Source organism: Nuphar pumila, chromosome 7 (assembly GCF_984573655.1).
Source record: "Nuphar pumila chromosome 7, dmNupPumi1.hap1.1, whole genome shotgun sequence".
NCBI classification, from domain to species: Eukaryota; Viridiplantae; Streptophyta; class Magnoliopsida; order Nymphaeales; family Nymphaeaceae; genus Nuphar; species Nuphar pumila.
In genome coordinates, this window is record NC_143255.1 from 9,954,523 (window position 1) to 10,026,611 (window position 72,089).

Sequence of the window (72,089 nt, forward strand, 5' to 3'; positions counted from 1 at the left end):
TTTCAAAATTCACCGTGGATGAACACGAATGGCACGTGCACCAACTCTTAGAGAGTTGATGAACTCGGTGGAGTCCATATTTACGGCCCTAGTCGGAATATGGACGAGACCCAGATCCGTCATCTCTCTACCAGTCACACTGAGCCTACACTCTTAGGCTATCTTAAAATGCACCTCATATTTCCAATGTTTTTCAAAATATTGTGAATTAACTCAAATAAACCCTGAATATATTCATGGCCACAGTCAGAATATATGAAGGATTTACTTTGGCTTAATCCACATTTTTCCAATAAAATTTTCAAAAATCTTTTCAAAAGTGCATTCATTCATTCACATCATCTGCATCATTTGTTTTTCTCATGATTTTCTCAAAAGATTTTCACTTCATGGAATCGATTTTCTCAAGAAACTATGATGATATTCGGAGTTGGATTTCCCAAATCAAATGTTTTCCTATGATTTTCCTTAGAATGTTATTTCCTTAAGATTCTTTTCAAAAGGAATTTCTCATCTTTCTCAAAAATCAAAGTTGATTTTCAGACATTTCAAAGACAAGATTCTCAGGATTTCAATTTCCTAAGTTCTAAATTTCCTTCTCCAATGAATCTTTCCTATAAATTTCCTATCATTTTCTTAAGAAAATTCTCAAAGTCTGCATTTTCTCAACAAGTGTTTTCCTTTTCAAAAGTTCATATTTTCTCAAGAATTATTAAAATTTTCCTGAGATTCTCATTTTTCCAAGTTTTTATAACTTTCTCAAAATTTTCCTGAGATTCTCATTTTTCCAAGTCTTTCTAAACTTTCTCAAAATTTTCTTGAGATTCTCATTTCTTCATGGTTTTCCAAAGACTTTATAAACTTTCTCAAGATTTTCTCGAGATTCTCCCTTCTTCAAGATTTTCCAAATCTTTATAAATTTTCTCGAGATTTCAAACCTTCTTCGTCTGAGTTTTCCGGAGAAATTGATTTTCCATATTTTCCTGAGAAATGCTTTTCAAACTCCAAATGTTTTCTGAGCATACATCATAGTTTTCCAACTTATATTTTACCAAATCTCATAGCACATGCCTGAATTCTCTGTGCATTTAGGATAGAACATAATTTCAATGATTTTACTAAGTCAAGCATAATTTTGGTCCTTGGTTCGATTACCCCTGTTAAAGGCGGCAGGAACGGTCGAACCTCGTACCGACAGGTCGAGCCCCATCCCATGGATTTTCCCGCAATTTTTAAAACGGAGGCGAGTATTTCAAAACAATTTCCAAAATCCGGTCAAGTTTGACTCGCGAAAGCATTTCCCTCTCTCTTCCGCAAGGAAGGGAAGACGGGAGAAATTTTGCGACGATAACAGATCCTAGATTGGGTTTGAATCTCAGATTATGATTGGACCTAGACAAAAACATCCGATAAAATTCAAGAATTGAATTTTTTTTGAACAATAAGAGATCCGGGGCCAGAATTGGATCCGGATATCCGATTTGGATCAGAATTTGGGTCAGAAAGAAAATTGAGCCTGGATTCCAGTGAATCCGAGAAATGAATGGAATTTTTGTTTAAAAATTGACCCAATTATTCAGATGACGGAGGTCAGGGGCAAAGAAGGATTTTTTGAATTTTTTGGAAAATTTGGGGTGTTCACAATAAGGCAAGGTCATCATGGCCCCCACTCATCTTGCTTTAGTGATGTTTTCTGTCATAAAACCAAAAAAAAAAAACATGCATCAACTTTGTCTATCAAACTTTCTCCTTTTCCCGTACATTAACCTTGGGTCGCATCTCTTTTAAAATAGGAATGGCACCGATTTGGTGTCTTTTTACCTCTCATCTTTGGAATGGCACCGATTTGGTGTCTTTTTACCTCTCATCTTTGGATACTCTCTATCTCTATCTCTATCTCCAGTAACGTTTGCAAAATTACCAATGCATTGCCTAGTATTTTACATAATTACACCATTTATACTATTTTAGATTTTACCAAGGCTCTTTAGATAACTACTTAACCTATTTTACTTTATTAGTTTACCATATAATCGGCCTGACCATATGGTCGGGCCTTATAAGATAACTCAAATGGTAGAAAAAGGATTAAATCATATACATTTATCAAGATTGAAAGCAAGAATAATGAAAATAATAAACATAATGTAAATTGTGGTCAGACCTAAATAAAATGAGGTTTTAATAACATTTTTATGTCGAATAAGATGAATAAAAAATAAAAATATATGTGTTTGCAACATATTGTATTATATTGTAATTTAAAGCATACAATACAAAGGAATTAAAGCAATTACATAGTTTTTTTTATAATCTTACTATATGTTTAATTTAAAATGTGCAAGAAAAAACTAAAGCAAATAAATACCATTATAAAATATTGTCATATTGTTTATCCAACATTCCAACAAATAAAAGAAAGGTTAAGAAAAATAAATAAATTTTAGTTACCACATTAAAAATAGGAAAAAAGAGTTATATATATTATAGTAATAAAACTTAAGAGTTAAAAAAGAAAAATCAACATACCATTCATAAAGAGAGGCAAGATTTTGAGGCAAGCAATTGTCTCAAATTAAGATGAATCTCAGCATTGTCTCAAATGCCTTTTATAGACCAGCCTTAATATATCATATAACGTGAACAACCATTATAACTAACAGCTGGCCTTAAAGGAAGAAAACTAAAAAATTCATGGGTTTCCAAAACCACAATATATCATAATTGTAGGCTATAGTTCTTAAATGGATAACTTTATTAAAAATGATAGGTTTCAAAATTGTACATATTTTTACAATTGATGAATGTATTGTATGTGTAATTGGAACGTAGGCCTCCTCTTGGACAGAGAGAAAGAGAGAGAGATGACCACTTTTTACATTAAATGGAAACTCTTCAATTTTTTAAAATTTACAAAATGTCATGTAACACATTGTTTATTAGAAGAATCATACACAAATGCTCAAAAATTCAAAATGACACCCTTCGTTGTTGTACTATAGTTCTTATTCTGCACATGATGCCTTATAAAGTTTTTCTTGTATTTCTTGAAGAATGGGCCCTTAGCCTTAGCCTTGAAACCTTGAGAAGGTGACTTGTGTGTTCATAACTTCTCCTCTCTTCTCTTTATTTATATGCTCTTGCTCAAGAGCTAATTGTAAGAGGATCTTGGTTTGGGTGATGTTCTTCTAGTTTAGCCTTATAAATACAATAATCATTTTATATGACGGAGGGAGGCTACTTAGGATAGTAAAAATTTGCATCTTTTCTGGGATATCATTCCCAGCTATAGCCAGATTCTTGGCCATTACTAGCATGTGATTAACATGGTCGACTATGTTATCTGACTTCTTAATCATGCATGAGTTGTACTGCTCGAGAAGAAGTTGGATATGAGTTTCAGAGGTCATATCGTACTTCTTCTTTACTACCTCCATCATCTTCTTGAATTATGTATTAGATCCAATATCCAGATTTTATTAGATTAGGATAAGTTCTATCTTTTAGAGGATTATTAAATTACAAAATTTATTTAGATTAGAATTAGAGAATATCTCATCTATTTATAGATGAAGGAACATCTATAGATGGATGGCCAAAAAGTGAAGTTGAAATGAAATTTAGTTATTTTCCTGTATTTTCTTAGTTATTCATTTATTTTCATAGTTGGTTAGCATAGTTCAGTATTGAATCATGCGGGGCTCAAGAGAGACCCTCCGGTTTATTGCATCAGTTATGGACAGTCCTCAGTTTCTCATGTTTCATCCTAATGAAAAATAACAAAGCAAAGCATATCGAAGCAAAAATTCATACATGGTAACAGAGAAAAGGATTAAAATTATGTTCGGTGCTTCAAGCATCAACCAAAAATACATGTACAAGTTTCTCTGGATTCTCCATCAAGGTTTTCTCCTCTAATTCAACATATACAGTCAAGTGAGATTCAAAACAAGATGATATGATTCCATGAAAATTGAACTGCACAGTTTACCATTTGTCAGTGACGTTTACCTGTTGGCATGCCCTGTAAATTGAAAATGCAAGTTTTTAGAAAAATGACTCCTTAAGAATAAGGACCAAAAAAGAAAACATAAAAAGTTGCAACTCTGGCCCCTTAAGTACCAGAATCTCACCAGCAACTCCTTCCCTCCGCCTGAAAAGAAGAAACAATGAAAAGGATAATGTGTTGCTTAATAAGAAAATGAATGAACAACTGCATACCCCTGCTAGCTCTATGGCATTCTCATTTTCCTATTATTTGCAATATAACAAGCTAATTAGGGATATTTAACTCATATTAGAAAGAAAAAAATTCAAGATTTTAGAGCATACAGGATCAGTTCCACTTCCATGTTATTGAAAAGGAAAGAACAAAAACTATTCTGAAAGCATCCACGTTATACAACTCAAACCACTGTATTTTAGCATCAAATAACATATTTCAAAAAAAATCCTGATGAGAGAGAGAGGGAGTTGTCTAATACAAGAAGATCAAGTAAATCTCATGATAACAATATTTAATAATATGGTTTTCACTATTTATAAAGAAAAAGTCTACTGAATTTTCCATAGCTAACAATGGTTTCAGAAATTTGGTGGAAATTTACTTAATTGTGCACACTGAAAAATTGGCTGAACTAAGTGGTTGGCACTAAGTGTTTTATTCTGTACCATATTGTGTTTATTAGACATACCCAAGCAATTAAGTGCATGACTTTGCACAAATATCACATGCTTACTGCATTTCACATGGAATTGCGGAACTTACTTTTGTTTACAAGCTTTACACATGCTAGCAGTGCAAACCAAATCAAATTTCATTTCACAATAGCCCATCTACATTTAATTTTGTTAGAGGTGGAATATGATGTGCCTTACACCAGCCACATGTGCAAAATTCAAATACCTATATATGTGATGAGGTGGAATGTGATGTGTATCGTCAAGTGGCAAATCCCTGAAATAGATATGGCAAGAACAAGTGGAAGCCACTTCATAGGTTTTCATCCCAAAATGTGGTTCCATCACTAGACTATGACTGCACACCCAGTATCAACCAGTAAATTAGAGGCAACTTATTAGCTGTGTTTTCTCCTCCAATTGGCTTATTCAGTTTGCATGAAAGGTTTAGGTACAAGAAAAAATACTGAAAACCGTGTAAACTTTTCTAATCTTTCAGCAGAAACATGTTGCAAATTTGAAAATAAACATTCCTTTCCAATCATTCTGATTTTCCAACAAATGAGTGGCACTGTGCAAAAGCATGAGGAATTGATTCATGAATATTGACAAGAAATTATGTTCTAAAGCAAGTATTTTTTAGAAGCATACAGAAAAATCCATTGATAAGTGGACCTATTTCTAGTCTCGGACAAATGGGTACAAATAGACATGCTTTTTCTTTTCCTTTCTTATCAGTCAGATAAAAAAGAAATCAAATGATAGAGCAAATAAAGAATAGCAATTGTTCTTGTGTGTCATCAGAGAAAGAGAGATAGAGAGTGAGAGAGAGGTAATCAATGTTTAGCTCTATGCAGAAGGCAATGAAGTTAGGACTTCTAGAACTGATGCATTGTAGATGGTGCAATGATGATGATGACACACAAGTATATATAATCACATTCTGCCATCCTCTCCAATGGAATAATTAGGATTCATCTTTCTACACACATTAAAAAACTAAAACCAAGGAAAGAAGCAGATAATAGGAAAACTTAAACTTGGACTCCTTTAATTATATAAACTCCTTTCAACGAGACAAATGAAACTGGACAACTAAAATGGTGTATTGTCCACAGAGTACAAGAAGAGAATAAATGAAACCAGAAGTCACTCAAAGAAAAATATGATAACAATTAGAATAGTGACATTTCAAAGGCTAGCAAGCTAGTCACAACCAATTCAAAATTCACCTTTTCCAGTAACAATCATTGTTTTTCTTGTTCTTCCAAAAGATTGCTGCAATCATCTTTAGCAGTATATTTCAAATCATGGCAGTCTAGTCTCATGGTTCATGCCCTAAAAGAAATATATGCTTCATTGTTCTTCATAACAAGGATCAGTTGAATCAGAAAGTGAAAGAGAAGCAGGTGTTAGGTGTAAGAAGGAAGGGAAGAGAGAATTCAAATATGAAACTGGGCTGTTTTGGAAAAAGTGGTTTTGATAACGTGGAATAGTCCCATATTGATTGTGTTTGAGTTTGTTGTGGGCTTTATAAGCCACATGTAAACTCTTACATTTGTTCCTAAGAACAAGAGGTTGGGATGACTACCACACACACACGCGCACGCGCCCATCGTGCTGTGCCGAGCCGGATTCGGGTTCGGGTTCAAGACCAAAGTACCTTTTTGCCCAAAGTTTCTGTGGATATTTGGATTCGTTAACGGGTTATGGAAAATGATAACGGGTCACGACTCCTCGTAGTCTGTGCCTGTTATGACTCTTCGGATTCCTTTAACGGATCTCGACTCTTCGATTTCCGTTAACGGGTCACGTCTCCTTGGATTCCGTAACGGGTTCCTTCCACGCTTTATAACAGTTCGTGGGTTATAAAAGCGTGGTTAGGGTTGGGGTTACAGCAGATCTGAGACGGACTAATCTCTGGAGAAGAGCTCTGCGATTTTCCATTTCCCTGTTGCTCTCTCTCTCTTTCCTGAGTTATCCCGAAAGGGGTGTTTCAATAACTTCGGTTTGTTGAGGTTGTTTTCGAAGGACGATCCGTCGGAGTGCACCGTTCTGATCGTCGAGGCTATTGTATCCTGGGGGAAGGACGTCGGACCTTGTTTGCACTGTATGTGGGGGTAAATCTTCTCTAAGGGGAGTACTTTCATACGCCTTAGCCTTTTACACAGTATTAACATGCTTTCATTGTTTTTATTGTGTTTTGTGCATCTGCTTGTTCATATGCTGCTATCTGGATTTTGGTGTTATGCGGAACCCGACATGCCTGCTCCCTGTTTATGTTTCGATCTGTTGAAAAACATGATTTGTATTCTGCTGCATATTATGATTTATATCATGTTTTATATCATGATTATGATTGTGAAACTGTGTGATCCGAAAATTGATCCAACAGCAGGTAAGTAAAAAACTCAGCAATGCTCAACCACAAGGATGATGGCAATTAAAACTAAAAACTCAAAATGTGTAACATTGCCAAAATTTGAGAAGTATCTTAATACAGCATGTGTTTCAAAATGTCCCTCAGATAATATATAGCAAATAAAAAGATGATTCGCATTCCAAGATCAACATACCAGGGGGTAAACAAAATTACTTTCTTGACTGAACAACCCATGGAATAAGAATTTGAACTGTCAAATACAAATTATGTTTTAAAATACCTTTTCATGCTTCATGTAGGTTCTCTTCACGTTTATAAACTGGTTGTGCTGCCCAAGCAAAGCAGCCTCCAACCCTAAGCATCTATTAACTTCAAGAAGCAAAATCCCATCTTGCCAAACAAAGCAAAACAGCAAAAAGGTCAACACAAGGAAGCTTTTGAAATAGAATTCACACAAGTTTTTTATTATGCCTCATAACAAACTCAATTAAGCAAATCCGCATTAAGACCATAGGAACGTGAGTTAAGCTTGTTGTGTAATGTTGAGAAATGGCATTATATGAATGCAGAATTCCAACTAAAAAGGTCCATAGTATGCTCTTGTAAATCAAATTGGATGCAAGAAGCCTTTGGAGTAGGGATGTACAGGAGCCGGGCTCGAGCCGGGCTCGAGCCGAGCTTGGCATGTACAAGCTTGGCTCGCCCAAAAAGAAAATATGTACAAGCTCGACTCGAGCTCATCCCAAGCCTGAACCAAGCCTGAGCCTTAACCGGGCCGAGCCTAGCCTGGGTCAATGTTTTGCACTGCTGCTACACAACAAACCGCGCTAGCTTGGGCTCAGTCCGGGCTCAGCATGCAGAGAGAGTTTTCCCCTCTTTGAGCTCTCTCCCCTCAGTCGAGAAGAACGAGAAAGAGAGAGGGGAAGAAGAGAGCACCCTTTACAACGCAAAATGGTACATAGAGCAAAAACAATTAATAGACAAAAAACTTCTAATATAACAAAAAGTCGGTTTTGGTTTCAAACTCCGGCTCAAACAGAAGGAGCATTTGGAACATGAAATAACAGCTTCCTATTCTATCCAAACAATTTTTAGTGAGAACTTAAACAAGGGTAATATGAGTTGTATTACAGGTCAACATATTGAATATGGCTATTTTTGAGTGAAAAAAGCAAAAGCAAAATGAGAATCAAAAAGTAGTTTAAATAGAAATCAAATGCTCTCCAAAGTAATATATGACACTTAAAAACCTCTTGAACTAGATAAACCATTTGTCAATCACGCACTCCTACACAAAATGGTAAAGAAAATGGCAAAAATAAACCATACATGAGTAAAAAGATGACGTAATGTGGAAATGAACTTGGTAAAGTACTGTTAACTTTATAACGCTTGAATTGAAATATCAACCTTCAGAACTTGAGAAGATACAAATTTAGAGCCTAACATGTGAGACATTTTTTCTTGTTAATACTGACAACCTAGCTCCTTGGCAGAAGGACGTGGAGAAATGATTGAAAATCCAACTACAAAAGAAGCTTAACAATTATAAAAAAACAGCAGCTGTATGTGAGTGCATCAAATATTTGCATATACAACACTTCATAAATCAAAAAGTCAATACATTTGGTATGAGCATTATTAAGATATGCACATTATCAAAGTACTTCATAGACAACAACTAATGCAGAGAGTAACAGGGGGGAGTAATTGGTACATTTCCTATGCAAACATGACAGATAAAGACAGCCGGATTTACATAGCCTACAGATTGTTATTTTTCAAAAAAAAAAACACCTAAAAATAGGAAATCATGTAGGCTGTTAACATAAATCACTCAAGTAAAAGGCCTTCCAGAACAAATTGTCGATGACTAAGAATGACAAGAGAAAACTTCAACCAATTCAAGGCACCGACTAAGCACTATGACAAAGACAATAACCGGGTATTCATGGAGTAAAAAGCAAAAGGAACATTATAATGGAAAAATACACAGAAACCCCAAAAGTTTAAAAACCCTAGCACCATAGATAACAGATGAAATCTATTGCAGCTTTTAGTGTAATTATTCTTGAATTTTATATACTTTTTAGGATACATACGTGTAAAACTATGCATAAAATTAAAAATTGAGAATCCAACATGTAATTACTAATCAAGTTGATCACTCACCATCGCAGACTACGGAGAGAGAAGGCGAAGGTGAGAGAGGGAGAGGGGGCGGGGGCTACAAATTGGGAGAGGAGACAGGGAGGGGGCAAGAGAGAGGGTATTGCACTAAGTTCAGAGCATGGACCGGAAGGAAGCCCCAAGCTAGACGGGTACTCTAGTATGAGCCTGACGAAAGCGAGAGGATCATACTTATATTTCTTAGCCTTCTGAGGCTGGGTTAGACGTGTCTGAAATGCAGACCCCCGCTGGACATGATGGGGTACGCTACAAATGGCTTCAAAGGCTAATCAGGAAAGGGTTTCGATTCATATCTGATATGAACCGAACGTAGGACTTGATGGACACTTAGGGATGTGAGTTAGATAGACTGGTGGAGGTCAATGATCACTAAAATAGGTTGTTGGATGGTTGAGATGCTCATACGGTAAAAATAGGATTTTTTGGGTTAATTGAATATATATGATTTTGGATCTAAAGTTGTGAAAAACAAAATAATGCAACTAAAGGTTTAGATACAGGTCTAGGATGCTAATAACAAAGGTATAGAGGGTTGATTACTTGAGTTAGGCTTCAAAGAGGATAGTACAACAAGACCATGATTATAGAGGCTTCCAAACAGCTTTCTCAAGCAGTGTAGCTTGAAATTCGTAAAAGGCTTGGGTCCTTTGCATAGGCTGGATCAACCACCTCACACGAAGTGCGAGGTGAGATCAAGAGAGAGAAGAAGATGTCAAGTAGGTAAGGGTGTCTAAGAAGGAGGAGAGAGAAAAAATGGTGTCAGAGGATTGGGGCGTCAAAGAAGAAGGAGAGAAGAGAGAGATAAAGAGAGAGGGGGACAACTAGGCTTTGGAGGAATTCAATATTATTTAATGTATAAAAGAGAAACCTCAACCTTCTATTTATATATTAGAGGTCTCAAGTTCGATCCTAAACTAATTGTGACTTAATAAAGAATCCTACAAAGAATAAAAAACTTAATAACAGAAAAGCTTCTATAAGCCAATCTTTATCAGAACTCCTATATTAATTAAAACTCCTAAATAATTAAGAAAGAGAAACAATTAAGACCCTAGCTAGTTAATAACTAATTAATTTTAAGAAAGATCCAGAAAACCTTTGAAAGTGAGGGAGCGTCTTATGTGAGTCTCCTTGTTCACGCTTCCTATGTGAGCCTTGCTAGGTGCCCTCCTTGGTTGTGATGCAGACTTGTGTCAAGCTCTCTTTCCTTCTGATGTGAACATGTATCCATTAATTTTTTCACATGTGAAGATAACACATCAATTGCCATGTTACTCTCCTAGGCCTGGTCAACCCTCACTACATGTAGAGAAAGGCATGTGAATCCTGAAGCAAAGATCTGCACCATCTTTTGAAATTCATGTCGTAATAGAGGGGGTGAATGAGAGAGAGAGAGAGAGAAAGGGGGTAGGATGACAAAGGGAGGGGCGAGGGTGATAGAGAGAGGGCAAGGTGATAAAGAGAGGGTTCGATAGGTTTTTTTCTTTTTTTTTAAAAGAACTTTACTGGCACGAGTTTTTTTTGCGCCAGTAAAGAACATTATTTAGTAGTGTGAAACACTTTCGCACCAGTATAAGCTACATCTTTATTGGTGATACCGTATTCCTCACCAGTAAAGATGTTTACTTCACACGCATGAAATATAATTGCGCCAGTGAAGATGTTACACTGATGCAATGTGTGTTGCACTACTATAACATACCTCTTTACTGGCATGAACATATTTTTCGCCAATAAAGATACTTCATTAGTGGCCCACCAGTAAAAAGGTAAATTCTTCTAGTCTCTCTCTCATACACAAAAGTTGGTAAATGGGCCGAAGAAAACCGGCCAGTGGGTGTTTGGATCAACTCATTTACATTCAAGCCTTGCTTGGGCTTGTCTTGAGTTCATCTTGCTTAGGGAAGCCAAGCCAAGATTTAGCACTATAACCCTGAACTGAACTAGATGATTGAGCTCAAGCTAGCTCATTAAAATAAAAAGTGTATCTATTTCATAGTGAATATGGATCCAATTGACATAAGGTTTACACGCATACTATTCAACAAATTGAACTATCATTTCATTTTTTATGTAAATGATATGTAAACAATATATATGCCTACATAGATGAGCCTTTATGAGTTGCGCCGAGTCTAATATTCATTGTTCATGCTTGCCCTTCGCTCATGCATGCACGCACATTCCTACCCACCCTCTTCATCACGAGCGCGCAACTTCTTTAATATTATCTGCCTACAGAATAAATATTCAACATTATGCATCTATATAAAACTATTGTAACTTGAAATATTCCAATTCTACCATATGGCAAGAAACTTCAGGGAGAGAGATCAGAGAGAAAGAGAGATTAAGTCAAAATAAGAAATAATGGAAATTATGTGGGCTAGGTACCACTGCCATGATTACCCATGTGGTCACAAGGGTCTTGTGTCAAGCTGAAAGCCCAAGAACGAATCCCACTGGTGCATGGGTTTGCCGTTGCTTCAGCACAAATGAGGCAGGTAAGGCTGAAAAACTCTAAGAAGTCACCAAACAATTAGGTGACTTTATGAAATATATTTTGCTATTGCCTAATATATGTACAATATACTTTGAAAATCACAAATGCTAATTGTATCCAATCAATGTGACCTCATAAATGTGTTCAGCACGTCTTCTTTTGACAAGCAGGGTGGAGCTAGAAATCTAAACTAGGGTGAGCACAAATGAACAGTAAAAAAACAAATCAAAACCTTGACAACATGATTCATAGATATTTTAATTGAAAAAGAAACATCAAACTCCTAAAATTCTAACCAAAATCAAGCATGTATTCAAGGAATCATGTTTAATGTAGAGTGAAATAGGAAAGGCAAAATTACTTAATTTAATATTCATCGCATTTAAGAAACTAAATAAAAAACTTAAATTCTACAAAAAAACAAAGATTTAGGTGTTTAATAAGTAATAACCAAAATCAAGCATTCAATAATGGAATGTCTTAATGATATATAAAAAAAAACACAAAAAACCCAAAAATTATAAATAAACATTTACATTATTTAGAAAAATGCTAACCGAAACCCTAATCTCTAAAAAATGTATGGATTTATATTCATTAAAAAAACAAAACCCCTAATATTCTAACTAAAATCAAACACTCATTACATGCGTAATTGCTAATTTAAAAAATATACAAAAAATCTTAAAACCTTAATTAAATATTTATGTTATTTAAAAATAAACTAAAAAACAAAAACCCTAACAAGCATCATACATCACGCTAAAAAAAAAGCTAATAAAACCTTTAAAATCAAAACATTCATGCTATTATCAGATAATTCTTCATAAAAAGAACACAAAAATTTTAAACCCCTAATTAAACATTTATATCATTCAGAAATGTCCAAATCAATACCTTAATTCCTAAAAAATCATAAATTTATTCTAACTGAAAATAGAAAAAACTTAATTGTCTAACCAAAGGAATAGAGAGAGGGGGGTGGGTATGTACTCGCAATACTCAGCTCGAGGGTCACCCTGATCCATAGTTGGCCCACCATGTGACTCAACCAAAAATGGTTTGGGGTCCCACTTATGACTCAGCAAGACTCGGCCAGTCAACATGGATGATTGATTTTTTGGTATATTTTTATAAATAAACTTTCTAAATAATAAAACATACATATAAAATATTTAAGACAAAATAAGCAAACATGCAAAACTTCGTTGATTCTTCATTAACTCACCACTCGGACGAGTGTCACTGGTTTATGTCGAGCTTTCACTGGCTTTTGGTAACTTTCGATTTTACTTCAGATCAGAAATTACTAGGGTGTATGCTCAAACCGAGTCACCGAGTCAACCGTATGACTCAGACAAGTTTGCCAACTATTCCCTAACCCATTTGGGTCAAGCATGAGTGGTGCCCACCCCTCACCCTGACCCGTTACCGTTTGAGCACTTTTTTAGACTACCCACCGTGTGGCTCCAACGATCCCGCTTTGGATAATCTTTTTTTTATGTAAAATTATGTTTTTTTTAGCCATAAAAAAGTTGGTACATTGTCTGCTGTTGATTTTTGAAACATTTTGAAAACCAGCTTACATATTGCAAAAACATTATCTAAAACCTATTTCCTACTAAAGAAACCATATAAATTAGAGAGATTTATAACAGATTGCATGCATAAACCACCCTAGTGAATTTGCAGGACTTAATGCACACCAACTGCCCAAGCCTTTTGGCCAAGTGACACATTGATGTTTCCAATATGTTGGGTAGCTTGATTATCTAAAACTATCATCTACTTGGATATTAAAGAAACTTTTAATTGTTGTTGCCAAGATGCCTAGAAAATGGGTGACAAGTTTTCTCTATGAATAAATGAATATGTTGTGTGTTTATATAGAGAGAGATTTAGCACCTGTGTCACCTAAGGTACACCCAAAACCTAGGATTTTGGTTGTTAATTAGATTTTCAGTCTAAAACCTAGAGTTTGGGGTGTTTGGCTGATACACCAAAATCTGGTTTCAGGCCAGGTTTTATTAGAACTTGGTTAAGTAGAAAATGAGGTCCCCGAGTTTACAACCTGGTTTATCGGGAGGCTCCCTCCATGAAAAGATCAGGTGTAATATGATTGCACAAATATTTGTGCACTAAGCACCTGATCACCCTCCATCTTGGGGATAGGGTGTGGGGCCCAATACCTGATGGAGGGCTATCCGGTGCTTAGTGCACAATTTTTGTGCAATTATATTTCACCTGATCCCCCAACACCCTCACGTCTCTCTCCCTCCCACCACCGCCCCACCTCTCAACCTCCTTAGGTCATTTCCCGACCGGTATCTGGCCGGAATTTTTATTTTTTATTTTTTTGCATTTCAAAGGAGGCCGACCATTTCCTGGCCACTCATCGGCAGGAAAATGGTCAGCCTCCTTTTCTTATTTTTTTATTTTTGGTGGTGTTTCAGCCATTTTTTGGCCACCCACCAGCGTGAAAATGGCTGAGATAGTGATGCCCTTCCTGCATGACACCAGCCTGGCCATTTTCCGGCTGATGGTGGCCAAAAAATAGCCGGCCTCTTTTTTACTTTATTTTGTTTTTAACTTTTTTTAATATTCCGGCCATTTTATGGCCACCCACCGGCCGGAAAATGGCTGGGATGCTTCTGCTCAGTGCTGCCTGGGCAAGGCAGCACCCTCACGGCCATTTTCCAACCGGTGGGTGGATGAAAAATAGCCGGCCTCATTTTTTCCTTTTTTCCATTTTTTTTCCAGATCTAGTTTATACGAGTCTTATTTTGATCATATTTTTCATTTGATTTGTCTTGCGCTTAATTAGAACATTATATGTCGATACTAATCCAAGTAGAGGCTTACTGAAATTGCTGTACCAGGATTGGAAGAGTACAAAGATCATTGTGGATACTAAAAAAATGCCTAAATATTAAAAAAATTACAAATGATAAAAGCAAGATCCTCACATTTTCTTAATATAATGACAATGAATAACACATACCAATTTAAAGACGCCCATATACCATAAGTGAAACAAGAACAAATTTCAGCCCACCTATTTGTTGTAGAGTTGTTTGATTTCATGTAAAAGTAGAAATCGGTATGGAACACTAGGGGCATTTGAATGCCTCGTATCAGATATCCGAGAGTGTGATCCAGTGTGTGGCCTATGCCAGATCCTTGCTTCATGCAAACAGTGAATCTCAAAAGCATGGATTTGAAAGCCAAGAAAAGTAAAAGATCAATGTTTGTCTAGCCCAAAGGAATTGAGATTAGGTGCAATGTGATTGCACAAGTGCTGCTGCACCTTATCACCCACCATCTGTTGTTTGGCCTCCACAGCTGACAGGATATATCATAAAAATGGTGGGTGATCAGGTGCAGCAGCACACTAAAGTGTGCAATCACATTTCACTTGATCCCCCCTCGGCTCAAAGAGAGGGAAGCCAGAGATATGCAGATCTCATGTCTGCAACCTATTCTCCCCCTTCCCTCATGTCCTACCCTTCCCCGTTGCAGTTCGGTTACACTCATCCACTATGTTATGCTCAATCTTGAGACCCCTCTTAAGTTTTATGATGCAAGTTGTTTTTGTTGGGTTGTGGTCATGAGGTGTCCGTTAAGAGAGGCCACTTCCAAGCATACGAGAGTGAAGGGTCAGAGGTCGTGACTCTCGTGAGCATATTACTGTCCTTGGTGATTCATTGTGTAACGACGCACACCCTTTGACACTGGTTCGCTCTCCTCATATTCCCAACATTGTTACTAGAGCTTGTATTGGCTTGGGTTGTGTTGTTAAGGAAGAACCCTAGGTACACCTCCTCAGTATGGTTGATTTGTGTTGCAACATAGCCCATCAAATCTTTTTGCCTATACTTAGTCTCCATCGATTTGTTGTGCAAAGTCGGGCATGCAACAAACAAAATAAGGATTAGGGATAAAGGTAAGTCATCCCTCTTCTCTAAGGCATTTCAACAAACACCTACTGTGCAGTTTTGATTCTGCACATTAGGTTTGGTCTTTTGACCGGGCAGTGAAAAACCTATACCAAAACATTTTGGGGAGCAGTGTAGATCCCCAAATTTTGAAAACCAAAAACAAGGTTTTATCTGAAAAAAGAGTTCAGATTCAAAAAATCGAATCTAAATATAAGATGAGAGAATTGTAGGGTCCGCTCTACAAGTTGCATGCATTTCCTTCTCTGTCAGGCAAAGATCAATCACACCAGGAGATTTTAGCTTGCGAGTAATAGTACCTTGTATGCAAATCCCATAAAAGAAACGAGCTTGATGGTGTGAGCCACCACCAAATCTCGAGAAAACACAACAAACACAAACAAGTATGCGAAAGTTAAAAAATTCACACTTGTAATAATAAAATAAATGAAAAAATACACAAAAAGGGGTTATATCTCACCTCAAGCTTCGGTAACTCTTTTCTGCGATGATGATGGGCACGAGAAAACTTGAGCGGCACTTCGGCTAGGTGCGGGCTCTAAGAGGCTAGGTGAGATAAGGGATCTGAATCATAGGCTAGGTTAGATAGACTTAGCTGGGCTAGACCTACTTAAGCAAGACTAGGACGCTAAGCTCTAGAAGGCTAAGGCAAGTATGGATTTCTATAGAGTAAGGGTACTTTTAGATTTCAAATACCTAATGATGAATTAGGGAGTTTAGATTCCTATTTATAGATTTCCTGGCGTACACAGATATTATCACTACGTATCCGAGATTCGAGGATCCAGGTTCATCCAAGATTGAGGTGGCGAGATCCGATTGGTTGATAGTTTGAAAGTCTCTTTGTGATTGGCTGGAGGTTTCCTAACTTGGAGATTAAGGAAAAGATAGACCAAAAGACATTTAGGACTCTAAGAAATAGGCTAGATTCGAGGAATCTTATCTCACAAGTTAGGAGGATAGGATAACGATTTGAGGAGACTTATCTCCATCTGGAGCATATTTTGGGACCAAATGAATGGTTAATGACATATATTGCTAATGGAAATCCATATCTTTTAATGACAATTCATGTGTCGTTAGAGGAATTGACATATCTTAATTTTGGCCAGATGCTTACGATAATCCATATGTCATTAGGAAAATGTTGATGACACATCTTAGTCTAGGATATCTGTTAACGACAAATCATTATCTGCTAATGATAATTCATGTGTGATTAGTGACTATTTGACTAAGTTGACTTGTTTTAGTCATAACTTTTAACTCTGATATTGATTGACCTAATTTTTGGCTTATTTGAAAGCTAAGATACTCTAGTTTAATTTATATTTTGAGAAAAAAACCTTGAAGATGTCATTTTAAAGACCAAAAATAAAGTTAAAGTTAGGGTAACTTTGAAATATACTGAAAACATTGGATTTTGACATTTGACTCCTATCATGAGATTACTTGGTCAAAATTGGAGTGTCTACAGGCAAATAAACAGGGAACAAAACCTTATTATGTTGAATCAAAGAAAACAAAGTAGAATATACTTTGTTTTGTGCTTAATCGGTGTTAATTGAATTATCTCTCCATTAAAAATTTATTATTGGATGGGATAAAACCCCAACACAGAGAAAGAAGGTTGGAATCTGCATACAAGACAATGTAGTAGGGAGAGGATCAGAAGGATTTTGCCTGCTAACATTCAAAAAAAAATGTAATCGGTGGGGTTATTCCATCAGGGTTATTAACGTGAAAAAGGAGGGGGAAATAGAGGGGTTTCACCCTTTGTCCTTACCTACTATTGTTCCCATCAAAATTTGGGTTGAGTTGGCTAGAATCAATGCCGAAAGAATGTGTCTCTCCCTCCCACTGGCATCTCTTCTTATTCTTTCTCACATTAGTACTCTGTGAAACATTGTTCGGTCCACCATTAGTAGTGATCACCGGTTACCTTCGGTAACTTAGACAAACCCTGGTTAGAATCTATGAGGACTCTTGTCAGAGAAGGAAAGGTTGAGAAGCCCCCCTTCATTTCTTTTTTTTTTAAAGAAAATTTCAAAGAGATCTTTTTTTGACAATTCCAGAAAAAGATTCTAACATTACAAGCCAGGGGTTGTAGCTACACCCCAATTTTGACCAAGATATTTCATATATCAAAGATCTCATGCCTTCAGCTTAATTCAAAACAAGTTTAACTTGCATCTCATTTTTTGCCTTCAAAATGGCTTCCTCAAGATTATTTTACCAAGAGAAAAATTAAACTAGAAGATCTTAGCTTTCAAACAAGCCAAAAATCATGTCAATTTGATACCAAAATCTAAAGTTATGACAAAAAAAAGTTGATAGTTTCTAACGACATATGGAGTGTCGTTAGCAGATTCTCATTAATTGTCGTCAACAGTTAACCTAATTCATGATGTGTTGCTAGTATTTCACTAATGACACATGGATTGTCGTTAGTAATTAGTTGAATTTATGGTGTGTTGTCAACACTTTCCTAATGACACAAATTGTTGTTAAGAGATCTCAAGTGTCGTTAGCAGCATGTGTCATTAGCGATTCTTTTGGTTCAAAAATCATGCATCATTTGGAGATAAACTATTCATTTCCTTATCCCTATCTCATAAAACTATGAGATAGGATTCTACAGATCTAGCTTAATCCTAGAATCCTTAAATCCTATCTAGCCTACCTAATCTCTAGACTTTAGGCAAGAAAATCTCTTGGCCAATGAGGAGCCCTTTCAAACTTTGGCCAATAAGATCTTGCTATCTCATCCTTGGATAGATTTGGATCTATGACTCTCGATTATTCAAAAATTATGCCATAATCCGCCAAGAAAGTCTATAAATTATCGTTCAAACCCCCAACTCCCCAATTCCAACACATGAAATCTGAGATCTAGTATAGCCCACACTCTGCCAAAATCCCTACACAACTAGACCTAATACCCTAGCCTATCTAAGCCCACTTAGCCTAGCCTAGTACTCAGATCCCCTATCTCACCCATTTTTGGAGCTCGCGCTTACCCCAAATATTGCCCAAATTCCATTGCACTTATCATCATCATAGGAAAGGGATACCTAATTCTGAGATGATATATAGGTTTCTTTTATGATTATTCTATTTATTTTATAAGTATAGATTCACTACAAGAAAAATGTTAATTAGCAACAGAAATAATCCATCATAAATTTGCGATGGGTTAGCTAGAGAAAATTAGTCATCCCTAAAATTGAAATTAGCGGCAAAATTAGCGATGGAAAAATTTTGTCTCAACATTCATCGCTAATTAGCGACGAAAACATTCCATCTGAAACTCCGCTGCAACTTCATGATGAATGAGCAACATAATTTTTTTGGCGCTACTCCATCACTAATTTGCGTCGGCATTTGAGATGGAATGTTTTCATCGCTAATTTTTGATGTAAAATGGCCCATCGGACACAAAATTATCTCCTCCCCATGCTCTCTCTCTCTCCCCTCTTTCGATGATCACCCCCGCACTGCTCGCCTTCTCTGCTCTCGCTCTCTGGTGACACACCATCCGGCAGCTCCCTCCGAAGAGCTCGTCGGCCACCTCCCGTTCTCCTCCCTCGCTTGTTCCTCCTTAGTCGCCCCTTTCCCTCCGGTGAGCCCTCTCTCCCGCTCGCCATATTTCGGCCACCCAACGTAGGCGACCCCCACTCTGCGTCCGCCCCTCTCAGGTGAACTCTTTCCCCCTCTCTGTTGTCTTCTTCTTTATCTTCTTTCTTCTCATCTCTCTTCTCCTTCTCCGATCGTTTGCGGCAAATGGGAGGGCATCACTGCCCACCCCCTCGCTTTCTCCCTCTTCTCGTTTGACAGGGGAGGGGCTCGGCCCCTCCCTATTTTCCCTCTCCTTTGGCACCGATCAGAGAGCATTGGCCCTCTGGCCTCCCTTTGCCCCCCCCCCGTTTGGCAGGTTCAGGCTCGGGTTGGGCTCAGCGAGGTTGCCGAGCCCACCCCAGCTCTGTGCCCCCTCGTTTGCTCTAGGTCAAGCTCAGGCAAGCCCACCCCCCTCGCTTTCTCCCTCTTCTCATTTGATACGGGAGGGGCTCGACCCCCTCTCTATTTTCCCTCTCTTTTGGCACAACCTCCCTTTTCTCCCCCCCCCCCCCCCCCCGTTTGGCTGGGTCAGGCTCGGGTTAGGCTCGGCCAGGTTGTCAAGCCCACCCCAGCTTTGGGCCCCCTCGCTTGCTCTTGGTCGGGCTCAGGCAAGCTCACCCCTCACTTTTTCACTCTTCTCGTTTGATAGGAGATCGGGCTCGCCCCCTCCCTATTTTCCCTCTCTTTTGGCACCGATCAGAGGAAATTGGCCCTTCGGCCTCCTTTTTCTCCCCCCCGTTTGGCAGGGTGAGGCTTAGGCCAAGCTCAGCCTGGTTGTCGAATCCACCCCAACCCTTGGATTTGGGTACATGTTTTAGAATGTTATTCATGTTGTATGATAAGAATCTAAATGTTAGAAATTGTATTGTATTGCCTATATAAATGTGCATTGTGCATTGCAGGTGCGTAGCAGAGCAAAATGCACGATGCTTAATGCTAAGCATCGCATGCGGCTTAAAATGTCACGCAAAAAGAAACAAGAAAAATGCAAATGCAAATGCATGCAAATCGGGTAAATACCCGTGGTGAGTAAGTGATGCAAGCGTATCACATGTTATTTATTTTCTTGGATGCAACACTTTTATGCTCACACACTCACTTAGTTATGGATATCTAAGACTATTTTGCTGGAGTTTGGAGATCATGCTGAGTATGATTTAAATGTATGGGAATAGAAGTGTTCTTATTTTTGTAGTTCAGATTTCATGCTAGTCATGGTTGTAGTTAGCGGGATATTCGAGTGTGTTTGTTGCAGGTACATGTTTGAAATTGTTGTGATATGAATGATTGAATGTATTACAGTGTTTGACATGACTATCCATGCTTGCATGGACTTATTTTTTATTTGATTATGCATTTCATGTAAAATTGTATCATGAAAACATGCTTAAAATGAATGTATCATGTTTGTGAATGTGATTTCATCTTTCTAAATATCCTTATGATGTGTGTAAATATTTTTCTAACCTTTATATATTGTTCGTGTTTCTTGCATTTTTTTTAGCCTTGTTGGTGTCTCACACCATTAAGCTCATATTTTTTTAAGACTTCCGTACAAAGTACAAGAACCCATAAGCTGAAACTTGTATTGAAGATTTTGAGCTCTTGGTGTGGCTGATACCTACTCAATAGAGAAGGAAAGGCATACAACTTAAGGTGCAGACCCCATAACTTCTCATTAATCTCAATTCGGATCTAATTTTAAATATTAAAAAAATATTTTTTGAAAAAAACCCTCTTTTTGTTTTTCAAAATTTGGGAATCGAAGAATGGTGATCATTATAGGACCGCTTGTCTAGACTTCAAAATTGACATCTTTGAGATTTTCAGAGCTGCGAGGTTAGTACATTTTATTCTACTTTATTTTTTAATATTGGATGCACCCTAGATCTAAAAACCAAAATTTGCTTTTATTTTTTTGTCTGACCCTACCATGTTGGTTATATTTTTATGTTATAGGATTCATTGAAAAATAGACAATCTGATACAACACATCTGAACCAGTCTAATGCATGCGAGGAGTTAGAGGATGATCCACCATTGAAGACCCACTCCGAGAAAGCATACCCATGCATACACAAGTAAAAAATGACTCATTTGGGTCAAAATTGGGTATAAGGGTAGTTTTGTTATTTTATATTTTGTATTTTGGAGATTTTATGTCTTTAATATCTCAAAAACCCATTTGGCTAGCTAGGTTCCAATTTTGAAAATTTTGGAACTACAAAGATATTTTTTTGTATTTTTTTATTAAGTATCGAGTTCTATGGATCCGGATAGTTTTAGTGTTAGTTAAGATCTACTCTGAGTACTAGAGGGTGTAGAGGTATTCTAGGTAGATTTTATTTTTTATTCAATAATGAATCAAGACCTTGAATCTATTTTAATCCTTAGATTTAGAAGGTCTAATGCACCCAAGATTGGATCCTTCTCATTGGCCAAGGAAGATATGGCATCTTGGAGTAGTCAACCCAAGAGAGGTCAACTCATTAGCTTCCCATTGGCCAAGGAAGAGGTGGCCTCTTGAGATGGCCACTCTTCACATTTTAAAATCTTATCATTGGCCTAGAAAAGAAGAGAATAAGATAAGTCATTATGTCTTATTTCTCATTAAACTTCAAGTGAGGTGGCCTCCCTTGAGAGATAATGAGAACCCATTGCTTTTCTTCTCCCTAAATAAGCCTACTCAAATACATTGAAGAGAGTTTTTTTCCTATGATTTGAAAATTTTCTTTATAAAAAGTTGAGTTGAAAAACCTTGAGTGAAGGCAGACCCGTGAGAGTGAGGATTGAGTGAGAGTGGGTGAGGATTGAGTAAGAAGAGTGAAGGGTGTCCCTTTTGCTTCAACGAGATTTCTTCTTGACATTAAACTCAAGGATGTCTTTCGGAGTTGTAATGCATACATGCCCTTGGTTGTTGAACCAAGGGAGTCATGGGCATAAAGTGAACTGTCGAGAAGTTCACTTGGTAGATGAACCATTCCCTTACCGCTGATTTTTGAGTTTGTATTTTTTGTTTGTCTATATCATGTTTGCTTGAGTCGTTTAGACTGAAACTAAATTTATTTGATGTGCTATTTGAAATCTGAAAGAAACTGAATCAAGTTGATTTTCTATTGATTAAATCAGTAATATTATGTTTGTGTTGAATCTGGTTTGATAACTTTATGCTAGAGTTCTATGAAATCGGATTGAGTTTTAACAGAATCGTTTGACTAAAATCAAACATATTTGTTGTTTTTGTTCCTGAAATCACTTTATGTGTGACGTTTAGTGTAACAATGTTAAGTTTCCTGTTCAATGAAACCCAAACAATAGATTGTTTGTGTATTGAATATAATCAATATTTTGTTTGTGTCTCATTAAAATCGGGAGTGACGAATCACAGTTTATCTACATTACTATTTCTTGTCCAGCGTTAGCATTGAGTTGCGTTGTCCAACATTATCTATTGAAGTGAGTTGCAAATCTAAATTTGATTTATGTGTTGTTTACATGGTTGAATTTGTTATTTCTAAATTTCGTAAAATATGATCAATGAATGTGCATGAATCTTGGATTTAATTAAATTTTGATTTGTCACTTATTTGTGGAATATTGAATATGAATTTGCAAAGTCTTCTATGCGTGTGATTGCATATCCAAAGAGACTTGTTTATATAAGTGAATTTCAGAATTGTAATGGTGTGCATTTAATTATATATATATATGCAAATTTGATTCATACGAGACCATGACATGTTTGCAAAACTGATTTGCATTTCTATATTTTTTGTGTAACTTTCTTGTGTTGTAAGGATTGTTTGAATTTGTGTGTTTGCTTTCACGTTCGATTCCCCGTATGAATCATTGCTCCTAGTAAGTCTTTGCATCACAAATGCTTCCGAAAATACATGAAAATTGAGAAGACAATTACTTTTTTAACTATTTTTTATAGACTCATTTCTGTTTCTTAGATCGTATATTAGCTCTCCTATACTGAAAACTAAGGTTTTTATAGTTGTTGAAAATCTGAGACACAAATATAAAAGTTTTTTGTTTTGTGTCAGAACTGAAAACCCCTCTAAGGTCCTTGTTTCTAAGTCACAAAACTTGGGCAAAAATTTGGACTGCAGATGATAGTTGCTGAACAACCTGTCTTCTAAAACTCATTTCTCTTTGACCGCTGATCGGGTGATTCCACTGATGTTGAAAAGATAACTTGTCAATCTATTTCTTTTCTTTTTACTTTTTTTTCCTGATTTTTGGTTTTAGTGGCTGAAAAATAGTTTAGAGCAGTCAAAATAAGCGTCTCAATGCTTATTTTCCTCCTGTGTTAGGTACATTGTTAGAGTTGTATCTCAGCATCCGTTTATCTCTTTCTAACAAGGTGTTATTGAAAATGTCTTGGAGTCTAGGAGAATCATGGGATCCACTGGAATGGGTTCGAGTAGGAATTTCAAATTCATTGTCAAACTGACTATTTTTTAGGATTCATATGATCCCTAAAAATGGTTCATACTACTTTGTTTCACTTGATGCTTTAATTGTGTAATTTGCTTTTGGTCATGCTCCTTGTCTTGGTTTAGGCCATAGATCGTACGAGTCAAGTCTTCAACTTAATGCCATAAATTCCTATCCTCATGTGTACAATCACTATCCTCGTTAGCATCAACAAAATCGTAATCACCTCAACCATGACCACTATCTCTAAACCATGACTAACTAAGTGTAGGATCACTCTAAGGTTTAGGACACATATCTTTGACACCAAAATGATGCAAAGATATGACCTAGAGAATCGGACGGAGAAGTAAATACACAAATTCAATTTGACAAAGTGATACTTATAAGAAAGAAATTGTGTAGATGCAATTCAAGTTCACACGAATCAAGTTTACATATCAATGTGACATATGTACTTTCATTCAGTCCAACAACATATATTAGTACATTAAAAATTATTGTGATGTCTCAAATCTTACACTAAGTTACTATTTCCTCAAGTATGCAAAATATGAGTTTGTGTGATCTTATCAATCAGAGCTTTCTTGTGCTCTACCAGTAGTTCCAACATTCAGTTATGCTTAAGTTAGATCACGAGACAACTCCCAACAACACTGTAAGTATTTTAACTGGTATTTCAAATTCAGATTGACTATACGGTGTGGTGTACTAGCAGGTCTGCAAAAATAAGCAATGAACAAAAATTATCGACAGTGAGTTGTAACTAATTATTACTCGAATACTCGATTCAACCTTACACATAAACTATAGATATGAAACTAATTGATTGATGTTAAATTGATTCAGCATACATCTTGGTTCACCAAACTCGAACCATAAGCATTGACACAGGTTCAGATGACATAAATTTCATTTCATTAGCTGATCAACGAGGTATGCAGCGGTTATCACAATTTTATTCCAGAAAATATCAAGTTTGCATAATCAGAATTTCAAATCCAAAAATATAAAATAACAACGCAATTCAGCACAACATGAATTTTTAAATGACTCTCAATAACAATGTAAATCAAAAGAGAAAATTATTCTGCAGTAATAAAGCACGGGGCAACTTCCAAACCAATAAAAGTAATTTTTAATTCAATAACTTAGATTTGGTAAACAGCCAAAATTTAATCCAAAGCAGAATGGTTCTGATTCAGCAGTTCAAACCAGCTTCAATACAAATAGTACATGATTCTAATGCTTTGAACATGAGTTCTCTTACAATGAACATGAGTTTAACTTAAAATAATAGAAGAGATCATGAGTTCTCATTGGCTCTCATAGAAAGTCACATCTCTTGAGGGCCAATGAGAAACTTCATCTAAACACCACCTAGCCTTACGTGCCTCAAATGCTTAATCAAACAAGTTATCTCAATTCAGACGAATCTTAGTTAAGCCAACACAGTGGAATTATCGACTCTTTAAATCTTCATAGGTCTTAGTTGCAAGGATTCAATTAATCAAGTTGTGACTACAGCACCATGAATTTGGATCAATAGAAGGCCACCCGCTGAGGTACAAGCCTTTGACTCAAGTCAACCCTCATCTCCAGCAGACCTAGCCAAACCCCCAAAACTTGCAAGTGTAATGGATTTTGACTTGGTCAATCTAAAGCAAGAAACAAGACAACATCACAACGTGTACTTTCGTTGGCTCAACCCATCGCTACTGTTGGCTCAGCCAGGACCAAAGACTTAACCCAGTCGGCTCAACATCTCTGGCTTAGGCGAAGCATGGGTTAGCTCAGCCATGACCAAAGACTAACCCAGTCAACTCAACCAACTCCTACCTGGGCTAGCTTAGTCAACGAGATGGGTCAACCCCAACTCTCATATAGGAGAGAGAGAGAGAAAGAGAGAGAGAGAGAGAGAGGGAGAGATTTCTTCCTCTTCTTGTTTTGAGAGTTTTCTTCCGCCCTCTTTCTCTGAGAAGAAGAAGAATTTCTCTCTTGGGTCGTGATCCAAAAGAGGAGGAAGGCAGAAACCCTAATTTTTCGTCTCCATTTTCTCTTTGTTTGAGAAGGAGGAAGGAGAAGGGAGGACGGGGTAATAGGAGAAGGGAGAAGAGAGGGGGAGAAAGTAGGGGAGAATGGGGAAGAAGAAGAAGAGGGTGGACAAGGTGTGGTGTTACTACTGCGATCGCGAGTTCGAGGACGAGAAGATCCTGGTGCAGCACCAGAAGGCGAGGCATTTCAAGTGCCATGTCTGCCACAAGAAGCTCTCGACTGCCGGGGGGATGGCGATCCACGTATTACAGGTCCACAAGGAGACCGTCACCAAGTATCGTGCTCTATCCCTATGCCTTTCCATATGTTTTTTTCGTTTTTTGGTAGTTTTTCATCTATTCCCTGATACCCTATCTGTAGTCATGCGTATCGCTAGGGATTTTGTCGATTCGTGGTATGATTGCGGCTTATTGATGAATTGGGTTTTCCCTCTTTTGGGGGTTTGTTTTGGATTCGTTTGGGTGGTGTGCTTGATTTGAAGTGATGAATGTTCTTTATTTTACTTTAGTGAAATTTTTTCTTTATGTCTGTTATTGATGCTTAATTTACACAGAATTAACAAATCTTAACATGATTGGAAGTTTATTTTATTAATAGGAGATCAAAGACAAGGTTTATGTAAAAATTTCAGAAGAAACTGAAGTGAAAATTTCTGTTGATGTTTACCTTTTTGGAGATTGTGGTAGGATTTGTGGCAGCTTCTTAGATAGGTGAGAAGCTCCCTTCTGGGAAACTAGCTTCGGAAGCGCGATGCTCCTAGCTTTCGAAACTTGATGAGAACCTCGATTCCCCACACATCTATTCTTCTTATATGTTCTCTTACTCAACTTTTCTTGTTTTTTATGTGTTTTCTCTCTCTTCTCACTCACTTCCATGTGCTTTCTCTAAATTGGTAGTCATCATTTTTAAATTTTGTTAAAAATTTAATTTTTACACTAAAAAACATGAAATTTAATATTTTCACTTTTATTTTAGTTTTTATTTGTGTTTCATTTTGATTCCTATTCAATTCTTATATTCTTTTTTTATTCCTCCCTTCCCTTTTCCTATACATTTTAAAATGCATCCCTTCTCGTTCCGCTTCCCGTATTGTTTCCCGCTTCCACTTCATAGTCTGGCAACCTTGGTTTATCATAGTTTACTTAGTAGATATCATGCATTCAATTAGGTATTTTTCATGCACGTGTTTTTTTGAGGGGTGAAAAATCAGTGGCTCATAATTTTTTGGTAAATTGATTTGATCCAAAACATGTTCCTTGGTAAATAAACAATTGTGAACACATCTACAAGTTCATCTTCAACAAAAAACACTTGCAACCACGTTTTTTGTCAGGACCTATCTTGGAACCTAACAAAAATGGGACCTGACTAGAACATTTCTCATTATATATATATATATATATATATTCACTTATTAAATGAATGAGCCCAACTTTCTCGCATGAAGCTCAGCTTGTTGACGATTCTGTGTATGTGAGTGAGTGTGATGTTATAGTTTTCATCATATTTTCTGAAAATGTAAGTGCTTCTCTGTTTTGGTTTGCATCTCAAAGCTTTTCCTGGTCTTTGTTTGAATGACATTGTTTGATGTGCTTGTTTCTGTTATTAAAGTATGGTCTGCCAGGTTTGTATGATCTTTTAATGTTTATTTGTTATCTTATATTTTCTGCTTTCTTTAAACTGCTGAGCATCTACAAAACTTGTATCTGTTTTTTGACCAAATTGTTTCTTTCAGTGTCCCCAATGCTAAACCAGGAAGAGAATCAACAGAAATAGAAATCTATGGCATGCAGGGAATTCCTGCTGATGTTATGGCAACCCACTATGGAGATGCAGGTGACTCTTTATTAATTTCTGCTTAATAAACTTACAGTAGGCTGCCAGCATCTTGATGTCTATGTCTTTATTTATTTTGAAGTCTATTATACTCTGCATTATGTCAAGTTTGATCTTGAAAAATATAATTCTTGACTTGGATAGTCTATTTCTTGCCAGAATCTTGATACCCATGTCTTTATCTTATTTTGAAGATTATACTCCACATTATGTCATGTTTGGTCTTGAAAGATATAATTCTTGACTTGGATAGTCTATTCCTCCAATACTCTTGATCTTCATCTTGGTCGACCTTGTAATTTTTTTCATCTCTCTCTCTCTGTGGCGCATGTTTGTGTGTGTTTATGTTTATGTGCTTCAAAATTTTGGTGGTCCGTGCTGTGTCTTTTGCATTTCATGATTTGAGTCACATGTGCACATAAGGCTCTGTTTGGGGGCCGTTGTTGGGAAGGGTGATGATAGGGGAGATGAAATTGGTGGATTTCCCAACAACATCCTCAAGAGTGTTGAAATCAGCCCATTTATAACTCCATCACCCCTTCTAACACCACCCCAATTTCTGTCTCCTCTCCCAAAACTGCCATCCCCCATCTCCACTCCCAACAATGGCTCCCAAACAGAGCCTAATTTGTTTTAGCTTTTTGGACACTGAATCATATTTCTGTTTTTTCTTTTCACAATAATTGTCTAAAACTTGTCAAGTGCATTTTATGTATTTTCATTAAAATGGTGAGAGGTACGCTTCTACTGCTTTGAGAACTGCTGTTTTTGCAATGGGTAAAAACTGGTTGTTTAATTGACCTACCCATGATATATCAAGGGTATGGAGCCTCATGTTAATTATAGTTTAAAAAATGTTCTATGTATTGGTTACTAGATAGTGTATCTACCTATAACATCTAATATATATATATATATATATATATATATATATATATATATATATATATATATATATATATATATTGAGAGAGAGAGAGATCATGCTAAATGGGCACGGTGCTAAATGAAACATGCTATTGGATTTCCGTTTTTTTTTTCTTTCAAAATTCCAGCCCCATAGACGTATTCAACATGATCGATTTACTAGAAATCGACACTTGGATCATGCATTTTGGATGAAAAAATGGTATTTTGAGCCTAAAAAATTTATGAAATTTCTAGACCGTTGATTTTTGAAATCTTAGAACCTATTCATGCATCAGAATCAAATGGTCCACAAAGTGATTCCTATAAAACCAAGCATATAGGTTACATATGTGCAGTCATAATTTCGAAAAAACACCGAAAATCCAATAGCATGTTTCATTTAGCACCATGCCCATTTAGTAGGTTCTCATTTCTATATATAATATGTGAACTAGGTATCTTCGATGTTTTTTTTTTCAAATCCAATCTTGCAGATGTGTTTGGCATGGTCCATTTGCTAGGAAACGATTGTTTGATCATGTATTTTTGATGAAAAAGTATGATTTTTGAATACTTGAATATTTATGAAAATTCTAAGCCGTTGATTTTCAAGGCTTAAAAGATTCTACTTTTGCGTTGTAATTAGTCGATCTAAGAGCTGATCCCTATAAAACCAAGCGTATAGATCACATCTGTACGGTAAAATTTGAGGAAAAAACCAAAAAACCCATGGCAATCTTTGTTCATATGCCAATTCACTTATTTTTAGTTCAACACATTCTAGAGGCCATATATATATATGATTTATATTTGCTACAATCGATTGTACCTATAATCAAGTTTGAATTTCACGATGCGATTTGTTTTGAAACATGCTTGATTTAGTAGGAATCAACTCTTGGATCATGTTTTTCGACAAAAAAACATGTTTTTAAGAGTCGGGAAAAATCGATGCCTTCATAGCCATTGATTTTTGGATCGCCGACAAACCTATATACAGGTCAGATTTCGATGATCCAAGAGCTGGTTCCCACTAAATAAAATATGTAGATCAAATCTATGATGTTAGATGTGAGAAAAAAACCAAACAAGGGGGTTCCACCCATTTGCTAGGTCGAATGTCGCAAATATTAACCCATATATATATGTATATATATGAGAATGAGGATTATCTTACCGCCTTTTTCGTTAGATTGCCATTAAGACCAAGGTTGTAAGTATCGTATCGTTAGCCGTATTAGTCGGGCCCAAAGTAACACTGTATCATATCATATCTTAAGCGTATTGTAAATTTTAATAAATTTTTTCAAAAAATCAAGAAAAATCAGAAAAAATTAGCAAAAATTATAAAAAAAACATATCACATGGAAAAATGATGAATTACACAAAATACAACCATAAAATCACATTTGAAGCATTTATGTCTCTATGAGCCACATAGGACATCGTCAAACATCAACTAATATATAATCATAGATAATATTGCATGCATATCTCACAACAGCAATGGAAAATATTAAATAGCTTACAATTAAGAACATGTCACAAGACTCATACTTTCATATTACATAAACAAAAATATTATGACAATAGTTGCACTCGATTTTCAATCGGCTTCCACTCATTACTTGAGTGAGTCGTTGCCATGCCAGATCATCTTATGTCATCTTTGTTAGAGGAGTCTCCAGCCTGATTTCTACCTTGATATAAATCTTTAATTTTTGTGGATCCAACTTCGCGCTAAGTTGATGGGGGGGGGGGGGGGGTTAGGGTGGCAATGCCCCCCAAAGCAATTTTTTTTGGAGAGTAGCTTTGTAATTTTACTCATAATAAAGATGTTTTTGCCTTAACCCATTTTCTTGAGTGAAAAATGATAAAAATGCATTTTTTTTTACCTTAACTCACTTTTTTGAGTGAAAAAATGGTGAAAATGCACTTTTAATGGCCTCTAGACAAATGGAGAAGTTACCCTTCAAAAAGTATTTAAAACCCAAAATGAAAAAGTAACTTTTAGCCTTTTTAAAGTTCATCGAAGGTATATCTTACGATACACCCTATATTGTACCATATAACACGATACAATGGTGTAGCATACGATACACTCAATACGGGTACGATACACACTCATATCGCGACACGAGTGTGTATCGTATCGAAAAACTCAAAAGTAACGATACGTATAGTACATATGATACTTACAACACCGATTAAGTCCCTCCAAAAATCATAGTTTTAGGTGTTTTATGCTTGATTTGAACCATTAGATGTATTCATCATTGTTTACTCGATAGAGAACATGCATTGGTTAAGAATCTTTATGCTCAGATGTGTACTTTAAAGAGGTAAAAAAATCAATTGTTGATATTGTACTAAAATTTTATGATAAAATATTCACATTTTTACATCAAATCAATTTGGAACGAAACTTGTTTCCTAATAAATAAGCAATGATAAACACATCTAAGGAAAAACTATGACCTTTGGAGGGTCCTAAAGTGACCTAACGAAAAAAGGGGCAGGATACCCCCCCCCCCTCTCTCTCTATATATATATGGTTTATCTAACATTATACTAGTTACATTTAACATTAGGTGCATTCAACTGATTGAAACAACCAAAATACCCTTAATAGTAATGAGTCTAATGACATTTTAAAAAATACGTGATCACTTTTTGGGGTCAAAGAAGTAACTTTAGCTTTTCAAATTCAATTTTGCAAAGTACACAAAAAAACAATTTTTTGAAAAAAGGTGTTTTGACTTTTTCCCCCCCTCCAAATCCAAAAGACTCACACTACCCATAAAAATGACCATGCATTTTAAAAAATGCTTTTAAGGGTACGTTTTAGTCTAATGCAACTAATGATCAATATACCTATTTTAATGTTAGATAAATCATATATATTGTATATGTATGCATATATGGATTTTTTTGTGATGATCACCAACTCTAACCAGTCCATCTATCTTATTTGACCCATTTGACTTATATTTGCATAAAGTACAAATACATTTTGAGAACACTTAAGTAAATAACGAATTACCAGTGGGTCACATATAGATGGATGTAGTACCTAACTTGTAAATGTCTCTCAATTTAGACCTCGTCATTTTCGGCATATGTGGAACCTGATCTCAGTCGTAGGTACTTGCTTATCTTATTTGCAGTTATACCTTATAAATTCGATTAATCATTGTATCTCATGTTTTTTTAGGATATGATGTCTTATTCACACACAAGCTTTGGCATGTTTAAGTGCATTTTGTGATGAATGTACAGTTCTTTATATAATTCTTATAACATTCATCTTCATTGCTTAGTAAATGTTATTTGGTTTATGATTTTTAAGTTCACTAAATGTATTTAGGTGATTATTTGCTTTGTACATGAGGGCTTACTGAAAATTTAACAATGGATGACTTAATATGATTGTAATACTAACATGCAACATTTGTTGGCAGATGAAGAGGTTCAAGCAAAGGTGGCAAAGGTTGAGGTTCCTACTCCTGGATTGGTTGGTAATCTGATACCAGGGTCAGTAGGTGTTGGATTACCTCCACAACCAGCTTATTCTGTTGGCTTGCCAAAGTATGGCTTCCCTCCTCCCTAGATATTTTTATATCCTAGTTCTTTCTTTAATAATTATTTGGGGGAAAGAACTTCATTTCTTTGTACATACCACGGTTTTATGAGTATACTATATCCTTTTGCTACAATCCAAGCATAAGCACTTGCCAGATAGCTAATCTGATAGTTGAGGTTGGGATAATTGGTGCTTCATTTCAGATATTGCTGACTGGGCACCAAAATATAGTTATGATAAAATTGTTAGCCAATGATTGTCATGAAATATTAGACACAAGTGCAATTATTCGATGGTAATTTTAGCTGGTTGCCTACAATTCCTTTTTATTTTAAATGCAATTGCTTTTTAGGGCGCAAAGATGCTGCATTATCTATTAACTAACAGCTATTTTTTCTTTTCTTTTTTTCCAGTTACAATCCTGCATATGTAACTTTACCAGCTCCGGGCTGGTCTGCTCCTGTGCGCCCAGAGCCTTGGTTTGCCCCAAATCCAGCAGTTTCTCTGCCTCCTGCTGTTTCTGTTTCCCTAGCACAAGTTCAACCCTTGTTTCCCATACAGAATATTAGGCCTCCCCTTCCACCCACAGCTGCTCCATCATTTCAAGCACCATTCCCAATCAGCCCACCTGGTCTCCCTTCGACAGCTCCACCTATTTCTCAACCATTATTTCCAATAACTGCTAGTAATAGTATTCCTAGCCAAAGTGCACCATTTGTGGCAACTGTAGTTCCTGCTGTTCCATCAACCTCTCCTGCTGAAATTAAGAGCCCAGCAGTTGCAAACTACTTGTATAGTTCGTCCATGGGGAGTAGTTATAGTGCTCCTAGTGTCCAAGGTTTGGATGCTTTCCTCTACTGGTTGAATAATGTATATGATTTGACACACTAGCTGACTTAGTTTCTGTTAACTTGAAGTAATTGTTCCTAATGTTGAAGCAGGTTCTTTTTTCCTTAATTGCCCTAGTAATGATTAAGGATTTCCTCTTTAATGAAATGTTCTGATGCTTTTGTTAATGTTTGATTATGATTGAAGCCATTTTGGATATAAACTTACCTATGTTTTGATTTGTATTCATTTTTGTGATGGATTTCAGTATCATTTACAAGAAAAAACTGCTATCAGTAAAGAATGTTTGCTTTGAGAACATATTAGTTCCTGTATTTTTCTATTATATTCTGACTTTATTGTCCTAAAATGGGAAAAAGAAATGACAATTAATTCTTTTCTGTTCATAGTCTTGTCAGAAGACCGACTCTTCATGCAGTTATTTACTATGTATATTTACTGTGTAATGGAGACATTGATCAGTTGGCTGGTCTCTTCTCCATTTGGTGACACAAGTGGCTATCATACATGGACTTTCCTTGGTGGTCTTCTTTTCCACCTGCTCCAGATGTGTGATGTGGTGGATTGTAAAAGTGACAGTAATAACTATTAGTGACGATATTGTGGGGGAAATCTACAATTTGAAGGATTCTGCTACCATCAATAACTTTAGGCTTGAGTCACAGAAAACAATAAGTAGATGATACCGTGAATTTACATTTAGAAGAAAAATAGATAGGATATATTTATTTATTTTATAGTAAAGATCATCAATGAACCTTATCATAAAGTTTAAGAAAATATTCAAAATTAGAGAAAAGGAAATAAGAATAAGTTTCTAAATATTTTTTATGAACATATCTAAATAAGTTAAGGAAAGAACATATTTTGGTCATCACTCAAAAAGACCTATTAGTCATTCTATAACCAGTCAATTGTGGCTCATAGGGTTGTTAAACTATCCAACTTGCTTGTTCTGGCTCCATGTAACATTGGTCACTTCAAAATGACCTGCTTCATACTTTTGATCCGGGATGCTGGTGGTGCTTTTGCGTGCTGCCACCTGTAGGCAAACAATAATTTATAGGCTACGTTGCATGTCTTTACAAATATGTCAACACTTCTTTATGTTTTCTCTTTATATGTCTTATTGTGACTCTTCATTTCTAGTGTGTAGGACTGGCAAACGAACCAAACAGGTTGTGAATGTGAATCGGCTCGGTTCGGCTCATCACAAACTTGTTTGTGATCAGTTCGTACAGTTGGCCAGCCGAGCCAGAAGCAGCTTGTTTAGCTTAACTGAGTCGAGCCCGAACACAGGGTCTTTGGCTCAGCTTGGCTCAGGAGATCTCGTATAGATAAAATAAATATATTTTTATGTATAATATACATTTTAAGTGTGATATATAAAAAGAAGAATGCATAAAATATATATAAAAAGCGAAGGATAAATGAAAAACCTATACATAAAATATGAACTATTAAGTGTAATATACTAATATACAAACAATATTTATTTTTTAAGAATAATATATAAAAAATACATATATTCCATGTATAAATAACATGAAAAACGAGCTAGCTCGTGTGGATGGGACGAGTCGCTTGGCATGGCTAAACACGAACACGAGCCGAGCCACGAGCTCAATCCATTGGTAAACGAGTCGAGCCTGAATATGCCCTGTTTGGTTCATTCGGCTCATTTACCAGCCCTACTGGTGTGTATATGTGTGTGTTTGCATGTGCATGCTTAATGGCCATTGATAAGTATTTCTATTTTTGTGATGCAAAGCATAGCGGGCTGCTGCTTTAAATTATATGCATCCAGTACCTTTTTAAAGGACTAAAAAGATGCTTCCCTCCTTGTACACAAAAAGTCATTACAACAATTCATATTAGGACAGACAGGAAACAAGGTTACCTTACCTAATATATATAGTATTTGAAATTGACTTAGGTCCTGTTTGGATCTATTTCTATTTATTGTTTATATATATATATATATATATAAGCACATTTTATAAAGAAGAATCTTGCCTTTACTTTTAATTACGTGAATGTTTAGATCACCAAACTATTTAAATTATAATGAAGAAGAAAATAAGATCAGTGACTAATGATGATGGTGGCGGTAATGGTGATGATTGTAATGGTGGTGGTGGTGACAGTGGTGGTAATGGTGATGGCAGTGGCGGCAATGGTTGTTGTTGTTGTTGTTGGTGGTGACGGTGAAGCTGTGGTACTGATCAATGTTGTTAGATTCACCAGGTGAATCAATTTCTTAAAAGAAATCCTTGAATCGAATTGTTTGTGAACCGACAACTTGTCACCATCAGATGACGTGTTATTAAACAATAAAAAATATTAAACAATGTTTTTAATCCCTTAAAAATATTAAAAAAATTGAATTAAAATGACAGGTGAATCGGACCCTTCTGAATTGGCTAAGGACAGATTCGATCTGAATTGGCCGATTCAGTCTGATTCTGACATTGGTAATGATGGTGGTGGTCGTGGTGGTGATGGGGGAGGGTGGAATGGAAGAAAATAACAACAACAACAACTCCGCCTTCATCCCAAAACAATTGGGGTCGGCGATATTAACCAACAAAGAAAATCATTCTGGGTCTTCCACATGAATCCTTCTCCTCCAATCATTTCTATCCAATGCCATGTCCTCGGTGAGGTTCAAAGCATTCATATCCTTTCCTATCATCTCCATCCAAGTCTTCCTAGGCCTACCCCGATCTCTTTTAACTAATATATTTTCCCATTTCTCCATCCTTCTAACTGGAGCATCATTAGGCCTTCGCCGAATATGTCCAAACCACCGTAAACGATTCTCTCTCATCTTATTTTCAATGGGTGCAACGCCTACCTTCTTATGTATCTCCTCGTTTCGAATCTTATCTTTTATTGTATTTTCACACATCCATCTAAGTATACGCATCTCAGCTACACTCATTTTTTTAATATGATGTCTCTTGGCAGCCCAACATTCCGTACCATATAGTAAAGCGGGCCTAATAGTCGTCCTATAAAACTTTTCCTTCAACCGCAATGGCATTCTACGATCGCACAACACTCCAGTTGCACTTTTCCATTTCATCCACCCAACCTTTATCCTATGATTTACATCTCCATCAATTTCTCCATACTTTTGAATGATAGATCCCAAATATTTGAAACAATCATCCACCGGTATTTCTTGCTCACCAAGCTTCACTAGACTCCCATCACTACTTCGTTGCTTACTAAACCGACATTCCATATATTCTGTCTTACTCTTACTCAACTTAAAACCTCTTGCTTCTAATGTCGGTCTCCATAATTCTAACTTAGCATTAACCCCAACTCTAGACTCATCAATCAAAACAATATCATCAGCAAACAACATACACCACAACACATTTTCTTGAATTGATCTCGTAAGCTCATCCATCACTATAGCAAATAGGAAAGGGCTTAAAGCAGATCCTTGATGTAACCCAACCGTTATAGGAAAATTGGTTGTCACCCCTCCACAAGTGCGGACATTGGTTACTACTCCTTTATACATATCCTTAATTATACTAATGTACTTGAGAGAAACACTTTTCTTCATCATTGTCCACCAGAGAACGTCCCTAGGTACTCTATCGTATGCCTTCTCCAAATCAATAAAAACCATATGCAAATCTTTGTTCCTCTCTCTATTTCTCTCAATAAGTTGTCTAAGAAGATGTATAGCTTCCATAGTTGATCTTCCAGGCATAAAACCAAATTGATTCTCCGATATCATGACAACCTTCCTCAACCTAGACTCAATCACCCTCTCCCAAAGTTTCATAGTATGACTCATGAGTTTTATACCACGATAGTTTGTGCAATCTTGTATATCACCCTTATTCTTATATAGAGGCACCAAAGTACTCTTCCTCCACTCATTAGGCATCTTATTTGTCCGCCAAATCTTATTAAAAAGATTTGTCAACCATTCTAAACCTTTCTCTCCCAAGCATTTTCAAGCCTCGATAGGTATACCATCTGGGCCAACTGCCCTTCTTGATTTCATTTTCTTCAAAGCCTCTGCAATTTCTTTCTTTTGAATCTTGCGCATGAAGTCACGATTCATCTCATGAAAAGGAATGGACAAGTATCCAAGATCCTGGGCATGACTTCCATTAAATAGCTTATCAAAATAATCTTTCCATCTCTCCTTAATCTCCTCATCTTTGACTAAAACCTTTTGTGTTTCATCTTTGATACATCTAATCATACCCAGATCCCTCGATTTCTTATCTCTTATCTTTGCAAGCCTATAAATATCCTTCTCGCCCTCTTTGGTATCCAACTTGTCATAAACCTCTTTATATACCTTATCCCTCGCGTTTCGAACTACTTTTTTAGCTTCCTTCTTTGCTATCATATACTTCTCCAAATTCTCCTTATCACGACTCTTACTTAGATTTCTATAACACTCTCTTTTAACCTTAATAGCTAATTTGACATCCTCGTTCCATCATGATATATCCTTACCTAACGGTGCACCGCCTTTAGACTCACCCAATACCTCCTTAGCCACCTTTCTCATGCCACCCGCTATCTTATTCCACATTGATTCTGAATCCTCCTCGATACACCAATCAACTTTCTTAACTACCTGCTCTACAAACATTCTTTGTTTAGCTCCTTTCAGTGCCCACCACTTAATTGTAGGATCTATCCTATGTCTATCCCTTTTGCAGCATTGTCTAATTCTAAGATCTAAAATTAAGACTATGTTGTGTAGCTATACTTTCTCCCGGTATAACCTTACAATCGATGCAACAACCCCTATCTCTCTTTCTAAGTAGGAAAAAATCTATCTGACTCGTATTAACCCCACTTTTAAATGTTACTAGGTGAGACTCCCTTTTCCTAAACCAAGTGTTTGCTAAGATCATATCATAGGACAAACCAAAATCTAAAATCCTTTCTCCACTTTTGTTTCTTTCTCCTATACCATAGCCTCCATGGATACTCTCAAATCCATCCCTACTAATGCCTACATGTCCATTAAGGTCACCGCCGATGAAAAGCTTTTCACCATAAGATATCTCTTGTACTACTCCATCTAAATCTTCCCAAAATTGACGCTTAATGGAATCATCTAAACCTACTTGAGGTGCATAAACACTAATAATATTAATAATATCCGTACCTATTACTAATTTAATAAGTAAAATCCTATCACCCTTCCTACGGACCTCAACTACATTATCTATAAACTCACGACTCATAACAATCCCTACTCCATTCCTATTTCTATTTATTCCTGTATATCAAATCTTATATCCCCAAGGTTCTATCACTTTTGCCTTCTCACCTACCCATTTGGTCTCTTGTAGACATAAAATATCAATCTTTCTCCTACACATAACATCTACTAACTCTACCAACTTACCAGTTAAAGACCCTATGTTCCAAGTGGCTAACCTAATTTTATGGTCTTGGACTAACTTCTTTACCCCCACCCGTCCAATAAAGTGAGGGAACCCTTGCCTATTTGACACCACACCCGGGTGCCGGTGTGACGCGTCGCTTCCGGGCGACGACCTAGCAACCCTTGCCCATTTATCACTGCCTCCGGGCCTATAGAGTACATCGCGTCGCTCAGTAGGGAACGCCCCAACGAAATTCTCATATTGGTTCATATTCATAGGGTATGACTAAGTTTTTTATGCTGGCTGTCACTGGCCTACCGCAACCCTCCTCCTTTATCCGGGCTTGGGACCGGCAGTGTGTAACTAAGTAGTTATAAAAAGAAAATAAGTAGTTATAAAAAAAAAATTAGGTCTCTCCCTATTTTTGAAAAAAGGAGTAGAATTTTAGAATTCATTAAAAAATTTAAAAAAAAATCCAAACACCGAAACTTTCTATTTAAAATAAATATAAATGGTAAGGAGCAATTTATAAAGTGATCTAAACAGGGGGTTAGAGTCTAAAGAAAATCACGCTCAGAAGTTCCATTTATTGACAAATAATAAGAGAAATTAGTAAAACGTTTCTGGTTCTGAAATTCCTTCATTTCTTTTTAAAAAAATTTATTGTTTTCTTTCTCTGGTGAGATATATAATTCTGTTGCATTAGCATCTTGTTTATTTTATATGTGAATCGTAGATACCCACTGGTTAATTTTGGATATGTGAATTGAAATAATATGGTGCTATCCCTTTCCTAACCGTGTATTTTATTAGCGGTTACAGAATGAGGTCTCTTGCAAACCTGCTATTGATGAAACTCTCCTGCATTCTTTATTTGTCTGTACCTCTTACTAAGTTTGCAATTGTCATACTTATTAAAGAAATCCATGCTATGATTTTCAGATTCTCTGGCTTTTTAGCAAACTAATGACCAGGAAAAACATTTATTTAGTGAGATCATATCTCAGGTTTTCGGGAGTAAATTTATTGTAGAAATCAGTATTAGTTGCCCTTCCATGCTATCATTTCAGTTGTTTCTTCATGCATCAATGTTTTTGTATAGTAATAGTAAAAATGATTGCACTTCATCATTATTGCTAAATACCATGATAATCAAAAGCTTCTCAGGTAATGACAAAGTTATTTTAGTTTCAACTAAAATATTTTAGGTTTATTATAATATTCAGCAAAAATGTTGCTAATTTATGTTCATGTTTTCAGTTATTTATTAAATTTCCAATTTGTTTTAGATTACTGTCTTGCTGAAGACAGATGCACGGTTTACACCCTTCTTTTTCCTTGTTTATATTGGTTGATTTTCTTTTTGCTTTCTTCTGGCCACTCAGCCACTGTAACAAGATAGGTGAAAGAGTAAGTACCTGAGCGGTATTCTCCCTCACTATGACTTCTAGTATGAGGAGTTAATGTTCTGCTGTAAAGGAATTAGTAAAGCTGAAGTGTGGAAATCAGGTGTCCTGATTGCGATGCAAGCTTGAGCAATTTCTAGAATGTTATATGATATGAAATTTCATATCTTACAGTTATCACTAAAATGCATCTTCCTTGACAATCCATGTATGAAACTGAGTAAAATTCTGTTCTCTCTGCCAGTAAAACCAAGTCTGCATATTCACAGTTGTATTATGTTGCTGCCTTCAGAAACTGAAGCAGTAATGTTTATGTATTAAAGTGATAGGATCACTTCATGTTATTCTTTTGAATTGATCGTCTGATTCCTCTGCCACCTGCATTTGATAATTAATGTTGATAGCTGTTCTTTTGGAACTCAGTTGCTGCTACATACACTGATCTATGTATTATGACCATTTTAGTTTGTTTATGCTGCTCTTTTGTTTCTCTGCACTTTTTCATTTTCCTTGCCTCACCTTGTGATCTTATCCTTCTAACGTTGGCTTACATGTGTTTTCCTTAGGTGGTATTTCTTTCTCCAATTCTCACATGTATGCTTCGGGTCCTAATACTGGTGGTCCTTCAATTGGTCCCCCACCTGTGATATCTAACAAAGTTCCAGCTTCTCAACCTGCCACTAACGAGGTCTACTTAGTTTGGGATGATGAGGCAATGTCAATGGTTAGTAGGTTAAAATCTTTTTTGTGACATTTGTTGAATGCACTATATTTGTTTTTGGAGAATGTAAAAGCATGATATGAGGTTAGTTCTAACATTCAATATGTCGTCCTGTAATTTGTTAAATTTCTCTCAGGAGGAAAGGAGAATGTCCTTATCAAAGTATCAGGTGCATGATGAGACAACACAGGTAAGTTGTACCGTGTCACTTGATATTTGATTCCAATGGTTGCACAAGTTGCTGTGTACTTCCAAGTAGGTTGGTTGCTTTCTCTCTGTTTCTATGTTTCTGGCTCCAATTTGTCATATTGTAAAGGATTGACAGTTTGATCCTAGAGCCACATATTCGTGCTAGTTTTTCCTCGAGGTGAAAGGTAGTTCTGTGATACTCATGAATAGCAACAGTATATGGAGGCATGGGACTTATGAAGGCCTTCATTAAAAGAAAGAGTAGATTACAGATTAAAAAATTTTCTCTAAACCTCAGGATTATTTTTTCATGCTTCAACTTTTTCTGTTTTCCCTTTGAGGTCTTGGATTTCATATCGTGGACCGAGGGGGGGGGGTGCACACACTAAAAACTGATACATGTAAGAGAATGACCGAACATGTTTATGATTTTTTAGGGTTCTTTAAGCTAGTAGCATCAGGCCAGTATAAAAATATGCAAATTGCTTATACATCTTTTCTTTTCTAATTTATTCCATGAGACTTTTGAATGCCAATTTTTATTCGTTCTCCCTATGCTTCATAACAAGTGTGGAACGAGAATATGGCCTCCAGGCTTTTGTCAATTCATAGCATTTCTTGTTATCTTTTTTGGTCACTCGTGCAATCAGACATTGCCACAGGTCAGATTTTCATTCAGCTTAGATGTTTTATATCTCTTGCAAAAAAAGCTAATAGATTTTGCTTAGACTTGTGCTTGATCTGCTTCCAATTCCATTCTAATGTTCGTCATGGTGATTTGTTCTTTCAGATGAACTCCATTGACGCAGCTATTGACAAAAGGATACTAGAGAGCAAACTTGCTGGACGTATGACATTTGAAATTTGAGGCTGTAGAATCTCCTTTGAATTTCTTTCTACAGTTTGAGATGCGAGGTATTTCAGTAGAGCGAGGAAATCTTGCGCATACCACAGCATTGATGCTGTTCTGGCATTTTTGAAGTAAATTATGAGGGATTTGTGGGGGGAATATTGGGTTATAGTGATCTTATCTTGTATACGATGAGAATGTTAGGTGTCATTCTTTCTAATGGTATACAATGCAAGGAATATGTCGTTCGTTGTTTTGAGCTATTCTCATAATGTCATCTACTTATTTTGTATTCCTTAATTTTCCCTTTCTAGATTGGAGTTTGCTTCTATTTCAAGTGTTGCTAGCCGGTTACAAATGACTGCAGGATCTTTAAATTCTAAACTATTGGGCCTTGTTCTCTTGTCTGGGACTTGTGCTGGACCCAGAGCTGGATGTTGTGTATGATCCGAAGATATTATGATTCACGCTACAAAATGAGAGGGCCTTAATCTCCCAGCTTGGCCACTATATGTCACAAGGGCGCTCTATTTTCGCCCCCGCATCATGTCTCCTTGTATCAGTCATATTGAAAACTTTATAAAGATGACCATATCCTTATATCTGCTGTTTTGACATAATTTAATGGAGAGAGAGAGAGAGAGAGAGAGAGAGAGAGAGAGAGAGAGAGAGAGAGAGGGAGAGGGACTGGGTGGGGGTGGGGTCAGCACAAGTGACGTTTTTGACATATTTTAGGTTCTGTTTGGGAGCCAGTGTTGGAGAGGAGATGAAAAGGGTGAAAGGAATGGAGAAGATGGGAGATGATGCTTGAGTTGGCAACTACATCCAATGTAGTTGAAAATGGCTCTTCTCCACTCTCAACACCACCAAAGGGTTTGTGGTATTAATTAAACCCTCATTAAATACCATTTCAGGCTCCCGAACATAGCTTTAGTTTATCTATTAATAGTTTATATGCTAAATACTAGAGAAAACGTGTCTATAGTGTCTTATTTTTCATCAACTAAATTCGGAGGGGGGAGCTCAACTTCTAGGTGGTGTACTGCTACCCCCGCCTCCCATGCTCTCCGATTCCCCCCCTCCCTCTGCCTCTACCCCCACCTCTTCCACCAGACGTTCAACCTACCTGCGACTCTTTTTTTCTTAATGAAAGGCAAGATGGGGTTAAGCAGCCCCCTACCAGTTATACAACGATACCATTGGGATTTGAACTTGCAACGTCCCGACACAAGGTGACGTGCACTGGCTGCTCCTACCAGACAAGGCTGTTGGTCACCAGTGTTCATGGGCTTCTGTTGTGGAAGGGTTGCCATCCAGTTCAAAAATCTCTTTTGGGTTACCAGCCATTAGATTCACTAATGGTGTCAAGCACAACCAAATGTTTATACCTGCTCCTCGCTATGATTTTATGTTACAGCCCTTACAATGGAGTGCGATTGCAGGGCTTTCAGGAGGAAAGTACTACAGGCGGTTGGAATTCAACTGTATATTCAAGACTCGACCACGTAAGGCAGGGTGGTCATGGAGCCCCACCCCGGGGTTTTCCTCCCTTCGGCGAGGGTTCCTTGTCATAAAAAAAAAATTATATATTCGAGACTTTGCTAAGCTGTTGGCTTCATTTCAAAGCCTTGCAATTCACTGAACTGAGAAACTGTTTGTTTCTGATACACGTGTTGAGTGAGCAAGATCTGCAAACCGTTCTCTGTAAGGGATCATGGCGCATTTGCGGAAGAACCTTGGTAGCCAGCCGTTGGCAACCAGGCACGCGGTTAAAGTTGAAAGTGAGCAATCGGGTCCCTATTTGGATTCGCCTTTCCGATCTCTAACTTGAACTTTGGAACAAGGATTTTTTTTTTAAAGTGTTGCCGAGTATCATGGAAGAATTCTTATTGAAGTTGATCATATCACCAGCACTTTGGGCAGAGGGCACTTTGCTCGGATTCGCCTCGAGATCCCAATTAACTTTTCCCCACAACCCTGTATGGAGATTCAAATTGAAATTGGGCTGCTTTTTTAGCAGAGTATCGAATACTACAAGAACTATGACAAGCTCTGCTCCGTCTGTGGCTCCTTCCACCATTCGAATGTCACTTGTCCCAAACGTACACGGGACACGCCATCTCGCACTCTGAAGGAAGATGGATGGACACAGGTACACATGGCCAAGCGCTCTGAAAACGAAGTACGGGCATTCCAAAGCCCCCATCTGCGAACCGATTCTCAGTGTTGGCTCAGGACGATGGTGGTGAAGAGCAAGAGAACCATTCCTCAGTCTTGGGATCACGGATCCAAGATTCAAAGGCAATGATGACATGAACACTGAATCCCCTCCAGGGTTTGCTGTATCTGCAACCAAGAACAATGAGAAGCCTCTGAAAGTGGCTATAGAACTCCCCCACGATGCTGGAACTCATGAAGAAGGCTCTTATGTTTGAAGTTGATGTCTCACCTTTCCTTTCAAAAAAACATTCACTGCCACTGGGGCCTACATGCCCATTAATCCTTGCCACCGTGAAGCAGCTCTTGATCATCTGAGTTTGCATCTGCTTGAGTAAGGTCAACCATCCATCATTAAAAGGTGGACCCAGGCATGTGCCGTTTACTATCGAGAGTGGGTCGTATTAATTTGGTTAGATTCATTGATCTCCTGTTGTGCTGCATTTTTTACTACTTTTTAAGTTGCTGCTGAAGGTTGAAAAAACGATTAATCATCATCTTCCAAAGGTTCATATGGTCAGGCAAATCCGAGGGCTACCAACCTCTTGATCTAGGGGGACTGAGGATTCACAATCTCCATAAATTTAATAAGGCACTTTTAACAAAATGGTTATGGAGGATCTATAAGGAGGGCAAAATTGCGGTTATCTTCTCGAAAAATATGATATAACTGGTTGACCTTGGAGTTGGTCGAAAAAACAGAAATGAAAAAGAGGCTCGGGGATATGGAAGGGGGTGGATAATGGTTCTTGATGAGTTTTGTCAGGTCATTAGGATGGTCGTGGGAGATGGTAGAAGGCAATGTTTTGGCAGGATTGTTGGGAAGATTGTAGTTTTTAGCCTTCCCTAACCTGTATGAGGCAGCAAGAGGTAAGTTTGTACGGGTCTCACAGGTCTGGTCTGCAACGGGTCATGGGAGATTGTGTTGCGAAGGGACCCCACTGATTTGGTATTTCAGCAGTGGTCGGTCCTTACGAGCCAACTATCACACCTTTTGCTTGAGCATAGTGGACGTTAACGAGGAATGGTCTTTTTACAACCTCTTCTCTTAACAGGGACTTGGGAACCCAACGGCGCATTGGCTTCCGAAAAGGGCATTGTGGGGCAGGTGTCTCCTACTAAGGGGATCACTTATGAGCTGATAAGTAGGTAGGGATGGCAATCAGTGGCGTGGCTAGGATTCATGTGAGGGGGAGCAAACAGGGGTGTAGCAAAAAAAAAAAAAAATTGGCGTGATAGTCGGGTGTTCGAGGGCAGCGCCCCGATTTTTTTTTTTTGAGATAAAATAAAAAATGGCTACAATTATTAATAAAAAATTAATTCATATGGACAAATCAAACTATTTGCTGCAGTCAGGGCTGCGCTAGGACTGGGCTAAAAAAATGGATAAAAATCTATTTCATATGGAATCGGGGCTGGGCTAGGACTGGGATTTAAAAAAAAAAAAAAATTAACTGTTTCGGGAGGCAGGACTGGGCTGCGGGGGCGGGGACAGGGTCTCCACCCCGCCCCGTCTCAAGATTAGAACCTCCATCCCCGCCTCCATCCCTGCACGGGGATGGATTTTAACCTCCACCCCCACCTTCATCCCCGTTTCATGTCTTTCATCCCCGGTTCAAATGGGGATGAGGCGGGGCAGGGCCCGTTTCCCCGCAGTCTATTGCCATCCTTTAGAAGGACTGGGGATGGGATGGGGCGGGGCGGGGCGGGGAAAAGTGTACGTCCATCCCCACCTCCATCCCCGAACGGGGATGGATTTTAACCTTCGTCCCCGCCTCCATCCCCGTTTCATACCCTTCATCCCCGGTCGAAATGGGGCGAGGCAAGGCCCCGCTTCCCCTCAGTCCACTACCATCCCTATAAGTAGGGATGGCAGTAGACCTGGGGAAAACGAGGACCCATCCAAACCCACCTCATTTGGGGCGAGGATGGAGGACATGAAACGGGAATGAATGATGGAGGTGAAAATCAAAACCCGTGTGGGGATGGAGGCCAATCTTTGTTATTAAAATTACTAATATACCCTTATTATTTTATAAAATAACATTCAAATCCCTTATATATTTGTTTTCTAACCTTAAGTTTCATGACCCCTTTCTCTCTTCTCTCCTTCCGCGTAGGGATCACAGTGGACCAGGGAAAACGGAGATCTGTCTGAACCCGCTACATTTGTGGGCAGATATGGAGGACATGAAATGAGGAATTGACCGGGGATGAAGGTGAAAATCAAAACCTTTGCGAGGATGGAGAGAAAAAAATTGAAACGGGGTGGGGGTGAAAGAAAAAATTTTGAAACAGGACCGGGGCGGAGAACTTGTCCCCCGCACCCACCCCGGTTCACTGTCATCCTTACTGATAAGTATTGCAGGGGGAAGGTTAAGCATTGGGGGATCCACTTTGCAAGCAGATGTGTTGTGTGTCGATGCAAAGAGGAATCACTCTCTCACCTATTTTGGAACTATGCCCATATGCGCAGCATGTTGAACCAAGCTTGGGGAGACTTAAACCTTAAATTTATCTCCAGCAATGGCCTTATTGAAGTCCCAGACCCCATCAACAGTTTACTTGGTCGAACCATCGCAAGGGGAAAGACTTAATATTTTGCAAGTTTGACTGGGTGTTCATTAACCATGATTGGCTGGCTCATATGGGTACCCACCATCAGCTACGGGCCCTTCTTCGTACTGTCTCCGACCACTCCTTTGCTCTTCTCCTTTTGTTATTCAGATTTTTCAAACCATGGCTTCTTCATGACCAATGTATAGTGATTGTTAAATGGTGTCAGCAAATTCGTGCTCTCGGGTGCCCGATGGAACGCGTAATCAACAAATTATATAAAGTACAACATCAGCTAAAAATATGGAACAGATATTTCATTGTGGATGTAGGTAGCGATTATACGAGAGAATCTTGAGTCCAATGCTATGGCTACTGCAGAAGGAAATGAGGAAGTTGTGGCTCGGGAACCGAAACTTCGTAATGAGCTACAAACTGCCCTTAAAGAAGAGGACTTGGAGACAAAAATCAAGGTTAACACGGCTTAAGCATGGTGATGTGAATAGCTCTTTTTTTCATTCTTATGCAAGTGGCCGGCGTAAACATAACACCATCCATTCCATTGACCAACTTTGAGAACCTTCTAGTGCATGCAACAGGCCGCTCAAGATTTTTACCTAGTTATTCTCACAAAAGAGTAGCATTTTGGTGGTATGTTTCAGATCAGATAGATTGAAATGAGATTGAGAGAGTGAACAATCGTTTCTCACAGAGAAAGGAAAACTTCGTATGGAAGAATAAGAATTTTGTATATTACTTTTACAGGACGCGCGAGGCTTGATATAGAGCCACAATGAACAGATAAGGAAAGAGCAAAAAAACAAAAAGAGGTTACATCCCCGATCCCTGCCTACAAGGTCGGGTTTCCATCTATGCAAAACAATCTTCTGTTACAATCTTCTATTATACGATATGCGTGACTATAGGAGTGATAAGATCGCTCCAATACTCCCCCTCAAGGTGGCATGTGTAAGTCGATAACAGTCATCTTGGACAATAGCTTTGACAATTTTGGCGCTGGAAGAGCTTTGGTGAATATATCAGTGAGTTGATGTTGCTTCCTGATAGGGAGTAGCTTCAAAACACCTTCTGCAATCTTGTCACGCACAAAGTGGCAGTCGATTTCTATGTGTTTAGTTCTCTCGTGAAACACAGGGTTATTTGCTATGTGTATAGCTGATTGGTTATCACAGAAGACCAAGGTCGGTGCATCCATTTGTACGTGGAAAGCTTGAAGTAGTTGTCATACCCATACGATCTCTGAAGATACAGATGAGATCACTCTATACTCTGCTTCGGCGGATGATTTTGAGATAGTTAGTTGCTTCTTGGCCCTCCATGAGACCAACGAGCAGTAGCCAGTCGTAGATCTCCTAGTGTCTGGACATGCTCCCCAGTCGGAGTCTACGAAGGCTTTGAGTTGTATATCTGCATCAGCAGAGGAAAGTAACCCCTGGCCTAGTGTGTTCTTGAGATATCTCAATAGGTGATGAACGCCATCCATATGGGGTTTCCTTGGATGTGCCACAAATTGACTCAATTTGTGGACGGCAAAGGTGATATCTGGCCAAGAAACAGTCAAATAAAGAAATCTTCCTATGATTCTCCAATACTAAGAGGAGTCCTAAAGAGTGTCTCCTTCTGTAGAACTCAACTTTAATTGTGGATCCATAGGGGTTGATGCTGGCTTGCATCCTAAAAACTCAGTGTCTTCACGTATCTGCAAGGAGTAATGTCGTTGGGAGAGCACAATTCCTTTTCTTGGTCTGGAAATTTCAAGTCCTAGGAAGTACTTGAGAAGGCCAAGGTCCTTCAGTTTGAACTGAGAGTTTAAATTCCTCTTCAGAGTCTGTATGTGATTGGAATCGGATCCAATGATGATGATATCATCAACGTACACTAGTAAAGCCACAAAATTTACGCCTGATCCCTTTGTGAATAGAGAGTAGTCCAACCTGCACTGTGTAAATCCTTGCTCAATTATTGCGCTAGGCAATTTTGCAAACCATTGTCTTGAGGATTGCTTAAGTCCATAAATGGATTTTTGCAATTTGCATACAATCTTCTCCTCCTTTCCTCGAGCAGAGGCAAATTCTTTGGGACAATATAGACTTCCTCCAATAAATCCCCATTCAAGAAGACGTTATTAACATCCAACTAAGCTAATTCCCAGTTGTGTTTGGCAGTGATGGCCAAAAGTAGTTTCACAGTGACCAGCTTTGCTACAGGTGAAAAGGTTTCTGTAAAGTCCAAACCTTCCTGTTGTGTGTACCCCTTTGCAACTAACCTTGCCTTATGTCTCTCCACTGTGCCATCTAAGTTGTATTTGATTTTGTAAACCCATTTACAACCAATGGTGTGTTTGCCTTGGGGAAGTTTCATCACTCTCCATGTTTTGTTATCTTCAATGGCTTGTAATTCGCTTGTCATGGCGTTCCTCCAGTCTTGGGATTTCACAACTTCATGGAAGTAAGTAGGCTCGAAGGCAGATGATATGTTGCATAGGAGTGTGCAATGGGGCTTGGAGAACAAACCATAGGAGAGTCGGTTTTGGATAGGGTGTTCGACAGTGGTGTTTGCAAGGAGGTTGCAATGAAAGTCTTTGAGATAGGAAGGTATCTTACTAACCCTTGACGTTCTTCTTACGCCAGCAACGGGGGTCATGTTGGTCTGAGGTTGGTCATGAGCAAGTACTGAGCCGTCAGTTGAGCTATCATGGTCTCTTCCAACCTGGTCATGCCCAAGTGCTGGAATATAGGAGTGTTCAAGAACAAATGTTGGTGGCATTGGTAGCACAAGATCTGGAAAGGGGTCAGTGTGCTGGTCGCCGAAAATAGACTGGAATGAAAATATGTGTTCATGAAACACAATGTCCCTTGAGATGAAGAAACATTTAGAGATAATGTCATATACTACATATCCCTTAATACTAGGAGGATAACCCACGAAAATACATGTAGTGGCTCATGGAGAAAACTTATGCCTATGAGACAGGAGTGTGGATGCAAAACAAAGACATCCAAAAACTCGCATAGTGTCATAGGATGATGCCTCTAAAAATAACTTCTCATAAGGAGCCTGATTTTGCAACAATCTGGATGGTGTCCTATTTATCAAGTATACGACAGTCAGTATGCATTCTCCCCAAAAAGAAATGGGTACCTGAGATTGGAAGTATAAAGCTCTAGCAACGTTGAGAAGATGTTGGTGCTTTCTCTCCACAACCGAGTTTTGTTCTGGTCTCTCCAAGCAAGAAAATTGGTGGATGACTCCCTTTCTTGAAAATAATCAGCGAACTGCAGTTCGGGAGCATTGTCTGACCTGAATTGTTTTATTCTAGTCTTGAATTGTGTTTCCACATATGAGAAGAACTTTGGAACAATGGACTTGGCTTCTGATTTAAGACTCATTAAGTACATCCAAGTGAACCTGGTGCAATCATCCACAATGGTTAGGAAGTAGCGAAAATTATTATGGGTCGGAGTACAGAATGGACCCCAACTATCACAATGCACAAGCTCAAATGCATTCCTTGATAAATGATTATGCGAATCAAAGGATAAATATTTTTGTTTAGCAAGGGGACATATACCACAAGGCTGCTCAAACTGAATTTTATTAAGCTGAAGATCATCACTTAATAATTTAAGTCTCTTATGGGATAGGTGTCCTAATCTGTGATGCCAAACATCGGCATCAACTTTATTAACAAAAAAAACATTAAAAATAGAAGTCTGGCATTCATCTTCTGCGGTTTGGCTTCTTGATGAAGGGCTAGAGTCAACCACATAAAAATCGTCGATCCTCCTACCCTTGCCAATCGTCCTCAAAAACTGTAGAACCTGGATAATGCAACACTGAGTGAGAAACTGCATTCCTACATTGTGAAATTTTGTCAACATGCTCACTGAAAGAAGGTTAAATTTGAATTGTGAGACAAATAGAACTCCCTCAATAATCAGATCTGTCGTAATTCTTACTGTCCCCATATGATAGACTTGAATAATGGTTTGATTAGGTAGTACCACATAAGCATTCGAGATAGGCTTTGATTCAATAAATGCAGCTCTGCTAAAACATATATGGCTGGTGGCTCCAAAATCTATTATCCACGAATTGGGTGAATGAAAAATAGGTTTTTTAGAGATTGATAGACAGACGCCTGATTTATCCGAATCAATAGTCCATAATCTAGAAGTGTTAGAATTCAGGGAAATTTGTGTACCTCCCATATTGGACGATGATGGCTTGTCACCAGCTTTTTCCCCATTTTTTGCTGAAGTCATGTGACTGCTTAGCATAGACATCAAGTGGGAATACTGTGAAGGATTGAGCGTGGACATAAAGTCGTTCAGACCACCTTCATCTTCTTTCTTGTTCATGTTGTAACCACCTGACGTCTGATTTGCTAGGGTGGTGGTCACCGTAGGTTGAATGGATTTCTACATATTCTTGAAGCCCGAAGGATACCCATGTAATTTATAGCATTTTTCTATAGTGTGCCCATTGTAGTCGCAGTGGGAACATGTCAATTTTTCTTTCTTTTGGTTCCTCTGACCATTGTCGGATTTCACAGCAAAAGACATTGCGGGAGTCTGGCTTACTTCCCCATTGATCTGTCTTTGTTGTTCTTCTTGGGAAACAAGGGAGAACACCTTGTTTATATGAGGAATGAGATCCATGAGGAGCAATTGGACCCTTACCCCTGCAAAATTTTCATTTAGACCCATAAGGAAAGACATTACCTGTTCCATCTGGTAATGCTCGGTGAGGGCTTTATAACCTCCACAGGTGCAAGTCCCGTACTTACAGACGGGTCTGAAGTTGCTCAGTTCATCCCAGACAGTTTTAAGCTTGGTGTAGTAGACACTCACGCTCAACTGATTTTGAGACAAATTCATTAACTCATGACAGAGTTAGAAGATTCTAGGTCCATTGCTCTGCTGGAATCTCTCCTTGAGATCCGTTCATATTTCGTGAGCGGACTGAGAGTAAATCACAGAGGCAGATATATCTTTGGAAATAGAATTCAAAATCCATGAGATCACGATGTTGTTATTTTTGATCCATGAGTTTAGTAATGGGTCAGTAATATCAGGACGTGGGATCGTTCCATCGACAAATCCCAATTTATTTTTAACTGATAAAGCAATGAGCATCGATCTGCTCCACAAAGGGTAATTGTCTCTCGTAAGTGGGAGTGAGACAAGGACCAAACCTGGATTATCTGAGTGGTGCAAAAAATAGGGACTGGATACATCTCCTGTGGCCACTGCCTTTGCATGACTTCTCTGACATATCCATGGATTCTTGCTTTGAGACGTCTTCGCAGGATCTCTGACTGCTATCCCTTTGTGAGAAACGAAGCCACCAATTAGGCAATGACCAATAGGCGGAAGCTATGGGAACTGCTCTGATACCATTTTAGATCAGATAGATTGAAATGCGATTGAGAGAGTGAACAATCATTTCTCACAGAGAAAGGAAAACTTCGTATGGAAGAATAAGAATTTTGTATATTACTTTTACAAGATGCGTGAGGCTTGATATAGAGCCACAACGAACAGATAAGGAAAGAGCAAAAAAATAGAAAGTGGTTACATCCCCGATCCCTGCCTACAAGGTTGGGTTTTCATCTATGCAAAACAATCTTCCGTTACAATCTTCTGTTATACGATATGCGTGACTATAGGAGTGACGTGATCACTCCAATAGTATGTTTCCCTTGTGTCTTGGGCTGAAAATCACTTTTTTTTTAGTCCTGTCACTAAAGTGGAAGTGAAGGTTGTGATCGTTCAGATGGTCGGAGATAAGGCTCCAGGTACAAACGGATTTTCTGCTTGTTTCTGTCATGCTTTCTGGGATATTATTGGCAACCATATCACCTGAGCCATTCAAAGAGTTCTTTTGAAAACTTAAAATTGTTAGGAAGGTTAATGCTACTCATATAGTCTTGATTCCTAAAACTTTGACGGCTTCTTTTAATGAATTTTGTTACAAAATTATCCCCAAAATCATAGTCAATCGCATGCATAGCATTCTTACCTGCATCATTTCTGATAATCAGGGTGATTTTCTCCAAGACCACACTATACAAGAGAGTTCTCCTTGTCCTTGAGATGCTTGACTTCTGAATACCTAGTGCATTTTGTTTGTTTATCTCACTCGAACATGGCCAAGGCCTATTATCGAGTTGATTGGGATTTTCTAGAAAAGTCCCTCTTGGTGCTCAGGTTTCACCCTGGTTGGATACATAAAATTATGGTTTGTATTGAAAATCAATCCCCCTTAAATCGCACTTTGTTCCCCTCAACTTTTGCTGCAAACCTTCGTGCAATCATAGGCTAGAGTCAGGGGACCCTCCCATTCAAATATCTTGGATTACCACTTTTTGATGGGAAGCTGCAACACTAATGGTGCTTAAAACTATTAACCAAAGTTCATCACAAACTGGATGGATGGCAAACTCTCACCCTTCGTATGCTGGCCGCATTTGCTTACTAAAATATGTGCTATCAAGTATTCCCTGCACTGGAGCTTGGTATTCAAACTGCTCACTGCAATCATTCGAGGGACGAGGGATGGAGCGCATGTTCAACAACTTCTTATGGAGTGGTTCAGTTCCCACCAACAAACTACACTTGGTTAAATGGTGCCAACTTTCTAGGCTAAAGCTTGAGGGATGTATTAACATTTGGAAACTCGAAGAAACCAACCACGCTAACATGGCATATTTGGGCTTGCAGGTAATCACTTCGAACTTCTGGTGGCTCCGCTTTATGCATGACAAATATTTGCACACCAAGAATATGCAGTGCTAGAAGTTAGTATGATGTGGCTAACATCCATTGAGGGTGGAGTTGCATAGCCCAGCATGTCAAATGGACACTTGGAAATGGCACTTCAATAAAATTTTGAACGGAGCCATGGTTGCAGCAGCGCCTTGTCGATACTCTCCCCCGTCAAAGACCTATCATTATCTGTCTTCGAAGCCACATCTTTGTACCAACATCATTAGGAAATCATTTATTGGTTAGCTGAGTGGGTTCCCCAATCAATACCTTCAATTTTTGGCCCTCCTGACACACTTATTTTGCATCAAAATGAGGTGGGTTTCCATGCCCAACTATGGTAGGAGCATAGAAGCAGGTACCATCAGAACCATTGAAGGCAGCTCATTTGGACAAAATCTAACCTACCACAGGCAGTTTGGACATTATACTCAGTTTGGTTGGGCAAACTATTAACTCAAGATCAGCTGCAATGATTGGGGTTTGTTTTTTTTAACATATGTGTGTTGTGTTGTGATGCCTCTGAATCTTCATCATTTATTTGTTGACTGCGATGTCTCTCAACGTATTTGGCAGCCGCGGCTACAACATTCCCTTGTCCAAGAACTCCAATGGTGATTTCGACACCAACTCAGTCACGAATGGATACAGGAGTGCTGACAGCAAGTCTTTCATATCATAAGCTTAGAAACTGCCTGCTTCATGAAGGCGTGCAACTGAATGGTAGGTTTGGATGATGTCCCTCTTTTAATTTACACATACAGTCTTAGTGATGCGAAAAGGCTTTGACAAAAAGGAGTAGGTCTCTGATCTTTTAGGCTTGGTTTAATATGTGTGAACCACACACTCAAAGCAGGTTGTTGGTCAATTTAAAATAAAAATCAATATGAGAGTGTTGTTGACGCCAAGTTTGCGTGAGTAAATCTACATAGCTGAGTTTGTTCTTATTGTGGTTTCAATGTGGGTTTGTCTAGGTCCAGATCTTGCAAGAAATGGGTTTGGTTGGGCCTTAAGTCTAGCATGTTAATCTGGGACCTATCTAGTACAAAGCAACGAGCTAGCATATGGCTTGAACCCAACAGACCGAAGCTCTTTGAAAAAATTGCTAGTGTCTACTGCAGCCAAAAGCATAGAAGAGTTTTGCTAGCAATTGACAATCTATCTTATGGGGGCGTTTGAATGATGTATTGAAAAACCTAGTTTTCTAAAACTTACTTGTTTAGGTGACACTCAAAACATGTTTATGTGAAAACCATAGTTACCGAAAGCTTCTTACTACATGGGGAAGATTGCTTCCCCATAAGCATGCTTCGAAAGCGAAAAAATCCTTGCTTCCCTGGAAACAAGGGAAGTTTTGGGAAACCCGCTTTCAAAATATGAGAAATTTGATTCTCTTTAGTTTCTTTAATCGATTTTCTTTCGCTTAACATTTCCTTCTCGCTTCTTGTCATTTCTCACTTGCTTCCTCCTCACTTCATATGTTTTTTTATATTAAAAATTAAATATATTTTTATAACAAGCTCGAGTGTTGGTTTTATACTTGAGTTCATGTCATTTTTAATTTTCTTCCACTTCATATTGTTTTCTATGCGTTTTCTTTTTATTTTTCATGCACTTATATTATATAATCGCTTCTTGCTTATTGCTTCATATTACTTTTTAACACTCACTTCCTCCCTTTCACTTCCTGGTAACTATGGTGAAGACCAAGTTAAAACACCAAAAATTGGTTATTTTCCAACATTGTTGGCCAAAAATGGTTAAAATGTTTATTTATTATTATTTTTTGATGTTTTTAGCCATCTACCAGCTGGAAAAAGGCAGTTAGTTCCATCCCTACTAATTTTTGGTCGAGAGATAGCCAGAAAATTACCATAATATCTTTTTCTATTGATTTTAGCATCATATTTTTTTAGGTCATCTACCAGCCAGAAAATGGTTAGGCTAGCATGCTGACCAACGCTAGCCTAGCCATTTTAAGATTGGTAGATGGCTAGAAAATAATTAGGTCATTTTTTTTATCTATTTTGATGTCTGGCCATTTTCAGGTCATCTGTCAAATGGAAAATGGTCGGGATGGCATTGATCGGCATAGCCAATGCCTGTTGGTGCCATTTCAACCATTTTTTGATTGGTAGATGACTAAAAAGTGATCATTGAGATACCCATGAAGAAAAGACATTGTGTACATCCAGTTGACTAATAATCCGGTTATGACCCACTATAGAGGAAGGACAAAACAAATGGTGGTGGGCTTAACTATAGGGTCGAAAGTATCAAAATAGTCAAATTCCTTCTTGTTGATTGTAGCCCTTCACAACAAGACGGGCTTTAAACCTTTTTAAACTATCATATTACCAATGATTAATTTTATAAACTCAATTGCAGCCTATCACATGTTTGGAATTGAGAGGAAAAACACCGGGGTTCCATGGTGAATGAGAGCATTAAATTTGTTTGCCATAACTTTGCGCCAATTGGAATCCTTATTGGCAATAGTGAAGGGTATGAATGGAGTTAAGTAAGAAGAGCAGAATTTATAGTATGGTGGAACTTTGAAAAAAAGTTCAAGAAGTGGCTTTAAATAAGGTTGTTGTTTGAAAATCATAACTCCAATACTTTTGAGGTATTTGAGCTTGGAGTAAATTTAACCCCATATTCACAAGATGCATACGCTTTCATTTGGTAATACCATTTTGTTCATGAGTACGAGGGCAAGTCACACGATGCTCAATACCACAAGTCCTCAAATATTGTGACACATTACGATACTCCTTGCCTCAATCTGTGTGCAAAACCTTTCTTGTTGGTGACATTTTTTACATAAGTCTTAAATACTTTGAAAACATCTAGCACATAAATCCAACAATATTGATAGTATGCATAACGATCACCTTCCACAAGAAATTGGGGTTTGACCCCCAAACATCAGAAAAAACTAGGTGCAACGGTCCATCCACGTAATGAGATATGTCAGGTTAGGGTAAGTTGTGGCTTTTCCCAACCTAACATGACACACATATCTCCTAAGCAAAAGGATAGAGATGTTGGCCTCATCCTTAGCCTCACCGTTGGCTTCTCAGTCAGCCACTGCACAGGAGAGAGAGGGCGGGGTTAAACCTGTAGAGGTTGGCGTAGCGGAAGGACCTCCGGTGACAGCAGTAAAAAGAAAAAAAAAGGAAAGTGGAAGTTGTTAGAGACTTGGAGGTTTGCTTCGAAGGTCTCTCTTTCTACAGAGTTGGTTTCTCTGTGTGTATGTATGTATTAGGGGCCGAGTCCCATGAATATATATAACCTTCGGTTTCCCTCTCTTGGCTCAACACTCGGTTGAGAGAATCATGGTGAGTCTGATGTTTTTGATAAATCAAAATACGAATTTTGAATAAAAGGTTTATTTTACAAACTGACTCTGCTTATCCATGAGCAGACCTACTCATGGATAAGCACAATGTGCAGCGCATGGCCACACGCACCAACATCTCCCACTTGGATATGAGACTGCTCAGTTTGCTCTCACTATTGTGGGCTTCCTTGAACTGATTACGGATTTTTCGTTAAGGATTTCCTTCATAATCATACATATCTTAATCCCATACGGGCAACATACTTGTTAAACAAGTCTTCTGCAATGCTCTTAGTTAAGGGATCAACTACCATATCCAAAGTAGGAAGGTAGTCTACAGTTATTTCATTGTTTTCAATCATATCATGTATGTAGTGGTATTTCACCATTATATGCTTACTCTTGGAGCTATCAGCTCCACTTTTCATTAGAATAATAGCAACTTGATTATCACAGTATATCTATACAAGTTTACATAATAGATCTATCTTTAAGTCTTTAATGAACATGTTGATCCATACTACAAACACCGTGGTTGCATTACACGCGATATACTCAGCCTCTTGAGTATGCTGAGCCACACAACCCTGTTTCTTACAGGACCACGCAACAACTCCTCCTTCAAAGAGGAAGATGTAGCCAGAAGCAGATTTGTTGTCATCTTTGCACCCTGCAAAGTCAGCATCAGAGTATCTAATCAAATCAAGGTTGTCAGCTTGAAAGCTTAGTTGCAAGCCTTTAGAACCTTGTAGGTATCAGAATATTTTCTTTAGAGCTTGCCAGTGAGGTCATCCTGGATTACTTTGATATTTGCTAACAAGACCTACAACGAAGCTTATGTCAGGTCTTGTACATAGCATCACATACATTAGGCTTCCAACAACCTGTGCATAAGAAATTTCAAGACTTGGTTGGCCCTCACTAGGACAATCGCTTTTACTTAAGTTTACTCCTTTTGCAACTGAAGTTTCAATAGGTTTGGAGTCATGCATTCTATATTTTTTTAAAATATAGTCAATGTACCTTTCTTGGCTTAGACAGAGAGTCCTTGAGTGTTTGTTTCAGGTGATTTTAATTCCCAAGATATAGGAAGCTTCACCCATATCTTTCATTTTAAAGTTGGTATATAACCATTTCTTAGTGTTGATTATCTTTTCATTATCATTTCCAGTCAGCAAAATATCAACCTATAATGATAGGATACAGAAAAGGCTCTCACTTTTTCATACATATACACAGTGGTCTAACTGATTTGGTTCGTATCCAATCTTTGTTATGGCTTTGTGAAAAACCAAATACGACTGTCTTGGTGATTGCTTTAACTCGTAAAAGGATTTTTTCAACTTGTACAATTTATCAGTATTTATCACATAACCTTCTGGTCGGGTCATATATATATATATATATATATATATATATATATATATATATATATATATATATATATATATATATATATATATATATATATATATATATATCTTTTTTTAAGTCACCATTTAGGAAGGTAGTCTTTATATTCATCTACCATATGTCCAGGTCATAATGAGCAACTATGAATAATATTATCCTGATGAACGTAAATTTAGCAACCGGTGAATAGGTTTCCGTACAATCCCTTCTTTTTGGGAAAAACCTTTCGCAACTAGTCTTGCTTTAAATTTGTCTATAGATCCATCAACTTTATATTTTTTCTTAAGAACTCATTTACAACCAACTGGTTTTATTCCTTCAGGAAGATCAGTTAAGTCTCAAACTTGATTCTTTTCAATAGATTTAATTTCTTTATCCATAGCCCTTTTTCATTTTGATGCCTCTTTTGAATTAATTGCATCAGCATATGAGAGATTATTGGCCAACTCATCAATATCTACAGAATAGCAGAGTTCCTCACACAAATACACATAGTAGTCATCCAAGTAGGATAGAGGAGCTCTAGACCTTTTACGACCACTTAGTCCTTGAGAGGTAGAGAGTTCGAAATTAGTTGATTCATTACCTAACTGTTCCACAGCTGGTTCATTACCTAACTGTTTATTTTGATCATCATGATCATATAGCAAATCAAAGGGATCCTCAATTGGATCACCGGATTCATTATTGAGATTTTCCAAAAACTCAACATCTCTACCCTCAATCAGTCCCAGTCTTTAGTGATACAATATGTAGCCTTTTGATCCTTTTGGATAATCAATAAAGATACATCTAGCTGATTTGTTATCCAATGTATCCATAGTTGAATCTAAGATTTTTACATGAGCTACAGATCTCCATCTCCTAATATGATTTAAGTCTGGTTTCATACCAGCCTATCTTTCATATGGAGTTTTTAGAACAACCTTACAAGGCACTCTATTAAGGTATACATAGTTGTATTTACAACTTTACCCCAAAAAACTTTGGGTAGATGAGCACCTGTCAACATGGATCTAACCATGTTCAAGAGAGTTCTATTACACCTTTCAGCAACACCATTTTGTTGCGGTGTCCTTGGCATGATTCTTTACCTATTAATGCCAAGATCTTTGCAATAATTGCAGAACTCATTTGAGGTGTATTCACCACCTCTATCAGATCTCATAATTTTAATGTGTCTACCAAGTTGTCTTTCAACTTCATTCTTGTATTCTTTGAATTTCTCAAGTGCTTTTGATTTATTTCTGATGAGATACAAATATCCATATCTTGAGAAATCATCAATAAATGTTATAAAGTATAACATGCCACTATGAGTTTAGACTCTAAAAGGTTTATAAATATTCGTATGAATTATTTCTAATAGTTCAATAGCTCGAATAGCATTATGTGGAAATGGTTTTCTTGCTATCTTTCTAAAAATACAAGATTCATATTTTTCAAAGTGAGATTCATTAAAGTTAGGGATTATTCCTTATTATGCCAGATTTTTCATTTTCTTTAGGCTTATATGCCCAAGTCTTCTATGTCATGCATTAACATCAATAACTAAGGAACAATCAATATACGAGGAAATTTTTTTGTATTAGCGACGGACACTATCCGTCGCTAAGCCATCGCTAATCCGTCGATGAAGCTGTTAACGACGAATTTTGTGATGGATTAGCGATGGATAGCGTCCGTCGCATAACCCTAGTCGCTAAACTGTGACAGAATTTATCTGTCGCCAATCCATCGCTAAGTAGCGACGGATTAGCGACAGATCATGTCCATTGCTAAATAGAGACTGATTTGGTTATGCGACAAAATTTAATCTGTTGCTAATTCGTCGCTACTATTTAACGACAGATATGTATCTGTCGCTAATGTTCGTCGCCAATTTGGCGACGGACATTAGCGACGACTTAAATTCCATCGCAAACCACCGACTGATTTAAATTGACGACGGAGTAGCGACAAATATTATCCGTCGCTAATTTTTTTTTAAAAATTATTTTTTTTTTAAAATATTATAAAACTCGAAAAAAAAAATCTCGTTATACAATTCATATAACCCGCTTATAGAAAACAAAGTACACATAAAAAATACATATACAGGTGGAACAAATTTAACACAAGTTCTAAGTTAAGCAAACTTTAACAATCAAATACAGTCCTTGCCAAGTTATAATTAGTTACAAGTATGCCAAACAAATTAAACAAATGAATCTAATCCTCACCAAGATTTTGGGCATCATCCTCTTCATTTACTCGATCTGCCCCTCCCTCCATGCCTCCATCAGCTCCTCTACGCTAATCATCTCCAACATCCTACAAGAGAACAAAGAACATGGGATGTTTAAATTATCCAAGACCAGCATCCTATTTACGTAGTCTACCACACCGTCATTCTCTTTCATCCTATATGAGTTGTATTGTTTGAGTAGTAACTGTATGTGGACTTCGGATGTGGTATCATATTTGGTGGCTATTGCCTTCATCATCTTCTTGGCGGTCTTATAATCTTCAAAGACCCTAATCAAATCATTGTCCATGTAGGTGAGCATGATGGTTCTTGCCATCAGATCGTCTTTTTGAAACTTTCTGAATTTAATTACTTCTTCTTGAGTTGCATCGTTATTTGTTTTTTCTGCAGACATACTGAGGACATATTCCATTCCTTCTAGGGTTAGAGCTAAAGGGATTCGCCTTTTCCAAACTGGAAAGTTGGTCTTGTTTAACTTGTCTATTTTCGCTAGTTCGGAGGCACAGACACGACTAGCCATTTAATACTAAAAAATTATATTTAATTTATTTATGGCAAGTTAGCACAAAGAGACAAAAGGAAGATCTCATCAGTCTAATCTGAGAACAGGTTTCTAATTTTAAATAGATTTATTTTTTAGGTATTAAACAGAAAAAGAAACGAGTGTTTTAAATTAATAGGAACAAAGCTTTTTGAAAATTAAAATTAGCTCTAGGTATTAAAAGGGAAATATCACAATTTTCGATAAGTTTTCAGAAATTTCAAAGTCGCAGACCCGTTTTAGCAAATATTTTTGAAAAAGAATGCAAGTTACAAATACACTTATTTTAACCCTTTTTCTAAAATATTTCAAACTTCTAGGGGTAACAGGGTCTTTTTACCCCTTGGGCTATTTAAGCTCTGACCCCTTTGAAACCGACTTATAATTCATCGGGTTTTTCTCTCCTCTTCGCCGGAGCTCCAGAGCGACTGGTGGCGACAGTGATGATTTCTGGCCGTTCTCCGGCGGTGATGGGATGACTCTTAGGTTGGATTTGATTTTCTTGGTGCAGGCTCCCTCTGACAGGAAACCCACGGTTGTTCCTCTGCCGGAGCTATCAGAAAAGTCAGGAAGTTGATTTTTCGATCGATCGCTGGCGATGATGACTCGACTCTCTGGTTGGGTTTGCTACTCTCGCCGCAGGCTCCCTCAGACACAGACCCAAGGTCTTTTCCTATGAAAGAGCTTCCTTGGAAGACAAAACGATCAGAAGTTTTTCGGTTGTTCTCTGATAGCAATGGGCCGACTCCCTATTTGGGTTTGCTTCTCTTGACGCAGGCTTCCCCTGCGTGCAAATTTGAGGCCAAACAGTAGCCCAAAACCAGTAGCTTGGGGTTTTTCCCTTTTCTGTTTTCTATTTTTCCGATTCTGTGTTTTTGTGTGATTTTTTTTTTCAGACAGAGAGCAATAGAAAAAAAAGGTCGGAGGCCTTTTACCCTTGTTTGATCGGTGCTGCCGAAAAAAATAGCAGGTGATTGAAACCTTTTTCGGTGACAAAACCTTTTCTATTTTTTTTTTCAGTCTGTCTCTTTGTTTTCCTTTTTTTTCTTTTGGTTTGCAGAGACGAACAGGTAAGGAAGGATCACCTTTTTCAGGAAGAAGGCTGAGACTCTAATTTTCGGTTTGGATTTTCAGAGGCAAACAGAGTAAAGAAAACCGAGTCTCTATTTTTCGGTTTGGGTTTTCAGAGACAAACAAGATGAAGAAACCGGGTCTCTTTTTTTCCGATTTGGGTTTTCAGAGACAAACAGGAAGCACATAAAAAGAAAGAAGAGCAATCGCTCTTATCTGATTAAAGTTTCTTCCCTCCATTTTTTTTTCTTTCTTTGCAGGTTGAAGGCCGTAGGGATTGGTGAGCATCTTCGAAACTCTGCTCTGTTACTACTGTAGAGGTTGGCGCAGCAGAAGGACCTTCAGTGACAGCAGCAGAAAGAAAGAAAAGGAAAGTGAAAGTTGTTAGAGACTTAGAGGTTTGCTTCGAAGGCCTCTCTTTCTACAGAGTTGGTTTCTCTGTGTGTATATATGTATTAGTGGCCGAGTCCCATGAATATATATAGCCTTCGGTTTTCCTCTCTCGGCTCAACAATCAGTTGAGAGAATCACGATGAGTTTGATGTTTTTGATAAATCAAAATATGAATTTTAAATAAAAGGTTTGTTTTGAAAACTGACTTTGCTTATCCATGAAGAAGCCTACTCATGGATAAGCACAACGTGCAATGCATGACCACACGCACCAACAAGACCCCCCTTCGCCCTTTTTTTTTTGCTCAACACCGTTCCTCCCGTGCTGTGCTCAACATAACAGGAGGAAGGTGGAACGGTGTTGAGCCCAAAATAAGAACACGATGGATAGTGTTTCGCACATCCACCGCATCCAATGATTGTTAGCAGAGCCGGACCTGTCAAGAGGCCAATGAGACTTGGGCCTCAGGGCCCATGGGCCAAAAAAAATTTTAGGGGCCCATTTTTAATAGTGATTCCATTTTCATTAGGGGCTCCCAAAAAATTGGAGGCCCTGCCCTCGAACTCCTACTATTAATAGGGGCTCAAAAAATTTCGAGGCGCTGCCCCCGAACTCCTACTATTAATAGGGGGCTATTTTAATTAAGGAGCCCATTTTTAATAGGGGCTCAAAAAATTTCGAGGTCCTGCCCCCGAACTCCTACTATTAATAGGGGGCCCATTTTTTCCCTCCGCCTTAGGCCCCATAAAACACAGGTACGGCCCTGATTGTTAGCAACCGTGTTCTTAGGGGCCGGAGCATTCTACGCGATGTGTGGGGCGTGCGACCAAACAAGCCCTTAAAGACTGTATTTGACAGGGAGAGCTCTAAGAATATGCATCATGGTTTCCCAGCCACAACCCATTGGTGGGAGATTCTTTTAGCAACCTGAAAATACTCGTCGATATTTTTGGATCCCTTTTTAAGCTCTTCCAACTGGTTCTTCAGTTTTTATAAAAAAAAAAAGGTTCTTTAGTTGCTAAAAAAAAGAATGTGCGGTATAGGCATTCTTGAGGCTATTCCAAACCTTGAAGGATGTGGACAGATCACTTGTGTGTGAACTAATTCAGACAAGACAATGAAGCAAGTATCCAGCTTAAAATTAACTGATCTTGACAATGCCACAAAATGAACTCAGGGTTGAGTTCTTCGGTTACAGCCTTAAACTTCTGCGGACACACCTTTGTCTCATCTATAAAACCCATAAGGTCATACGATTTCATAGCCAACTTGGTCGTCAGAAAATTATGCAAATTGGATTGAGAACCCGGTTGAAGCATAGGAGGAGTCTTACCTGACATCACCAGATTATTATGTCTGATAGTTTTGTGAAGTTGTCATCATAAACTGGGTTCGGAACAACAGATGGACAAAGAAATCTCAGCAACAGATAAAAGATACAACACCACAGACGAAGAAGAAGCCACACGGGGACACCCACTGTTATGGCTCTGATACCATAACAGAGATCTTCAAGATTGAGCTAAACATATTGAGCATACACCAAGGAAAATGGCCACACACACACAAGGAGAAGGCTAGACAAGCTTATGCAGTTCGGTCTAGATGACCTACATCCACGGTGAAATCTCTCAATTCTCTCAAATTAGGAGAGAGGTCTCGGTTTAGATATCTACAAAATATTTACAGCCGACAATTACAGCAAATTACATTTTACAATTTCCCTCTTTGATAAATCTCATTTCCTTCTCTTTAGGACACAAATGATCTTCATTTTGGCAAGGCAATTTCCTCAGCGTCTTCTTAGTTGTATCTAGATTTTTTTTTTTAATTTGTAACCTGAAGAAACTGCACCCGGCACAAAGACCTGGTAGCACTGGCTCAGTCTGCCATACCTATGGTTGTCGTGCCGTCAGCATAACCCCTGCCCATGGAGCCTATGCTACGGCGTTGGCTTGCGCAGAGAGGCAACGCCCATGATAATCAAACCTGGACTGCCTGTCTAACAGCCAAGGCCCCACCCCACTACGCCAAACCCCCTTGGGGCAGTTGTATATCAGATGATTCTGGATACTGCTCATCTGTTGCTCTAACCTTATCCTTGGCCTCACTTGGATCTGGATCTCTAACATGGCCACACCACTACTCTCAAACAGCAGCAAGCATGAGAGCACCAAGAGAAACCACAACACAACTCTGATACAAGGCTCCCAAACAGCCTAAATATCAGTCTCTTTGTGGTTACAACGCTGAAAAACAGAGTGCTTATTTTCAAATCCAATGATGCTCGTGATCAGTGGCATCTATGGCACAATGAATGGAGGCCAAAAACTGTGTTTGTTGTTCGGTGTCATTCATCCCATGGATGGACGGCATCCAAGGGACAAGGTACCTCTAACCTGATCCACATTTCATATATACTCGATTGTTCCACGAAGAGAAGAGATCTTTAATGCTTTAAAATCTTTGACAAGTAGGTCTAAGGCTTTGTTTATTTCATTCCCATGTCAAGCAAAGGCTTTACATGAGAATATATAGGTAAAATGATATTTACAAAATCCTGCCAGCTCTTTCCATGTGAAAGCTTTTATAGGGGAAAGTATGAATGTATTTACACATTAAAAGTGGTAGGCACCGACAGGAGTTCCTTCTTGTCTGGTAGGAGCAGTTAGTGCAGGTCACTGTTGCAAGTTCAAATCTTAATAGTTGTATAACTGGCAAGGGTCTGCCTAACCTTGCCTTTAAAAAAAAAAAAGTGGTAGGCTGTGGAAAAAACTGAGACCCACTTGTGCAAGCATGGTACCTTGCGGCCATGATGATCAGATGTTTGTTTCATTCATGGTGGAAAAGGATTACATTAGGGTTGCCAGCTCAGCACATTCTTATGTAAATTGCATAAACAAACAAGGCTTAAAAAAAAAACTTATAAGTCATATGATTGGCCTGTGTCAAGTAGTCAGGCACTTAAGCAATCCTTGGGTCTCTCTCATGATGCAATTGTGCATGTAAAAAACAAGGTACTCACATGTAAAAAATATAATCAGGTCCCATTTTGAATCGGATCAATTCTAGATCCAACATAAAATGTTGATCTGAATCCAACCCGAATTTGAAAGTAATCTGATTGAACAGATCCCAATGTAATGTACATTCAGATCTCACTTAAAGGATCTGCACCTGGAAAAAAGATGTCAAGCTAGGATTGGATATCCTACCATATCCAAACCGTTTGCAACCCTAGCTGTACAGCTATTGCCTGATAGCCGTCTACCTTACAAGAACCGTCCATCTAACACTTTTATTATGGTGCACGTGAGATGGGCGGCTAACGATCGGTCGGTGTACGACAATGACACTGCATAAAAGCCTTGCCCCAAGCGCCCCCCCTTTTATTTATTTGGGGAATAAAAAAAATAATTTATGACTTAAAGCTGTTGATAAACCTACCGAAGATCTAACTATTTTGTCTGAAATCATTAACCAAATTGAATTTAATCTGTAGCTGATCTTAATCTACCAAATCAGATTTGGTTTGGTTAAATTCCTTAACGATTAATAAAGAATTTGGTTTTATAAATCACATGTGGGACCCTTATCACGATCTCCAATTAGCCTGCTCCCCCAAAGTGGGTCGGTTGTAAAGCAGGACGAGAAGACCAGAGCGATCTTCGTCGATAGGAAGGTCCACAAGAGGAGTGGGGAGGCTCATACCGATCCAGATCCGCAGTTTTTCTCGGGTCTGGACCAGATTCTTTCTCCGTGGAAAGATCATGTCAAAAGGATTCTTACTCGACCCTTTTTCATGTTTTATTTCGTGTCTGAAACCATAGGCTGCACCCAGATCCAACACGTATCCTAACCAGGCGTCCGGGTTTCGTTCGGTCAATTCGAGAGACCCAAATTGGACATGGATCTGAAGTGAGAAAACTAATGCTAATAAGAGGAGGTGGTTCAACCCGCATCCGACCCATTGAGGAGGCCCAAACATAAAATATTAATAAAATTTATTTAAAATACAGTTTTTCACTATAAATAGCCGTTTAAAATGTAAAATATCGTGTTTAAATCACGATATTTATGTTTTTTCATAAATCTCACGATATTTTGAAAATCTTGCGAGAAATTACCGTTTTAAACTTTCAGGCAATTTCTCACGTTATTATCGCGAGATTTATGAAAATCTCGCGATATTTATCACTATGCCGCCCAAATGCCGAAGGGTAGTTTTGGAAAACCGGGCAGCACATTTATGCACGTAAAATAAACAAAAAAGGAGGCACACGTGCGGTCTCATTTTCAGGTCGGGGCAATAAACAAAGCCCCACAGGTCGCAAATGTAATCATCGACAAGCACGTTTTGCGGTTTACACGTCTTCAAAAGCAAACCAGATTTCGATGGATTCCCTTCCCTTACCGTTTTGGATAAATGGCATCATCAAAAGTAGCCGTCCAAATAAAAAACAAAAAAGCATTAAATAAAACTCCCCAAATTCGCAACCATCAGGGATCCAGGCGCCCGAGAATTTCGACCGAGTTGGGGGGGGGGGGGGGGGCTCGGCCAAAGACTGCAACCAGGTTCAAACCTAACCCACTAGCCCAGTCCAGTAGACACTCCGATTACAACGCTCGTCGTGTCCCCTCCTAGAGAATGCAGCATCGCACGACGCACACACCCCAAGACACACAAAAGGGGCAAAACGGACATTTTAAGACCTCCGTGATCCCGATTCCCGACTTAGAAAAAGGCAGCTGATGGGAAAAACAAAAAGGATAGGAAAACCAAAAAGGAGCTGCCAGACTGGGTAACGTGTCGCTCTGCGATTGATTGGTGTATGCGTGAAGGAAGGACGGGGTTGGGAGGACCGGAGGGTGGGGGTGTGTGGACCCCCTCATTGTCGGTCACGTAGAACGGTTCAACAGCCCCAACCCACCCTTTTCTCTCTCTCTCTCTCTAGGGACAGGCCAAAAACCTAGTAACGGCGAGCGAGGGGGGAGACGGAGTGAGCGCTCACCCACAAGACGACGTCTATCCCACCTAACGGCTCTCTGGTAGCCGCCCGACCGGAGAGCCATCCACGTGTCCTTCCGCATTCGCTGTCCACGTCGCTCGCGGCAACATTTCACATGATGCCGCCACGCAAGAGGCGGGAGCGGGGGCGGCGGCAGAGAGAGAGAGACAGCAAAAAAGCAAGGGGGGCGGAGAGACAGTCAAACGGCATTGACTGCGCGGCGTCCTAAGAAGCCGCTCCTTTCCTTCACCTTCTCTCCCCCCCCCCCCCCCCCCCAACCCTCTATAAAACTAAAACACCCACCCACCCTTTCCTTCACCCTCCCGCTTCTTCTCTAAAACCAGAAGAAATCGTTCCCAACCTAAAGAGAGTAGTATCATCTATCTTCTCTCTGTGTTTTTCTCTTTTCTTTGTTGTTCGATTATCTCTGTTTCTCAGAGAGATTTCGGTATGGCGCCGAGATCGAAGGTTGGGGGTGGAGGAGGTGTGGCGGGAGCGGTTCTGCAGAAGGAGGTACATTACAGGGGGGTGAGGAAGAGGCCGTGGGGGAGATACGCGGCGGAGATCAGGGACCCCGGAAAGAAGAGCCGAGTCTGGCTCGGCACGTTTGACACCGCGGAGGAAGCTGCACGAGCCTACGACGCAGCGGCAAGGGAGTTCCGGGGATCGAAGGCGAAGACGAACTTTCCGGCGGCCTACGCCGTGCCTCTCCCGACCCTGCCCTGCGTCGACGGCGCCGGAGACGGGAGCAACAACAGGAGCCCTAGCGAGAGCAGCACGGTGGAGTCGACGAGCCGCGACGGGGCCAGATCGGGCGGATCCGTCGCCGAGAAGGAGGTGGCTCGGCTGCCGCAGAAGGATCTCGATCTAGACCTCCGCCACCACGGCAGCTCCGCTGCCTCCGTCGGGTGCTTCTTCCCTTTCCACCACCCCCGCACCATCCCCGTCGCCCACCCGTTCTACTTCTTCAACGCGCTCCTCCGATCCGAGAAGCCTCCCGTCGTCGCTTTCGATCCGCGCCTTGTAAGACTCGACGCCGACGCCTTCCACTCCGGCGCCTCTGCCGGTGGAGCCGTGCACAGTGACTCCGACTCGTCGTCCGTCGTCGTCGACCTCCCCCGGCGACCCGCCCTCGATCTGGACCTGAACCTCCCCCCTCCCTCTGAGACCGCCTAACCTGGCCCAACTTTTGCCGATACCTGAACGTTGCCGCGTCCATCTCTTCTCTCGAGCCCCCCGGCTCCTTCTCTTTGTTCATTTTTGCTCTTTCTTCTTTTCCCTTAACGATCGCATCCGTATCCGGTGCAGCTTCCCCTTTCCCGTGGGATTATGTACATAGATAACCAAACCTCTTGATTTTCCGGTTTTTTTTTAATGAGAAATATGTATTTCTCGATCTTAATGTAATCGGAAAATCATCCATCTGCGTTAAAGATCATGATATATATCAAGGAAAAGACTCAAAAAATTGCGACTAATAATTTCTCTGTTTGTTCTTGCTTCTCTCGCCCTTGATGTTTTCCTCTTTTCTGTGGGTTTCCCGGCGACCGGTATATTTTACCGGCGTTGTTTCCGTTTTCTTTTCTTTTTGTATTTTTAATTTTAATAGTCAAAATTACCGGGTAAGGGGGTGGGTCGGCGTCTGTGACCGAATCCCCAGGGATGTCCGTGCAACTAATCTGCTTTCGAGATTCGTGATCTCCGCACACGTGTCTTTTCCTGCTTGGCTTCTCCCGAGGTACCTGCGGGCGACGCAGTAGGAGCGGTGGGTGGAGCCCACGCAGGAATATATATGGATGATCTGTGGAGGCGCGCGGTAGCCGCTTTCGGTGGGACCCTCTCCCCTCTTTGCTCTTTGAATGGGATGGGGTCCGTGATGGGGGATCATGCATGCCATGTTTGCATGCCAGCGAGACATCATGTCATGTGTCCACCACGACATGATGGCGGAGGGGGACACGGTGGGGACGTCTTATGCCGCCCTGTGAAGTTGTGGAAAGGGAAGGGCTGACGGTGGATGACGTGGAGGTGACAGGTGGGTTGGGGCCGAGGAGGCAGAGCGTAAAAAAAATAAAAGCAACCGCCAAGAGTGGGGACTTAGTGGGTCTTGCTCGACGGCTGACAACTGACGCCTCTGCAGTTCCTCCTCAAAGTCTCAACCCTAACCATGGTTAGTTCAAAACTTTAAATAGAGCCTTACGGTTGATTCGAGGCAGCATTTATCTATCTATTTATTTATTCGTTGTCCTTTTTTCTCTGTCTTTATCTTTGTGGTGCCCTTGTGAGGGTTCCGGTATTAAGGGGGTGTAGGGTTTAGGCCTGTTACACTAGAGGCCTTTTCATTTACCGCGGTGGATTTTATTGCTTTTCACTTGCTTCTCAGTTTTTACCTTTCTACCAACTTGATCATTTAAATATGGATTTTCCCGCATTGCGTCAGGGCTTTTCCTTTGCATGTTTCCGATTGAGGGGAACGAGTTTTTAAGTGCGCTGGCCCGGGTCCCAATACTGGGATTTGGTGGGATTTTGGGGTTTTCGGTGGGCCTTTTGCCCTTTTCTCTTCGGTTTTGAGTGGTACTTGTGAGTTTTGATTAGGGTTTAGAACGATGTTGTCAGTATCGGCCCTGAATCGTGTGGCTAACGATTCAGATGTATCGGCCCGGTATCATTGGTGTAAGATAATTACCAAGTCGGTTACTTGCCTTTTTTTTTTTATTGGCAAGCAGGGATTAGGCAAACCCGAAAGGGTTAATTTAAGGGTTAATGTTGATGCTAATGAATGTAAGGAACTATTAATCATTTTCTTTTTATATTTTTTACGGTATTTTATCATTGCTGACAAACCATGTCAGACATTTGTGTGGTCAAACTGAGTTCTATACAGTTGACATTGAATAATTTAAAAAAAAATCTCATTGTGAAGAATTAAGAAGAGTAAATGATAAAATAATAATTCAAGCGGTCTTATCAGCAATTTTATGAAAAAGTAGCCGTTTTATCTTAAGTATTTGACAGGTGAAACAGCTAAATATGAATTTGCCATACGTTGAGCACTTCTATGTAAATGAGAGCGCAGCAGGTAAGACCGTCAGAACTGATTTAAATACCTTTATTCAACTTGATGAGCCCCGGCCAGAACACCATTGATGGATAGGTTTGCTGTGGCTGCCGTTCATCAAATTGATGAATGGCATCTGAGGCAGAGATGCCTTTGACTTGATTCGCTTCATACAAATTACCATATAAGAGCCTATTTATAAATTACCATAGAATCTAATGCAGGTCTTCTGAGAACCATTCAAGTTTTAGATGAGGCATCTACAATGTAAAAAATGAAGGGTTGAAAAAAACAGTTTTAGACGGTGCTTTATCTGCCATTCATCAAATGGATAAATGACATCTAAATCTGTTCTGCCAGTGTACCATGAAAGCTGCCTTTGACTTGATACACTCTCTATATAAATTAGGAAAATTTTCATTTGGGGCCAACTTTTGCCCATAATTTTAAGTATGAGCCAAACTTTTTTAAAAACTGTCAAATAGGGACCTCAAGTCGACACCCATGTATTGAAAAATTCCAGTCCCTTTTTGTTTCTTGTATTGTCCCATGAAAACTGAAAGTACTTATTTATATCCTCATAAAAAAGTAAATTGTGTGAACTTTAAATGATGAAAGCCATTGATGTAATTTGACTTACGATTTAACCTAAGTTAAAGTGCAATAATAAATGCTTGCATTTGATAGTTTTTTAGAAAAATTTGATAAAAATAGTTTAGATTAAAAAAATTAAATCTGAATATAAGATGAGAGAGTTCAAGTTGCACGCATTTACTTTTTTACTGAGCATGAATCTGCACCAAAGGCTCAAAATCTTCAGTATCCAGCTTTAGCTTGTAAGTGATCATACCTTCTACATGAATCCTATAAAAAAAATTAGCTTCATGGTTATCGTGTGAGCCACCATCAAGGCTGAAAAAAACACTAAACATGAACATATATGCAAAAGGTAAGTGAAATACACAAGAGTAACTTAGTCTCACCTCTCATCAGCCATTTTCTATGACAATGACGAATACAATAAAACTCAGACAACACTTTGGATAGGTGCAGGCGCCAAGAGAGTGGATGAGATAAGAGATATGAGTCTTTAAGTTAGGTTAGATAGGCTTAGTTGGAATAGACCTACCTAAGCAAAGTTGGGCACTAGGTTCTAAAAAATTAGGGTGAGTAGAGATTTTTGTACAGTAAGGGTGCTTCTAGATCTCCAATACCATATATTGGATTAAGAAGATCAAATCTCTATTTATGATTTTTTTTAGTAAATACAAATATTGTTCTTACATATTCGAGACTCAAAAATCCATATATGTCCACTAATGAAATGACGAGAACCGTTTAGTTAAGGGTTTAAAGGTCCTTTTATGATTGGTTGGAGGTTTCCTAACCTAGGAATTAAAGAAGATATATGCCAAAAGGTTATCTATGACTCTAGGAACTAGACTAAGTTTAATTAATCATATCTTACAAGTTTGAAGAATAAGGATAAGGGTTTAGGGAGGATCTCTATTTGGTGCTCATTTTTTGATAAAATGAACCACTAACAACACATGCTATTAATGACAATTCATATATCGTTAGAGAAATGCTAATGACATATATGAATTTGCGCTAGTTGTTGACAATAATTCATGTGGCGTTAGAGAAATACCGACAACACATCCGAGTCTAGACTAACTACTAACAATAATTCATCATTTCGAATGACACTTCAAGGTCTGTTAACGACAACCCATGTGCCGTTAGTAGCTGAGACAGGACTAACCAGCCTAGTTGACTTGTTTTGGTATTAACTTCTCACTCCAATACTGAATTGACCTAATTTTTTGTTTGTTTGAAAACTAAGAACCTCTAATTTAATTTTTTTTTCATGCAAAAATCTTGAAAATATCGT

At 38.5% G+C, this 72,089-nt stretch overlaps 2 protein-coding genes across 3 annotated transcripts; both read left to right on the forward strand.

Annotated features, from left to right (window-relative positions):
• Positions 1 to 25,693: 25,693 nt before the first annotated feature.
• Positions 25,694 to 42,153, forward strand: LOC149831097 (protein SUPPRESSOR OF FRI 4-like). Of its 2 annotated transcripts, XM_090013659.1 has the most exons (8): positions 25,694 to 26,102; positions 27,564 to 27,664; positions 32,035 to 32,161; positions 32,570 to 32,994; positions 40,362 to 40,519; positions 40,653 to 40,706; positions 41,496 to 41,620; positions 41,870 to 42,153. In XM_090013659.1, exons 1-7 carry the CDS (start codon positions 25,912 to 25,914, stop codon positions 41,571 to 41,573), a joined length of 1,134 nt encoding a protein of 377 aa, XP_089869785.1. In that variant the 5' UTR covers positions 25,694 to 25,911; the 3' UTR covers positions 41,574 to 41,620; positions 41,870 to 42,153. The 2 variants fall into 2 exon arrangements, with proteins under 2 accessions (XP_089869785.1, XP_089869784.1); XM_090013658.1 differs by having other exon boundaries at positions 41,496 to 41,886.
• Positions 42,154 to 67,459: 25,306 nt separating this feature from the next.
• On the forward strand, positions 67,460 to 68,615 carry LOC149831098 (ethylene-responsive transcription factor 11-like). Its single transcript, XM_090013660.1, has one exon. It carries the CDS (start codon positions 67,588 to 67,590, stop codon positions 68,311 to 68,313), a length of 726 nt encoding a protein of 241 aa, XP_089869786.1. The 5' UTR covers positions 67,460 to 67,587; the 3' UTR covers positions 68,314 to 68,615.
• The last annotated feature ends 3,474 nt before the right edge of the window (positions 68,616 to 72,089 follow it).

What these genes read in the sequence shown, in the direction of transcription:
- LOC149831098 (XM_090013660.1), top strand. Translation starts at nt 67,588, where the DNA reads ATGGCGCCGAGATCGAAGGTTGGGGGTGGAGGAGGTGTGGCGGGAGCG.
- LOC149831097 (XM_090013659.1), top strand. Translation starts at nt 25,912, where the DNA reads ATGGGGAAGAAGAAGAAGAGGGTGGACAAGGTGTGGTGTTACTACTGC. An exon ending in ATGATGAGGCAATGTCAATG is followed by an intron (nt 40,520 to 40,652) that starts GTTAGTAGGTTA and finishes AATTTCTCTCAG; the next exon opens with GAGGAAAGGAGAATGTCCTT. An exon ending in TGCATGATGAGACAACACAG is followed by an intron (nt 40,707 to 41,495) that starts GTAAGTTGTACC and finishes TTGTTCTTTCAG; the next exon opens with ATGAACTCCATTGACGCAGC.